Below are 70,891 nucleotides of genomic sequence, written 5' to 3' on the forward strand. Positions count from 1 at the left end.
ATCTCATCTTTAATTATCATTGAATTAAAAAATAAAAGGCTGATATTAAATATCTTACAAAATTATGATCAAAATATTATATAACAAAGAATAAATTAAAATTATTAAAAGCTGAAGACTACCTAACAACAGAGAAAAAATAATAATTTTGTAAAATATTGAATTCCAATAACTTACTTTTTTATTTAATAGTAAGAACAGGATGAGGATAAGAGGATAAAATGGATGAGGAGAGGATTCAAATCCATCCTTAGAGGCAAGAAAGACTAGTTAAGTTAAACCATAACCAACGTTTATAAGAAATGAGATCTCTACTACTCACGTATGCTTAAATTGGCGATATATAGTTTAATCTAAATATTTTTTTATAGATAAAATATAACACTATTATTGGCGGGAAAAAATGCACACTATTTAAAAATGCGACTTGCCTTAAATTTCATGTATAGATCCCTGTTTTAATTGATTTGTTTACGAAAAGGAGAAATTAATGGGCCACGTTGAGAATGTTTTTACAGCCATTGATATGGGCTTCGTGGTGGAGATTCTAGGCAATCCATCTCAACTGGGGCAAAAATGTGAATTTTTTCACCTTAAACATAATAAACTACCATAATCGTACTTAAAAAAAAATATATTACCCTTCCTAAATATAAAAACTAGTTAACTAATTTAAGTAGATTAAAAATAAATTAAGTTAATTATTTGTCATAAATAGGTGTTGTCTTTATTAAAATATTCTTGCTAATTAAATTTATTAACTAGAACTACGATTATCAGAAAAAAACTATTTTAGAAAAAATAGATAAATATAAGAAACAAAATGAATCGAGATCTTATGTTTATGATCAAAATAAAATTCAAATGAGACATAATATTAAGAACAGGGGATAGTACTACTATAATGGAAATGTGGGACGAGATTCTCGATTAAATAGGTACCTGCCCTTGTCAAGATACTACTGAACAAATTAATTAATAACTGAATTACCTGTTCTACAAATTTAAGAAAATCAATACAAGACAAAACCTGTAGGTAAGATGAGTATCATCAATAATAACAGGACAAAACTATTTTTATTAATTTTTTTTAAAAAAATAACTCTCTCACATTTAATAACATCAGGTGATTGATTATTCACGTATTATTAGAAGGAAAAAAAAGAAAGAAGAGCTTTCCTGATATAAATAATATTTGTAGAGACGGTTGGTAGTATGCGTATTGTATCTTACCCAGATTCCCTTACCTGCAGTTTTGTACTGTTTATTTTGATTTTAACATAATCTAATATCGGCAGAAAAGAAAAACCTGTGTACATCACCAAAAATCTTGTTTCTTTGAAGTTTTAATACTTATTTTACATATTTAAAAGATAAAAAAATTATACAGTTAAAACTTCATGCTTATCGTACTTATTTCTAATCAAATCGACATAAAATAGACTCGTATATGAAACAACTCTAATTATAAAAAAGTCTACCCTTTAACTTTTGCAGCTGAGATAGATAAGTTAATTGTGTTAATAGAAAATGTTAGTAGCATGATAAGTAATAGATGCGAAATTTTGGGCCAGAAAAAAAAAGTAATAGATACAGAATTCAATTAATTTGATTTTTGGGATAATTATAATGAGGTCCCATACAAGAAAAAATTATAAAATAAGTCCCAAAAGTTGTTATTCTCCATTTTAGAATTTGTTATTACAAGCTGTTCATGCTGTTATTAGACTTTTTAGTAGTTATTTCTTTTATATACGATTTGATTGTAATTCTCCCTTGATTTTTTCCCCCAAAGTACATTAAGAGTATTAAGAAGCAAAGACCCTTAAAGAACGTGAATGCAGAAAGATTCATTCTATGAAGCTTGTTTACCAGAAGCCCATCAAGCACAGCCCAAAAGCCCATCAGAACAAATGGGCTGCAATCTGCATAGCCAACGGATCCAAAGTGATAATCGGCTCCCCACATTTTGGCTCACGTTCTTTTTTTTTTTTTAATATTTCTTTTTGGCATATTCGGCCATTCGCCTCGCGTTCTTCAATCAATCCCTTCGACGTCTTCAACGGCAATGAGGGCGATTCTGAAGGAAGCCAGGTTTCGTGATCGTTGCTTCTATGTTGACTACGAAAATTTTATCTTCTGTTTATCCTTTGGGGTTCTTGCGAGGGTGGGGATGGTTCTTGCTGCCTTGCTATGATACTCTGTCCTTCTTGAAATTTACCTTATATTTTTTTCACTTGATGCGCATGGGAGCCTTCACTCATCAGTTACATGGTTGAAAATGAGAATATGTACTTATAAATCTGGAAAAAAGGTTTTTTCATAAGCATGCATGTGTTGTCAAAATGTATTGAAGAAAAGACATTTCTCTAATCTTCATTGTGGTGTTGTTTGGCTGATCCTACATTCTTCAGCCAATCAACAACTTCTCTGATGTTTGGTCTCTTGAAAGGATTGTGGCTGACGCACATGCAAGCCACATGAAGTACCTGCAACATTTCATCTTCAAAGCCCTTTCCTGTAAGAAGTGGGTCAAAGACTTGATCTTCTTTTCCTTCACTCATCATTTGTTGCATCCAAAGAACCAGTTCCATTGACATATTTGTCTTGCACATGTCAAGAGGCCTCCTCCCACTGAGCAACTCAAGCAAGAGAACGCCAAAACTGTACACATCTCCGCGAAGCGTGGCCTCTGATGCTTGTCCATACTCAGGCGGAATATAACCTAATGTACCTACAACTTCAGTTGTAACATGGGTGCGAGAAGGAAGAATCAATCGGGATAACCCAAAATTAGCAACGAGTGCGTCAAAATTTTCGTCAAGGAGGATATTGCTTGGTTTTATATTGCGATGCACAATGTGTGGTACACATGTGTGATGCATGTAAGCCAACCCGCAACTCACACCCTGTGCTATCTTCAATCGAGTTGGCCAATCAAGTTGAGTTGCACCATCAGGCTTCTCATGCAACCAATAATCTAGGCTCCCATTTTCCATGAAACTATATATGAGAAGTCGAAAGCCATCATGCACACAATAACCTTGCACAGCTACCAGATTCTCGTGTTGGGCTATTGACAAAGCCTCTACCTCTGCTCTAAATTCCCTTTTCGTAAGCCGTGATTCTCCTGTAAGCTTCTTAATGGCTAGTTTATTTCCATCCGGTAAGGTCGCTCTATAAACTAAACCACAATCCTCAGATCCTATAATGTTTGCTAGACTGAAATTTTTAGTGGCTTTCAAGATCTCAGATATAGTAAGATCCTTGATTTCACTTGTTTTATTGGGGAACAATATCACTGGGCTAGCCTTCTTATCTACTTCAGGATGAAAACCATTGTTATAGGTTACAAAAGTTGATTCTTGTTCAGTCTCATCAGGATCTCCTCTTGGAGCGATTCTCCTCTTGAAAAGTATCCAGATTGCAAAAACAATGATGATACAAACGGCAGCAAAGCTAAGTGCAATGACAGTTCCAATTATTTTACTTTGGTTCCATTTTGTCTTTTGGTTCAAAGTTGTTCTATTACCTGATGGACTATAACAAGAGCGTTGTATAGCTGAACCACACAATTGTGGGTTTCCTGCAAAGCTGGAAGGAGGAAAAGTATGAAATTGGCCACCTGTTGGTATCTCTCCTTGAAGATCATTGTTTGCCACTGTAAAAAATGACAAGAAATGCAGGCTTTTGAGTGAAGCAGGAATTTCACCAGATAGTCGGTTTCCTGAGAGGTCTAACTTCTCTAAATTAGTCAAGTTAGAAATTTGAACTGGAATACTTCCAGAGAAGTTGTTATTACCCAGATCCAGCTGATGCAGGACTTTCAATAGGCCAATCTCCTGAGGAATATTGCCTAGGAGACTATTGTTTCTCATGTATATTGCTGGTGGTAGATTTGAAAGCTGATTATACTGCTGCTGAGAAGCATTGTTCGGCACAATGAAGACAGGTAACTCCAGGTAAGACCTTACTATTCTATCATTTGCCTGTTGTGATGTTAATGCTGGGAATCCTGTGAGTTCCGTGGGAAATACTCCTGTAAGTTGGTTATGAGACAAGTCGAGGTAGAATAGCTGTGGAAGTTTACCCAACCAAGGAGGAATTGAACCAGAGATGAGATTATAGGACATATCAATGACCTCGAGCGTCCTAAGCCTTGCAAGCCAGCCCGGTATTTGACCTGTGAAATTACAACCACCCAAGGCTAGCACTTGGAGTTTTTGATATCCATCTCGGCCAACCAAGTTCTCATCATACGGGATGGTTTCATTATAAAAATTCTTTGAGAGGACAAGGCTACTAAGGTCCTTGAGGCCTGCGAGTATTCTCATAGCTCCTGTGAAATTTCTTAGGGAGTTGGCAGATAATGCTAGGAAAGACAAAGACTTAAGTCCAAGTATATCTGGGGTGATCTGTCCCTCAAGCTGATTTGATGTGAGCCTTACTGCAGCCAGTGACTTGCATGCATAAAGGGTTTTTGGTAAATTGCCCGTAAAATTATTGTTGCCAAGATCAAGTTTAGTAAGCCGTTGGAATCCAGAGAAATTAAATTCTCCAAGATTCCCCGCCAAGAGGTTGACCCTTAAATTTAACACGACAAGATTGACACAGTTCACTAGAGATGGGGGTAAAGTACCTGTCAAATTATTTATATGAAGGAGTAGCTTTTCCAGCTTGGATAACTTACCAATACCTTGTGGTATGGATCCTCTGAAATCATTGGAGTAGAGCTCCAGGACTGTGAGGTTGGTAAGGGTAGAAATGCCATCATCAATATTTCCAGAGAGTTGATTTAGGGGTAAAGAGATCTCTCTAAGGGAAATAGCATCGAAAAGATCACCAGGAAGAGGCCCAGAAAGAGAATTGAAACCTGCTCGGAAAATCTCAAGCTTGGAACATGCACCCAATCCTGGTTGAATTGAGCCGTTAAAATGGTTTGAGGAAAGATCCAGGAATCTGATAGACGAATTGGTCTTATTAATGCAAAGTTGAGAAATGGGAATTGGACCTATGAAGCCGTTTTCACTAACATTGAAATATGCCAAAGTCCGTGCTGCTGCTGCAGCTTTGAGGAACTTAAGGAAAGAGGATGGGAGTGTTCCTTGAAATAGATTGCTAGACAAATCTAGCTCTTGGATAATAGTGCTACTGGTATTGGTATTATTAATATCAAAGGTCGGCAATTCATCTGAGAGATAATTGTGGCTTAAATCAAGAATCTGCAAATGATTAAGGAGTGAAAAAAATTGGGTTGGAAGATTACCAGAAAGTCGATTGTGGGATAGATTGAGCCTAGAGAGACAAGTGAGTTTCATGAGAGATGGGGATATAGAACCTGCGAGACCTCTGGATGGAAGTAACAGACCAATAACTCGCCGATGCCCATTATCTGTATTTCCCTCATCGCAGAGAATGCCTTCCCAGGAGCAGCAATCAACAGAAGTGGACCAATTAAGTGGAGGGTGAGAGGAAAGCGTGGATATGTTGCTAGAGAAGGCCAAGAGAGACTCTTTATCCAATTGGTTACAAGAGGAGGAGAATGCAGCAACTAGGCAAGACAGAACTAATAGTACCCTGAAAAATGCCATTAACCTCGTAACCATATTTATGGAAGATGGAGAGGCATAGGTTCTTGTTGATGATGATTTTGATGGGGTTGGCATTTGTCTGGAATATCTCTGTGTTATCAGGACAGATGATATCTTGGGAATCACTTTTTCTTGAAAATGTTGAAAGGGCAGATAAAAATGAAAAGAATGGGTATATATAGGGGCTGTCATTGGCCAATCTGGTAAGAGGAGTTTGGTGTGTTGGGGGCTATTCCATTCATTGACCCTGAAACAGCAAGCTAGGCGCGAGAGGGGTGGCGTCTCTTTACTTGACTCCATCAGAATTCACAGGAGCTCATCTTTTTGGCGCAACGGTCTCTATGCAAGTCTTTGTAATTCTTTGTTTTGTCTTCAAGTCACGTATTTGTGTAACTGTAATTCTGTTTTAACTTGCAATAGGATAGATATAGTATGTTGATGCTCAGAAGCAAGCCATTGAACCATAGATGAAATGACAATTTTGATCGTGTACGTGCGCGCGCGCGCGCGTTTACTCTGCCCCAGATATGATCAATGTATGATGTAAAATTAAAATCATTTATTACCATTTACTTATGATTTATCGATTATAGCAGTTAATCCTTACATTTGCTCTCATAAGTTGTTTTTTTTCCTTGATTATTGAATGGAGTAGCTGGTTCGTCGATTTTTCTCAATCCCATGGAATAGGGCCTTTTTTAAAGGAAAAAAAATTTGGTCTTTTTTTTAAATATTTTTAATATAAATACTTCCGGCTCAAATTCCTACTTGAAACTGCCCACGGGTCCATTGACTTGGTCATCCCACAAGTTTGCACGGCACTTCCAACGTATACTTGGATTGTCTCCATAGTCTTCTATTGACTTCAGTTATTAATGGACTTGGAATGAGAATATAAACATTTAATTCCATGAAAAGGAAGATCACCAGAAATTGTCTTGGCTGCTGATATATCAAAATAAACATTGGCTGACTTGGTAAAAGCGCCAGCTTTTAGGTTTGATTTGAGAATAAGGGGGGAAAATGAAAGAAGAATAAGGTTTTATTAACCATTGATTCCTCATCAATCGACAAATTCCTTGAACCCTATATAAAGTCAGCTATTTTTTGTATTATATACACATAATTACATAATCCGTTTTAACGTGTGCAGTGGCCGTTACTTGTTTTTATTTTGCAGCAGTTAGATCTTAATCGAAAATATATATATATATATTTGGTACAAGAATCGAATCGAATTTATATTTTAAAATGAGTAATACCAAGAAAGGAAATAAAAAGCTTCGGCTGCCAAAAATATAAGAAAAGGCTTTGGAAAATTAGATTAAGGATCCTGGGAAGGGAAGAAAAGGTGGAAGGCCCAAAACAATGATTAGGCCCAATTCTGTCTATACAAAGTGGGCTTAAAGCTTTAGGCCCAAAACAAGTGGGCTAAAAGCTATGGCCCATCAATTCCAAGATTGTGAAATTGGGCCTTTTGTGCCTTCCTGCGTGAGGCCACTTGCTCTGGGAACGACCAACGAAGCGACGATCGATCGTCAGAGGGGGTTAAGCTGAGCTGCAGGAAAACGCCTGCGAGGGGTTGCCTGTGATTGTTCCTTCGATTGAGAAAAGCACTGTTTTTCCCCCGCCTATATCTGATAGCTAGATTCACTTGGGAGACAAGGAAACGATGTCCGCTAGGTTGATTAAAAGAGTTCTAAATGAACAACACCGTCCCCTGGAAGTGAAGCTGGAGGAGGACGAAGAAGAAAATCAGCTTCAAGGAGAAGAATCGGCGTCCCCAGAATCCGTATCTCGTTCTTCAATCAATCCCTTCGACCTCCTTAATGACGACGATTCTGAACCGGACCAGGTTTAATTATGGATCCCTAGCTAGCTTTATATCAATGACAAAGCTATTTTGTTTATCTTTTCGGGTTTTTGTCTGGGGGTAATGCTGAGTTTGATTCAAATTTTTGGATGCTTGTGACATTAGTTTTTGTCATATAATTTCTGAATTGGATACTCTTTGATATTTTTACTGAGAAGAAAGTGCTTGGATTAGTAAGTTTCAATTCCAGTGTTTATAGTCTATTTTTCTTTATTTTCATCTCGAATATGTTATGCAGTCTATCAAACCATATAATCTCACTTCTTGTCCAGAGAAAAATAAGAAAAATTCTAACTTGGCTTTGGTATTCGGGAATATATCTGGAATGACCCATTGAGGTGATGATTGTTCTCTAATTTATATTCATATTTGACATAAAGTTTGTATGACTGTTGCTCTTTGTTGAAGGTCGGGATTCTTCTCATTAGACATTTGAATTTTTGTTCTTTCAGTAGTTAAATGGTGTTTTTGTATGCAGGAAAGTGAACTGACATCCACCAATGAAAGATTGAGGCGATTTGATGATAAAGAGGAGTCGCCTTCATCGAAATATACTGCTGTAGCGTCGACATCTAATCTAAAATCAAAGAAGAAGAAAAAGAAGAAAAACAAGGACAATTCTTTATTAAGTAAAGAAAGAGGTGAAAAAGATTTGGACCAAATTATAGAGAATTTATCACTAGATGACAATTCTTCTGCTGAACAACATGTCTCTACAGAGGACAGAGTAGCAAACGCCAAAGGCCAGTATAACACTGTCAAGCAGCAGTCATTCTCGATATTACAAGTGGATCCTAAACATTTGAATGCTGAAAATGAGCTCAAACGAATATTTGGTTCCAAGGTAGTGAAATCATTCGAGAGTAGTAATCAAGCTAGCAGTTCTAGGCCAATTCGAGGGGTGAGGCGTGGGCACTATAATCTCAGAAAGACTGTTCTAGTCCATCCAGCTGATCATTGGCCCCGCTGGGATGGTTCTTTGTCCATGGAATTTTTGGAAACAAAGGATGGATATAACTACTTTAGGTAAGGATAATTCTTATTGAGTCGATTGATCATATTGACCTGCCCTTTTTTTCTGCCCTGTCTGCCCCGTCCCATATGGTTATATGCCCGTATACATTTTGACTTAATAGCAGCATCCTATAAAATTAACCAATCAGAAATATTGGCTGAACAACTCTAAATTGCTAGTTATTCTTTATTTTATTTTATTTTTGGCTCCCTTTTGTGGGGACTTTCCCCCCTCAGCAATCCCCTCTTGGAAACAGAAGTGGAGAGTGGGATATAGGTCTGGTTTGTGATTGTGTTCTTTATACATGCCAGAGCCCTTTTAATTTTTGTAGTTTGATTTCTTGTTCAATACTTTATGATTAAATTTATGTGCTCGTAATAGACAACAAAAACAACAATGAGAGTTGTGTATTTCTATAGCCCTCTTAACTTCTATTTAATTTTCATGATTTTGATTTGGTCCGTTATGTAGATATGAACACGCATCATCATATTCTCAAGCTCAGAAGGCATTTGAAGCTGCCAAAGCAATTAACGACTTAAATGGTCTAGCTAGCATATTATTGTACCATCCTTACCATCTAGATTCACTTTTAACAATGGCAGAGTATTTCAAGGTTGTGGGTGAGCAGCAGACTTCTGCAGATGCTATAGCCAAATGTCTATATGCACTTGAGTGCGCATGGCATCCCATGTTCACTCCGCTGCAGGGCAATTGTCAATTGAAATTCAGCCATGAAACTAACAAACCAATGTTCACAGCTCTTTTCACTCACATGAAGAACTTGGACAGGCGGGGCTGTCATCGATCTGCTTTAGAGGTCTGTAAATTGCTGCTTTCACTGGATTCTGATGATCCCATGGGGGCAATTTTCTGCATTGACTACTTTGCTTTAAGGGCTGAGGAGTATGCATGGCTGGCAAAGTTTTCTGAAGATTATAAAAGTGATAATTCCATCTGGTTATATCCAAATTTCTCGTATTCCCTTGCTGTTTGCCGGTTTTACCTTGAAAACCTTGAAAAAGAGGTGTCAGAAGATGCTTGTAGGGATGCTAAAAAGGCCTCTTCAACTGATCTTATGAAACAAGCATTGATGCTTCATCCCTCTGTTATAAAGAAGCTAGTGGCGAAAGTACCTTTGAAAGATCGCGTGTGGACAAATATTCTCAAGCATGCCTTTTTCCGATCAGATCAAATAGGAATTCCATCTCAAGATCACTTGATAAATATATATGTAGAAAGAAATTATCTTATATGGAGGCTTCCAAATCTGCAGAAATTGCTCAGCGATGCTGCCCAACTAGTCCTGGAAACTATAGAAAATGATAGAAGTGAAGTAAAGGATTGGGCTTGTGTCAGAAAAGAAGCATTCTCAGCTGAGAAAAATGAGTAAGTGAATTTCGTTTGCTTTGGCTAAATTTATTCATGTTATCTCAATTTAAAGAAACATCAGGTTTACAATAATGTTTACAACCATCTGAACTTAATTTTAGGCCAGTTTTGAATTTCTTATGTTCTGAGGTTGGCTTGTTTGGAATAACATTTTGATGGTTGATTAATTGTAACCTATGAACTAGAACTTGCAGCACTTCAAAATCATATCTAAGTCTAGATACTGCTTGTCTGAAGTGCGTCTATTCTTTTCTACCAATAGGATTATCCTGAATGATGCATATGCTTCAGAGTGAATCTAGTTTACATGAGGTGTTGCCCTTGCAAACACGGGATCATAACAGCTAGCTATTGTGCTAATGATTGAGAATGCAAAAGTGATGAGCAGATAAATGATTAGTAATAATGTGATATGACTGTAGTTAATAAGTTTGAAACCTGGGCTTTTGATTCATCGGTGGTAAAAGAAATGATGGGATCATGTTTTCCCCTTAAAAGAACTTCAATCAACTTATGTGTGATGTGCGAGCAGCTGTTTTTCCATCACTTGGTTTTTTACTTATTAAATTGAAACCTGCTATTTTGTTAGGTATGGACATTTGTTGGTTTCTGATTTTTCTGACTCGGTGGCCTCAATTCCACAAGAGAATCTGCAAAATTTTATGGGCGCTCCAAGGATGCGAGAGGTTGAGCAGAATGAGAATGAGATTGTTAATTTGCACGGGAATGGCCATGTTCATCGCGATGTTAGTGACAGGAGTGCATTGGCTGTCCTGTTTGAGTCAATGCTACCGTGGGTTACTTATGGGGATGGGGAGGACGGTGGACCTGATGAGCATCAACGAGACAATCAATGATTCTGGATACAACCCGGTCATCCAGGTTCTGCATGGTGCTTTAAAGAAAATAATGACTCAACATATACTCTTTTTTTTCGTGGTGGGTTTGTGGGGTGGGAGCAGGAATAGTTAAACTCTCCGTAAAGGATACCCCTCTGTATAGAGCCATGCGGTCGATGCCTTGTGCTTTTGCGTCGATATTCTTAAATTAATCTCTATCTGGGATCTCAAGATGCCTATTGATGCCATGGTCCTCGGAAAGTTTTGTGGTGTCTAATTTTGGAAATATTGAGGCATATATTATTGTTATTAACGATGTCTGATCCTGGTGTTGCTATCAGAGTAGGGATACTAATAATTAGGTGCGTTCTACTATTGGTACCCTGTATTTGTACTGCTCTAAATTTTTTACGGATATATAGCATCTTTCTGAGATTTTTGCGTGTTACAAGGTATTTTCTCAATCCGTGCCATGCACCTATACTTACAAGTGACGCATCCTTACATTATCAGAAACAATTGATTCATCATATGTTTAAACTGAATTAAGATCAAGAAATACGACAGCTAATATAAAAGATTCTTGTGTGTATCAATCTATGTAATTTGTCAATCGTTAATCGTTAAAATATAAAAGATTCCTGTATGTGTAGATTTTGAGGGGTGGTAACCACCCCCCCTACACGCACGCACACTGGCGGCAATCTGATAGAGGTTTACACGAAGATAAAAACAAGAAGCCACAGTTGAAACAATTTTACTTTCAGAAGATCTGTACTGTTACCATGGCGTTTCCATTATGCATAGTTGTGGGGTTCTTGTGTCAGGTTTCGCGAGATGCATAACAGATGGCACATATGTAGATGATATTGCGGATGTCTGGCCCCCGAAAAGAAGGGTGTTACAGGAGACGAATCGAATCTGGATATGACGAGGATGGCATTTATACATCCTCTGCTTGTCTCAGTCCCAATTAGCATATACTCCTGAACTTTGAGTTAGCCCCTACAGAGAGGGTGGTGATGTTGGTTCAGGCAAACACTTGAGATGAGGTTTCTCGCATCTGTTCCACATTAAGATTCGTTAATATCGACATTGGATATTTACTGTAAACTTAGATTGATGTCCCAACTTTAAAAAATTTTTGTAATCGGAAATTGAGGTCATATTTCAACTCACAAAAATTTAGTGGAGGTCATACATATATTCGTCGATATTTTATGAGCCGTGAGCCAGTCCCAGTGGTCCAAACCAGTGGGAATTTCTTGTACCGCAAACACCCCTTGGTACATTGTTGATGTGTATGTAAATGAAATATTTGCATTTGGTGTTTTTCTTTCAGCAATATCTTCTCGTCCTCTTACGTACAATTTGTTGTTGAAAACACATTTTCTCAAAAAGACAGTTACGAACTTTCAATGACAAGCAAACTCAGAAACTCCAGAAAATCAATCGTTGGAACATTCTACGTATACAGTGAACAATAGTGTTTTGAAATGTATAGTGCTAATAACAGATTGTGCAAGTTAAATGCTGAAAAAGCCATTTCAGCCTGTCTACAATTGGAAGTAGAGGAATAAGAAAATACAGTGGCTAGTGCTCTCTGTTATTGAAGGAGCATGCATAATAGTTTAATGCCGCTGAGAGCAGAAAGCAGAGTGGAGCAGCCATTGATGACAATTATGGTCCCTCCTCCAACCCAATCCTACGTGGGAGTTACCATCTCCCTTGCTTTCTTTTCTGTCTTCGGATATTGCGGGGATTTCGACGCTTAAGCTTCATGGATGATATGGGGGACCAAAGCTATGCATAATTGAGTTGTCATGTGAGCTGATTTCAATTGGTATGTTATTAGCCACATGCTCACTCCATTATAGGTTGCAAACATCATTACAATACTCCTCCGGTCAGCTTTATCAACCCGATACTGGTATCTTTTAATTTGAAGTGGGAACCACAAGCAGAAAGTGAGAGTCCTATGAATTTCCCTCCATTGACACCTATCATTCGAGGGGTTTCAGGTTTTCTCCTTTTGCTTTTCAAGACGCTATAAAAAGGGAAAGAACATAACAACCTTGAGTACACCAAACCATAGGAATCGAAAATCAAGCATCAATAATATGGATAGGAATCTGAAGAACGCTGCAATAGCATTCCTCGTTCCTCTCCCCTCCATACTCTTCTATCTCTCCTTCCTCAACCACTACTATGACTCTGCAATACTTGACACTGACTCTAACCTCTGGACATGGTGCCATCACCACCCTCTCTTGCTTCCCAATGCACTCTTGTTCCTCAACGTCACTCTTCTCTTCTGGGTCATCGGCCTGATTCAGTGCAGCCACTGGGTACGTTTTCATTCAAACATATGAATATATAACTTAGATTGAGTAGATAGTTTCTGGGTTTTGTTTTGAAGGTGAGTGTTTTGTTTGGTGCAGATGATTGACCTGTATTGGACGGTAATTCCTGTGATGCTGGTTCATTACTATGCAAGTCACCCTTGGGGAGAGTGTAATTGGTGGAGATCAAGGATTGTGATATTGTTGAGTTGGGTTTGGAGTGTTAGGCTGAGCCATAACTATTTGAGGCGAGAAAACTGGCAATGGGGTGCCAGACAGGATTGGAGGTTCACCAATATGAGTCTTTGTTATGGCAAGCATTGGTGGTGGATTTCATTCTTCACTGTCTACTTCTCTCAGCAGGTTTTTACCTTTTTTTTTTTTAATATTGAGTGCTTCCTTCAATTTTTGCTTCAATGCTATAACTCATCTGCCTAAACTAATTAAGATTACCAAAAATCTTTTAATACTCATGTTTTTCATACATAAAATTTATTATTTCAACTTTGACACTATATATCACTCCTATAAGCTTTGTTTAAAATAAATATTAGAAGCTAATTATGATAAAAAAAAAATGTATTCGAAAACACGTCTAAAACATGGTAAATCTACGTTTCAACAAAAAGTAGTTGTTTTTACACAAATATGATTTTGATCATAATGGATGTGTTTCAAAACATGCCATAAATGATTTGTTCTCAGTCCTCCAAACTCTAAACGGATTTTTTTCCGTAATATTTCCTATAGACAAAATGTTCTTCGTCCCTAATCTCAAACGGATCAATTCCTATGAAAGTTTTTACAAACATGAAAAAAAATTGCAATCTAAACTCAATATTTTCTATTACCCAAATGGTCATGAGCTTAATCTTCTCATTTTCTCAACCTTAAGTAAGAAAAAGGTAATAACAAGATCCTATTAAGGTACTTATTTTCTCCCTTACCAATGTCTCACTTTTGCAGGTGCTTCTTGTTGCACTGTCTCTTCCATTCTATGCTATCCACTCAGTGAATCAGCCTCTGAGCATCATGGACTTGGTGGCCACTGTGTTGTGTTCATCTGGCATTCTCATAGCATACCTTGCTGATACACAACTTCATAATTTTGTAACAAGAAACAACAACCTTAAACATATTGGAAAACCCATAGTTCCTGTTCTGGACAAGGGCTTGTGGTATTACTCAAGGCATCCAAACTACTTTGGAGAACAACTGTGGTGGTGGGGCCTAGCTTTATATGCTTGGAACATAGGTCATGGATGGACCTTCATGGGAACAATAGGTAATACCTTGTGTTTGGCTTATGTGACTAAGCTTGTGGAAGATAGAATGTTGAGACAAAAGTACAGAGCAGAGGCTTATAGGAGGTACCAGAAGACAACCTCAATATGGGTTCCTTGGTTTAAGGCTTCTGATCCTTTGGGCGGCAAAAATAAGAATGCTTGATGCTTTTTCTTGTCCCTTCTTGGTGGTGCTGTGTGGTTTGTTCATTGTTTGTACAAGAAGGATATTGTTGGTATCTTTGAACTCTTTGCAAATATAGTTCTGTTATGTTAATTTGGTGGGATTATTGGTCTGCGCAAATCCATGTATAAATTAGTGTGATATGAATCAAATCTTCATGCTTATGTGGTGGGAAGGTTAATTTTTGTGTTGATTTTGAGGAAGACGTTTCAACTTTCAAATCAAATCGACCCCCCTAAATAGAACTTGGCGAATGACACTTTGCACCAGATAAAGGAGTAAATTAATGTGAATAAATGACTTAAACCTTCCAAAATACTACTCCCTCCGTTCCTTATTATAAGAGACGAATAACCGAATTACGTTGATCAAAAAAACAGTTAAAATTAGTTAAGAACAATTAATATGTAAAAAGTATAATTTTTTTTCCAAAAATGCCCTCATTAATAAGGAGAGAGAGCATGAAAGAGAACAATAGTAAATTCTTAAAAGAAAGAGAAGTGGAAAGGAGAGAGAGTGTGAGTTGGAGACAATAAATATGGGTAAAATAGGAAATCAACACAAAAAAGTAGAGACAACTTTTAAGTGTCTCTTATATTTAGGAACATGCTATAAACATCAAATGTCTCTTATAATAAGGAACGGAGGGAGTAGATTAAAGGTTCATAGTTTAAAAAGTAAATAACTTCAATAATATTAATTTTTATGGTTAATGTTAAATTATAGAATATCAGTTGAATATATTTTATTGTCCTTGTAAATTTAGGGATATGAATCAGACCAATAACCTTATTAATTTTATTCTGTGATAAATTTAAAGATCATTTCTTGTAAAAAAGAATGAGGATTAATATCAAGAATATCAAGTTGGGAAGTGAAGCCGGGGAAAAGGTAAAAAGAACAAGGGCCGCTAGGGAAGCCGCAAAAGAAAAGAACACGAGTGAAGGTCCATCTGCAGCAGCGCAAATTCCTTTTCTTCTTCAGTTCTTCTCAGTTCAGCAGCTATATCCCCTCTTCTCTCCTGTTTGGTGACGCATTCCTCTCCTTTGCAGCCATGGAATTCCAATTTCTCTTGTGATTAGTTATTAGTTTAAATCCTATGTATATAATGAAAGTCCAATTCTTCTAATGAATACTTTGAGTTGAGATTCCCATGTATAAGTATGATTTTGAAATTTCAAATTTCATAATTCATCTATTCCTCTCTTTACCAGGCATGTGTAAAATTCTATCTTTTTATATTTAGAGTAAATATATTTTACTGTTTTTCTTGAAATATTAAAACACCACAAACCAAGTGATTAGAGCTTAGAATTTGAGGGGGGAATTAGAATGCTGTCAAGAATTTTCATTTAACATTTTTTAAGGAATTTCAATCAAAAGAATTGAATTTTAATTTGGACCAAGTTGATTATATTTTAGGAGAGAAACTTATAGTTGATTACATTTTCATTATACTACCTTCGGTTCTTAATATAAGACCTCGTTTGACTTTTATTTTGATCCTATATATAATACCCTAATTTATTTTGTCTCTAATATTTATGCATTTTTTCCAAGATAGTTATTCTAATAATGATAGTTCTAGCCAACACTTGATTAGTAAAGATATTTTAAAAAAGGTAACATCTATTTATTACAAATAACTAACTTAATTTATTTCTTTAATCTTCTCAAATAGGTCAACTAGTTTTTATAATTAGGACCGAAGGTAGTATATTCTGATTAATTTATTCTTTTGTTTAATTCTTTTTCTTTTTTAATTAAACTTTCAACTACTAGTTCAAAAAATCCTTTTTTTTAAAATTTATTTAAGAGGTGTTTGAATTGTTCAATAATCACTTTTAAAAAGCTTTTTTTTTATATATATGGTAAAAGCACGGTGCTGATTCTCGTTGGTGTTCTTGAACCCCAATTAGGGTGTGTTTGGATTAATAATGGCAAAACTGACTTTTATTTCATCTGACTTTTTGCAAAAGTCAATTAAGATAAAAGTTAGTTAGTGTAATATAATTTATGTTTGGATTAACATTTCTAAAAAGTTAGTTTGAAAAGTTAAAACTTATTTGGATAGATAATAAAAAAGTAAGTTTAGATATAAAATAACCGAAAAGGACATAAATTTTTATATAAGACTCAGTTAACTAATTTAAAAAGATTAAGAATATACATAAGTATTTTAGAGAGATCATAAATCTTATATTAAGGAGCTAAGGTAATATATCATAGGAAAAATTGCCAAAAGAGACCTCCTAATATATGAAATTGTGATTTGGGACCCTTAATTTGACAAATAAAAAATAAAGACCCGGTCTCACATTGTACCTATGGAATCTTTATGCAATGTCTGAAATGCCCCTCAGCCAAATGACAAGTTGACTGTGAGAAATAACAAGTTTACTTCAGTAGACTAAATCACTATTTGGCTGAGAGTCTGTCAAATAACAAGTTGATTATAAAAAATGACAAGTTTATTTTAGCTAATGACAACTTCAGTAGACCAAATCACAATTTGGTTGAGGAGCATTTAAGACATTTCACTAAGATTTTATATTTGTAATATGAAACGGATTTTTGTTTTATTTTTTTCAAATTAAAGGTTTTAAATCATAATTTATATATTAGGAGTCTTTTATTTGCAATTTTTCCCATATCATACACGTAAAATTTGATAAATTTTTTAAAAAGTAATAAATTAAATTAATTAAATTATTGGGGTTTTTTCAGAGAAATTCTATCTTTTTATTTTTTATAGTACAAAGATAGATCCCAAATTAAGGGTTTTTTTTGTCTTTTTCTCTCCTGTACATCTTCTCCCTCTGCAGCGGCGGGAAGGAGCTTTTTCTCTGAAAGTAACATAAAAATAGTTTCACTAGGACCCCTCGTTAGGACCAAAAAGTTCATTTCCACAGAAGTTATACCAAACACGTTTTCCAAGCGCGTTTCTGACTCTGGACGGAGACCCAAACACGCTCTTGTTTTCTCGCTCTCTCACATAGCTTGTTATGGCTCTATTTTGACTCCAGTCGGAGAAATCAACTATTAGACTGAGTTGCTATTTATAGTTGATTAGATTCCCTACACAGATTCAACTCCCAGCGGGATTAGCCAAATTTTTGGTTGATGCTCCCAAATTTTCAGAAATAGCTATGATGTGTGATAATCGAAATAGCAATTCCTATGGTGGCAAGAGGGTGAGGAAGGGAACGGGTTTCAACTGCATGATCGCGATGATACTCTGCGCCGTCTGTTTACTTCCGATTTGCGTTTCCGCAGTGAATTTGCGGTTCGGAAATAATGGCGAATTCAAGATATTGCAGGTGGCGGACATGCACTACGCAAACGGAAAAAGTACGCATTGCTTGGATGTCCTTCATTCTCAGTATGCTTCTTGTTCTGACCTGAACACCACCGCTTTCATTCGAAGGATGATCCTTGCTGAGAAACCCGATTTAATTGTTTTTACAGGTATTTATTCGTTATCCTGTTTCTAATTTGAGTTATTTTTTACTTTTGTTTTTTGTCTGTATTCTGATATTCACTTCTTACTTTAAATCACTCTATAAACTGCGCCCAAGTTTTTAATTTGGTCCATCCCACTACGACGTGTTAAACAGGCGATTACTTGTATTTGGGATAATATATAAAAGGGGAGAGGATGGCGATAAAACGATTTTTAGACTTCTATTGCACCTCTGAGCAAGGGGCTTAGTTTGTTTGGTCAAGCTAACTAATTATGCATGAATTCTGGTCCACAGGGGATAATATCTTTGGAAAAGATGCCGACGATCCTGCGAAATCAATGGATGCGGCATTTGCTCCTGCAATTGAATCTAAAATACCTTGGGTTGCTGTTTTGGGAAACCATGACCAGGAAGGATCGCTCTCTAGAGAAGGGGTGATGAAGCATATTGTTGGGTTGAAAAACACACTGTCTAAAGTCAACCCCCCAGAAGTAAACTTCATTGATGGTTTTGGAAACTATAACTTGGAGGTCCTTGGGGTTGAGAACTCTGAACTTGGCAACAAGTCAGTTCTTAATCTTTACTTTCTTGACAGTGGAGATTACTCCACCGTCCCATCTTTAATCTCTGGCTATGGTTGGATCAAACCCTCACAGCAACTTTGGTACCAAAGAACGTCTGCAAGGCTTCAGGTGCTGTTCGATCTGGTCCATATATTTTAAGATATTATTCTATCCATCTTGTTTCTCTTTTTATTTAATAGCTGCTTAGATATGTTAATTTGTGTGGATTTTCAGTTTTCTACTGAAGATACAACTGATTTCAGTTCTTTTGCTTGATGAAAATCTCTGATAGATTATTATCTTAATTTTTCAGAGAGCATACAAGGATGGACCTGTGCCTCAGAAAACAGCTGCTCCCGGTCTTGCATACTTTCACATTCCTTTACCAGAATATGCTAGTTTCCACCCATCAGACATCACAGGTGTGAAACAGGAGAGCATTGGTTCGGCTTCTGTGAATTCTGGCTTCTTCACAACCTTGGTTGAAACAGGAGATGTCAAGGCAGTTTTCACTGGCCATGATCATGTCAATGACTTCTGTGGTAAGCTACGAGGTATAAAGCTCTGCTATGGTGGGGGATTTGGATATCATGCTTATGGAAAGGCTGGATGGTCAAGGAGAGCAAGAGTGGTGGTTGTTAGTTTGGATAGAAGAGTGAAGGGCAGTTGGGGAGATGTCAAGTCCATCAAAACATGGAAGCGCCTTGATGATCAATCTCTAACTACCATTGATTCTCAGCTCTTATGGAGCAAGAGCTTTGGTCACAGGTAAGACAACCCAGTGATACCCGTAACTTCTTTGCTTGTTCTTTCTTTATGATAAAAACTTAATAGGTTCTTGATCTCTCGAGTTAAAGATAGATCTGCTGAACATGACTGTAATGCTCTTCCGTGTATACTTCATTCTTTGCATACGAGTAAATGATAGCAGAAGAACTGGTAATTTGTATTCCTTAGGATAAGCCAGGTTGTGTAACAAACTAGATAGAATAGATGAGGAAAGACCTTAATTACAAAAATAAAAGAATTTTAGGGACATCATCAAATATGAAAATTATGATGATTTAGTTCAAGACAAGGGGATAAGGGGATGAATACAGCATCAATTTGACAACCACTACTTTCATTTTGCTTTCACACCTGGAAATGCTAAACTGTTGTAAAAATGATGTTGGATTCACCTTTCTAACCAAATGTTAAGGACCGATATGATGCTAAATATGAAATAGAAGTCATTCATGTATTAAAATAGTAAAGGGTATCGAATGCTATACCAACAGAGAGCAACTGCTGCAGAGTTGGTGTCAGTAACTGAGTATCCTAGTGATCTGCTATGAGTATATTTCTTCTGTTTCCCTTCTGCTTCGCATTAAAATTTTAGGGTAAGAAGTGAATACTTGGATTCTGATTCTAACTCTGCTGCGTAATCAACTTAGGAACCAATGTCTATAAACAAGGATCCGAAATTCTAACTCTGCATTGGCGACTTTATAACTTCAATGCTTCTTTTCATTCTCGACCCCAGGAATTGACAAAGTCTGCTTTCCATTCTTGACTCCTAGAGTGTCCATGTTACGTCATATATTGTTTTTCATGCTATGTACTGTAACTCTGTTTATCTTGGTTTTTCTTGTAACAGGTAGACGTAGGAGAAAACATCATGTCGGTTCACGGTTCTTGAAAATCTATAACATTATCTTGGAAGTCGGATAGAAAATATGGCACGAGTCCTTGTCTGATTAAATTTTACACCTAGAAGTTTTCTGTATGTCACACCTCTCCAACAGACAGAAGCAATTGCAGAAGTTCAAGAATACATGAAAGGAACAGAAGTTGGTGGGGAATTTTTCTTTTTTCTTTTTTTTTTTTGATACACAGGTGGGGAATGACTGTATTGCATGCTATGTGATTAACTTCCCGTATACACCTCAATATAGAAATAATTTATTTTTTTTGGTGAGAAAAATAATGTATTTAATAACACTGCCTTTGGAATTTTGTGTGTCGATGCTTTGAGCAGTGGGCCTTGGGTGTAATACATACTACAGCAGATCATTGTTTTTTGGTGCATGCCTGTGTACTTAACGGAGGAAAATTAGGTAACTTAAAATAGACTCAATACTTTTTTTTCCTATTAAATTGATGCATGTATTCGATTTTAACATTTTTAGTCCTAAAATTTATAATCCGCAAGTTCTTATTTAATTGTAGGGCCAAAAAATATTCTAATTTAATTAGAAAACGAAGCATATTAAGCACTATGTAAGTAGAAGTAATTAAGTTTTATTTAAAAGATATCTCCATTCATCTTCAATCAAGTAATTCCTTAAATGAAAGAAATTTAAATTTTGACTTTTAATAGTGATTGGAATTTCTTTTCTAATCACATAAAGAGAAGTGATTAGAGCATGGCTATGCTGTCACTGGTTTATTTGTAATGTGACAAGTTTTTTTTTTTTAAAAAAAAAAACACTTCAAAAGACTTTACTAGTTCAATATCTTAACTAGTTGTTTCTGTGAGTGATACCGAGATAGTGTAATTTTTTTTAATGATATTTGTTACTCCTCCGGTCCTTATTATAAGACTCAATTTGACTTTTTATTTGGTCCTAATTATAAGACCCAATCCATTTTGTCTCTTATATTTATGCTTTTTTTTCCAAGATAATCCTTTTAATAATGATAGTTTTAGCCAATATACTTAATTAGCAAGGATATTTTAGGAATGACAATACTTATTTATTATAAATAACCAACTTAACTTACTTCCTTAATCTCCTCAAATAAGTCAATTGGGTCTTATAATTAGGACCGGAGGAGTATAATTTTTTAAAGAGAAACTTATATGACCCTTTAATTAATTAAATCTGTCTTCGTTCTGATTTTTTTTAAAAAAAAGGTTAAACTAATTCCCCCAAAAAAAAGAGAAAATTGCAATTAGGTCCCATCTAAATAAATTAAATGCACAAAGGTCCATTGAAATCATAAAATTATTTTAAAGTCTCAAGAAACTTTTTTGCAATAAATTTTATTTGTTTAATTACCAAATTATCCTTCTTCTTTTTTTAAGTTTGCATTAACAATTGAAAGAGCGGTAGTTGACAATTTCGGGTGCAATGATTGACAACTATCACGGCTGGTTTGACAACTTATAATGTGATATGCTGAAAAAATGTGTTGTCAAACCAGCCGCGATAGTTGTTAATCCTTGCATCCTAAGTTGTCAATCACTGCTCTTTCAGTTGTCAATGCAAACTTAAAAAAAAACAAGAAGGGTAATTTGGTAATTAAACAAATAAAATTTATTACAAAAAGGTCCCTTGAGACTTTAGAATAATTTCATAATTTCAAGAGACATTTTTGTATTTAATTTCTTTAAATGGACCTAATTGTAATTCTCCAAAAAAAAAAAACCTGTCTTCGTCCTCAAACCCTAACTATCAAACGGCCACTGCCTTTCCTCCTCCCCCTTCGTCAAGCCCAGCGAATCTACTTTGAAAGAAAAGGAAACCCATTGCTCGTCGTTTTCCATTTATCTGCTTATTAAGATTTCTTTCGCTTTATTCGCTCTAATCCCTTGCTTTAGCCGCTTGGGCCGTAAGGTTCGGGTCCTTTAGTTAGCGTTTTTAGAGTTTTTGCCTCTTCCCCAATTGTCAGCAATTTCCGCATCCCAGTGACCGATGGGTGGTAAGAGGAAAAAGAGCAACGGGGAGGGCGGTGAATCATCTTTGCCTGACGATGGTGAAGGGGCTAAGAGCAACGAGAAAACAAAGATGGAAGTGCTTCCGTCGATGATCAAGAACAAGGAGAAGAGGTCGGAGGTGCACGCGAAGCTCAAACACCAAAAGAAACTTGAGAAGCGGAAGAAGGCTAAGGCTCGAGAGGCTGCGGAGAAAAGAGCTCTCGAGCTAGGAGAGGAGGTTCTTTATTCTCTCGAAGTTTTTATTTTGGCCCCATTTTGAGGGTGGGCATTGTAGTATGTATAGTGTGAATTCGTTGTGTGTAATAAGTTATGATCGTTTTGCTTTATTTGGATTCCTGCAGCCGCCGGAGAAGAAGGTGCCTCGTACAATTGAGAACACTCGGGAAGCCGATGAGACTGTTTGTAAGCCTGATGATGAAGAGGTCTTCTTTCTACTTTCTAACTTTGCTTGTTACTATTCCCTTCTTCTCGCTGTTAACTAATTTCTGTATACTTTTCTAAATGCCTTTACCTAACTAAAACTAGTTGGTTTTATTTTAAGCGGATTATATGATACTATAATCTACATCTAGGTTTTGATGTCCATGTACTTGGGATTATCTTCAAATTTCGTGTATTTATACTTGTACACCGAGAAGTGGTGAATAATGCCATCTCCAACTATAGCGGTATTCCTTGGTCACCTTGGGGACAATGGCAGGAAAAATGGTATTTACTAGAAAATGGCATAATAATTTAAGAAACTTGGGCTATTTTGTTGTTTTCCCCCTAAAGGATGATGGGTTAAGTTCGGTGACTCATTGATTTGGCTGGTTATATGAATCAGACACTGGATGAGAGATAAGGAAAATAAAATTTGGCTGCTAACGGCAAATTTTGGCTTTGCAAGGAAAAGAGCTGGACGTCTTTTGGAATTTTTTTATTTAATTTCCATGTTCATATTGTCCATTTCTAGTAGGAAAGCTATTTAATTGACTCATTTGTTAAAATTGTTCATTTGCTTGCAGCTATTTGCTGGAAATGATTGTGATGAATTCAGTGCAATTTTAAAACGAGAACATACTTCGAAGATATTAATCACCACTTGTCGTTTCAATTCTACGGTATGTTTTGATTAGTGCCTTTGTTTATTATATTAAGCGCAAGCTTAGGGTTTACACCCCTTAGATATTTGTATGTTTTCCTGCCTTCTCGGAGCAGCGTTGAAGTAAGGAAATTCTGTATCTTATATTTTTTGCTATCATGTTCTTACTTTTAATTGGAATATGGTGATCTGCAGAGGGGCCCTGCTTTTATATCGGATTTACTTTCGGTGATACCTAATGCACATTACTACAAGAGAGGGACCTATGATTTAAAGAAGGTTCTTGTCTCAGTTTTCCTTGTTAATGAGAAACATAGAGCTTTATCTGTTTGAATGTTAATTTCAATTTCAATTGCAGATTGTAGAATATGCAAATAAGAAGGACTTCACCTCTATTATAGTTGTTCACACGAATCGCAGGGAACCAGGTATTTGATGTCTTTTGCCGGAGTTCCTGTGCGCGCACGCACATAATAAAGTGCATTGGGAACAATTTATCATCATTTGCACATTTGTGCCTTTTGTCTTAGTTTTAGGGATTCAATGTCATTACTTGCAGTGATTTTTCATTTCTCTGAATTGTAGATGCTCTGTTAATCATTGGCTTACCTGACGGGCCTACTGCTCATTTCAAGCTTTCAAGGCTTATTTTGCGCAAGGATATTAAGGTTTGTTATTTGCTGTTTGATTAATAACCTGTGCTGCATTGTGTCTTTGAATTCCAAATGATGTTGTTATATATTTTACTTTTGTAAGTTATGATGATAGATAGTAATAATAATAGGGGGTGAAGGAAAATACCGTGACTGATTTGATCAAAGGATGCTCATAATGAACTTGGTTATTTATATCATTTATTCTGTGACTTGTGTTGCCATTCTGGGGTGAACTTGGCACTATTTGGGTAAGAGCCTAAGATCTGTTTTCTTCAGCTTACAGTTATTTCGTTGCAGTTGTTACAGGAATTCACATCATCTTAACATATAAGCTTGGTAGATGAAGTTGTTTCTCTTTTTGGATTAATTTGGCTTCTTATGTTGGTCAAGTGAAAATTTTTATCTACATTTGTTGTTATATTTTCTTAACACGTATAAATTCTTTTGCATCTGAAAGAAGAAAAATTAAATTATTTATCTTTTGTACGAAGTGAAATTTTCCTGCCCATTTTTTTTAACTTGCAGGGTCATGGAAATCCAACCAGTCACAAGCCTGAGCTAGTTTTAAATAACTTCACAACACGCCTAGGGCATCGAATTGGAAGGTTGCTGTTTTCTCTGATTCAGTGCTCCATATGTTGGACATAGTGCTTAACTGACTCTGTTTCCTTCAAACTTCTTACACTGCCTGATTTAAATTAAAATTAAATGCTAGCTTAGCTTTTTGTAAGTCTCATTGTAAAGGAGGGAAGAATAACCAGTAGGCTAACTTTCCTGTTTTACTAATAATTACTTTTATACTTGGCTTTTGCTTTTTATTTATTTTTTTTTTATACGTTTATAATTCAAGTAACGAAGAGTATGGAGTATGGACTGGGACCTTTCCTTCAACTCTCAATTCGTCGATTATTTTCTTTGGTAGGTTAATACAGTCACTTTTTCCCCAAGATCCAGAATTTAAAGGCAGACGAGTAGTCACTTTCCACAACCAGAGAGACTTCATATTCTTCCGGCATCATCGGTATGTATCCACAAGACTTGTATACCTGATCTACAATTTTATGGCCTGCCATTATTAGTGAACTGTAATGGGAGGGATAAGAAAGGGAGAAAGGGGTGTGCCTGATCCAATCAGAGGAAATGAGATACTAGTAGAGGGCAGACTGAGGAGAGGGAAAAGGAACTACATGTGAGAATACTGTGAACCATGATGATTGTGCTGTGGTATGCTGCTAGAGAGAGAAGGTTGGGTGGATAGACCTTGGAGGCTAGCGGAAGGTTGCATTCATTCTGTGATGAATTTGTGAGAGAGAGCCTCTCAAAAGCTAGAGCTATATATATGTTTCTGCATTTTCTTTATTTCAATATTGCTGTGCTGAGTTATGTTTTACTGATGTTCTATTGGTTTCTGATTTGTACTTGCAACTTCTATTTTTACCTATTTCCTCATATTGGTAGGGTTGTTTCTATGTTATTTTGATTAGCATAATGCCAGAAGAGCATAGTTCTATCAATTTCAGCTCTTTATTGTGTTAATTATTTACTGTAGTTACTCACCCCAAAAACGTGTATTGTAGGTACATTTTTGAAACAAAAGAAGTAAAAAAGACTGACTCAAAAGGCAACAGGACCAATGATTCCAAGGGGGAGAATGTTCCTCAAACGAAGACAATTGCCCGCCTTCAGGTTGGTTCCAGCTCTATTCTGTGGCCGGTTTTATACCTCAAACTAATTCATGGAAGTTATTATACGAAGACCTTATATGTTTTCATGCTGTGCTGTTAAATACTTCTCATTGTTTTCTTGCCTCAATGTGAGGATAAAACACTAGTTATCGTAGCCATTGTGGTTGGGTATTGTGTCTTGAGGTAGTTTTTGGGACTGGAGTGGTGTGATCATTGATGGGGTGGGTTGGGATGGATTCAGTGAAAAATGGAAATGTTAGGAAGTCTAAATATTTTAACGATGATGGGTAAACCACTAATAATAAAATAAAATAAAACAACCCCTTTGTCATGTTCATCTAACTCATGCATTAATTGCACATCGTTAGGTCTCTAAACTTCGCAATAACTTGAATTTAAAACTGCAGGAATGTGGCCCCCGTTTCACATTGAAGTTAATCAGCCTGCAGCATGGAACTTTTGACAGCAAGGGTGGAGAATATGAGTGGGTTCACAAGGTAATTTGCTTATTAGCCGAACTTACAGTGTAAATTGTGTGCCATTATCTTCTTCCTAACTTTGTTTTCTTTCTCTTTAGCCGGAAATGGACACAAGCCGAAGGAGGTTTTTCTTGTAACTGGATTGGAGCATTGCAATTCAGGCGTGATTTTTCAAGGAAGTGGTGTCTTTCTGTTCAGAGTTGGTTACCGTGCACAAGGTGTTGCAATCTTTAGGAACAAAGGGCTAATGCTGATCTCATTTGTTTTTTGCGTCAGTTTTGACCGCTGAAACTGCCATGGAGGAAGAGAAAATCTGAATTAGCTGAGAAAAATTCATATTAATTGTAATTGATAACCTAATTATGCTTTAAATCCCACCCCATCTGTCAGGCGTTCTGTTCACCTACTTCCTATTAATACATATGGCCTGAAAAACAAATAATAATAATACTATAATAATCACCATCTTGAATGTTTCTGAAATTCCAAGTTAACAAGTAGGTCTATCGTTCAAGTGTTGATGGTGAGAAGTTAAATTGTGAAAGATAAAAATAAAATTCTCCTCCGATCCTAATTATAAGACCCAATTGACTTATTTGAGGAGATTAAGGAAGTAAGTTAAGTTGGTTATTTATAATAAATAAGTGTTGTCATTCCTAAAATATCCTTGCTAATTAAGTATATTGGTTAAAACTATCATTATTAGAAGGATTATCTTGGAAAAAAATGCATAAATATAAGAGACAAAATGGATTGGGTCTTATAATTAGGACCAAATAAAAAGTCAAATTGGGTCTTATAATAAGGACCGGAGGAGTATTAAAATATCGTTGTCACATGAATTCCGAAAATGTTTTGGAAGGAACTATCTATCCTTAATGAGATTCTTTGTTTTCGCCAACGAAGATTCTGATTTGGAACTGGATCAATCTTAGATATATTGATATATTTTGTGATGTAAATTGGGTTACAAATTAGATTTTATATTTAAGATTAGAAGTAGTATACGTGTGTATTCATGGTTCAATTGTAGAAGAAATCTTTAGAAGAAGTCATGCTAAACCTTATCTTACATAATTAAGTAGCACCCCCTTCTGTAATCCGTCTTCATCACTACCACGGACACAGGATTGTCCTCTAGAATGGAAGCTTTGAGTTATAAACCAGAAGGGTTCAATATTATATATATATATATATATATATATTTACCCCTTTTCAAATAGAAAACGGAAGGAATAGTTTGGAGGTATTCTTGGAGTAACGGCTAAGAAATGGGGTGCCTTTTTTTTCTTTGGTGGACATCCCAGAAAGCTTGCTTGAAAGCTATATAATGATATGGATATGGACGAGTCCATGCAACTTGCTCAAAAATCTTTGTTTTTTCGGGACATGGTTCCCTCCATTATCCTTTTTGTTTTCTTTTGCATTTCCTCACCTCTTTAATATCCCTTTCGCGAAGTTGCCATTTTGGATGATTGGACAGGGATAGCTTGAGTTGAGTGGAGATGCATTGTGGTTTCACACACCTTTACTTTAGAAAAGATATGCAGCTCTATAATTTGAGGATTTTTGTCCAGTATGACTTGTAAAATTTTAAAGTTTGTGGTTTTTTTCCAATTGAAAAAGAAAAAAAAAGGGAGAGTGATAAAAAGAAAAGAAAGGGATCGGTGGAAAAGGCCAACGTGATGTTTGCCCATTGTTATGATGATTCATGACAGACAAAAGGAAGAAAGGCTGATTTTTTTCCTTTATCTATCAGTATTTTCAACATCTTTCATAATATAATACTCGTGTAGTTTTATTTATAAAAAACTTTCATTACTTTTACATAAACCAATAAAAATCTTAAATTTTATTAACTCTTATTTAAAATTTAATAATTTTTTAACTTTATCTCTATTTAATATACATTATATCTCATGTAAACAAAGTTAATACCATAATAAATGAGGGGGCAAAAGTGTACATCTATAAAAAAAATTTCTTTTAGTACTCTATAAATAGGACCAAAAAACATATTCTCTCTCTGTCTTATAAATAGGACCAGAGGAATATATGTTTTGTTTAAGGTATTAATTTTCTAGCTTAGTATTTCTAAATAATAATAAAAATTTTAACAAATTAAAAAAACTGTTCTAATTAATTATTTTTATCGATTGTAGTTTTGATCTTTTAAAATACATAAATAATTTTAGATGATGGTATTGACTTATATAAAACTATTGTTAGATCCTAAGTATTTATTGAGTTAGAAGGAGATGGAGAGAATGAAACATTGAAAATATTAAGATTAAAGGCCTTTCAATAAATATGTTTGAAATACTTTTTTAGTTTAATATTAAAAAAAATTTGCACTCCATTTTTTTGCTTGCATTTTTATAATTATATTTGTCGGTGATTTTTTCTTTATTGTCTTTTCCCCACTCATTTATTAAGTAAGAAGTCGGCAGGCAGTAGGGATTGCGTGTGTCATGATATCTGTATTAAGATACAATGAATGAGGACGACACGCACACATGACACGTAAGACGTACATCACTCTGTCATGTTTATAGACTTTTCTTTATATGAAAAAGAAATTGGTGATCTGAGATTACCTCATAAGAAAAAAAATTAGTTTTTTTTACTTATTTGATTTAATTTTAGTCTTAATCCTTATAGTTTTAAATTATTGACTTTGGTCCATATGGTTTTGCAAGGAATTAGTGTGACTTTAAATATAATTACTAAAATTAAAATTTAATTTTGGTCAAAAAAATAAAATTTACTAAAAATATATGGACCATTATTTAAACTCAGATTAAAAGGACATTAAATTATAGAAATTAAAACCAACGAGATCAAAATCCAAAAGTACTACCTTCGGTCTTAATTATAAAAGTTAGTTAACTAATTTGAGAAAATTAAAGAAATAAATTTAGTTATTTGTAATAAATATGTATTGTCTTTTCTAAAATATATTTATTAATCAAGTGCATTAGCTGTAACTACCAATATTAAAAGAACTACCTTGAAAAATATGAGAGATAAAATAGATTAAAATCTTATATTTAAAATTAAATTAAAAATCAAATAAGATTTTATATTAAGGATCGAAAGTAGTATTAAAAAAAAAAATCTCAACTCATAAAACAGGTTCAACTAGCTGAACCAACTGTTGACAAGCGATTTTGGCCAAGTACAAATGATTTGCTGGCTGCCGCGTTCCACCAGTTTGCCGGTTATGGCCTCCAACACATTTGAACAACTCCCATAATCAACCGACACGTGTTTAGGAATGTAAACCCTTTTTTTTTTTTTGCAAAAACTAATTTTTATCTATGCTTATTTGAAATTGATTTTTTGTTTTTTGTAAAATAGAACACTCCTTGCAACCCTTTTTATAAGGTGTTATCAATTATTTTCCTAATAATAAAAAAATTAATTAAAGTTTGTCAGATATCAAAAAGTTTTGTAACTTCCCGAAATGACCTTTTTGATTGGCACAATTCACTGGGGAGGAAGGATTATAAGGAGGCAAAGGCATTTTCTTGAAAACTGATTATAAATATTTCACAAATTTTTATAAAGGATATTGTATTAAGATATTGAGTTTGGCAAGCCGAAAGTGAATTTGAGCATTTGGTCCCAAATTTGACCACATGAGGTGAGTATAACTAACTAAACCAACTTTTAACGGGCTTGCATGTGATTCAATATTGCCTCCTCATTGGTTTTGGACCCCCAGTCTCTCCCTTGACTTTAGAACCAATTCATTTTGTCCACGCCTCACTTGCCAATATCAGACTATTTATTTAAAAGGTGAAGAAAATTTTGTTCCTTATATTTATAAATCATTTCATCAAATCTTTTAAGATAGAATTAAAGAGGTTTAAGATTTTTCTTAATATTAATGAAATATGTTAAAAGTTACTCATAAATAATATTAGAGAGTCACTTTTGGCTAATTGCTTTCTCATACATTCATGTTTTTTAGGTGAAAAAAATAAGTACTAACCGTTTAAAATTACAAGTAGGATCAAATTTTTTATTTGTAGGAGAGTTCTTGTACCATTAGGTTACAAAACTCACTATTTTTTCATGCATTTTGTTTTCTAATTCATGTACTAAAACTATCATATTTCAGTTTTTTTTTAAAAAAAAATATTAGTTCAATAACTAACTTATTATCGGCTTTCTTTCATCGGACGGAAGGTATTTGTCATGTCATGTCATGTCTTCTTTCAACGCACTATTAGATGAGCTTCCTCCCTTGTACGTGAAGTTTGAGGTACAAGTAACATCAGAATATAGAAATATTGATATTATACCAATAGATAATAATTAAATAATAAGACATAAATATTTTAAACACTTAAAAAAATATTTTCTTTAATTTTTCTGTATCATATATGAAAAAAGTTGTTTGACCTTCAAGATAAATACAGTAGGTTTTCACCAAAAAAAAAAAATACAGTAGGTTCGAAAAAGATGAAGAAACTGTTAATTATTAAAACGCCAATTATGAGTGGTACGCTCGTCATCACTCCCTTGTCCATTTTGTTTGTTCAATATATATGTTTTAACATATTTATGACAAATTAAATACCTTTTTTTATAATTTAAAACGAATTGAACTTTGTATTAGTTATAAATAATGCATTTTGCTGTGTCTTTGATACTTTATGTTGAACCATTTTAGACTCACTTGATATGTTAAATAAACTAAAGATATCTTTGTAATGACAAAAAATAAAAATAAAAATCATCTTTGTAAAAATAATGAATAGTAATATTTATAAAATGATAAGAAATATTAAAATCTAAATATTGGAAATGATCAACTCAAAGAATTGTTGGGTATTTTTCATTTTCGAAAGATTTCGAATGGAGTAAAATCATGATATATAAATATAAACATGAATATATCCAACATTTAAAAACGTACATATACTTTGAAACTTAAAGCATAGATTAGTGTAAAATGAAGCACAAAGATAATGATTAAAGTTTAATCTTTTCAATAAAATAAAGAACTTATAATGATCACCAATATTGAATCTAATAAATAGGAAAGGGGTGGCCACCAACCACTTCTTTGTGTCCTGAATAAGTTTTGTGTGTGATTATTATAAAGAATTATATTTTAGAGAATATAATAGTAAAATTCAACTAATACATCATTCCTATTCATATTTTATTCTGGATAATATAAGTTTTTTTGCCGGGATTCTGGATAATATAATTTGCCGTATTTACCATTTAAGCTTATATTAATCAGGTAAAGAGTAAAGCAGCATCCGTAACTTTGGTGTTATTTTCCAATGGCATCTAATACATTAATTCTATTTAATGTGTATTCAGCAACCTGATATTATTTTTCAGTTATATCTCACATCTCAATTTTATTTATAATCTAAAGTGTTGAATATAATATAAATAAGATTATGGTATTGAAAGCATCAAGAAATAATATCAAAAATGTTAAATGTATTATAAATAAAATTAAGATACTTAATGCTACTTAGAAATAAATAGCACCAAAATGTTAAATATTATTTTACCCCATATTAGTTCTTACAATCTTTGAAGTTATAGTTTTGTAACATTTTTCTCATCCTATTCATAAGTCATTTTTAATATGTTTTACACAAATTATAAAAAAAATATATTAAATTTTATTAACTCTCATTTAAAATTCAATAGTTTTTAAATTTTATTCCTATTTAACACATACTACCTCTAGTCCTTAATATAAGATCTTGTTTGACTTTTATTTTGATCCTAAATATAAGACCCCAATCCACTTTCTCTATCATATTTATATATTTTTTTCAAGACTGTCCTTTTAATAATGGTAGTTCTAGCTAATATACTTGATTAACAAAGATATTTTAGGAAAGATAACACATATTTATTATAAATAACTAACTTAACTTTTTTTCTTAATATTCTTAAATTAGTCAACTAGGTCTTATAATTAAAACCGGAAGTAGTATTATATTTTATGAGAATAAAGTCAACACAAAAGTAAATGAAGACTAAAATTATATATTTATATAAAACAAATTTTTTCTCAATTTTATAAACAGGATAAAAAAAGTTGCTTCTTACTCTACACTCTAAATGGGATAAGAGTAGAATGTTCATGCTTCTTCTCGTCGAAAATGGAAACCCACGGCTTGGACAAAAAAGAACGTGGTATTTGAGATTGACTTTTGCTAAAGACTCATCAGTTCAAATTTACCATCGTTAATTGTAATCTTTAATGATTACATTGTGACGTTAATTTTATATATTAAAATAAGTCAGCGTTAACAACACCATCCTGGTAAAATTAGCGTCATTTTTTTCGATTCTCGTTCTCCCTAAATTCATGGGAAAATAAAATTTCTTAAAATCATGAAAATACAATGATTAGATTCCATTCACACATCACAGCCTATGCTTCAGCGTGCCGCTGGAAAACCAGTGGCAGAGGGTCCCTCCTTCTCACATTGTTTTATTTTAATTCACGCGACACCGCAAAAACCAGAACCCTTCGCTCTCACTCTATTTGTACCACACGAACGCCTCGCGACGAATCTCACAAGCTAAAGAGAAAATAGAAAAAGAGAGGATTTTTAGTCCATTTATTCCCTTAAAGCTGAAAACCTGTGACCCCTTTCAGATCCCGTTAGCAATCCGCAAATATACGCTCCCAGGACATTCTTTATTATCGACCAGTCCGTCATCGTTTATTGACAGTGGCGAGATTTATAAGAATGGTAGGTGATTCTCTCTCTTTCTCTCTTCTTTTTTCTGGGCTGGATTCGTTTAAATTTCTTAGATTTGTTTTGAAACAAAAAGGAATTTTTCAAATAGAAGAGTTGATATGAGTGGGATTGGAGTTCAGGTTGTAGCAGCAGGTTCCAAAGCTAAGTTCAATTGGAGAAGAGCGAAGGACCCTTCTCATCTTGTGATTACTGATGACAGTAATGGAGATCTTACGAGAACTAGTAGTAGCCATTTCTCATCAATGGCGGATGCGTCGGAAAGAGACCCTTCGTGCGTGTCATGTACCACTTTCAATATTTTGGCTCCTATTTACAAACGACTTGATCCTCAGGTTTAGCGCTCTCTCCCTCTCCCTCTCCCTCTCCCTCTCAAATAGATGTGATTCACTCATTCAAAAGGAATTGCATACTGTTCCAGGATACAGTTCTCTTTTCAAGGAGTCATATTGTTCTTGTCGTTCTTAAACGGTGGTGTATGTTTGGGATTATTTATTCTGGAGGATTTTACTGATTCTATTTCGTTTGATTCTCGTGGTTTTAAACAGAATCAATGCCTTAGAGAAAGTGACTTTAGATCATTATGGTTGGCCAGGAACCAAAGGATTCTGGACTGGTTGCTTTATGAATCATCTTCCATTATGTGCCTCCAGGTAACGGTTTTTCTCCCCTTTTTTAGTTACTAGGAGAGGGTTATTTCATTCTCAATACATTTTTAAATGATCTCTACTTTTCCTATCAGCTCTTACTTCACCATATACTGACTTATATACCAAAATTTATAGGAATTCTGGGTTGAAAATGAAGAGCTTGTTAAGATGTATGAGGAGAGACTCGGGAATGCAGGGTACGTTCTTTTAAAGCTTGCTCGGACCAACAATCGTGGCGATGGTAAGTGGATTTTCCTCTCTCAACGTGAATTCACAACCATTGGATTTGTGTGGAGCACCGCGTGCCAATTCTAATTCGGTTTGATTTGACTCATGAATGATCTTACACTAATTTCTGGTTAGTTGTTGGTCAACTTAAACTCAAAGCTGGGCGGTCTACTGCTCAAGCAATCATCTGAGTTGTATGTTGAGTATTCTAGGCTGTCCGCTTATTATGATCTGGTAAATTTCTGGTTAATTCAATTTGCTTGATGCCAAAAATTAGCCCTCCCTCCCTCCACTTCTTGGTGTTGGAACATTGTTGCTTTGTGATCACTTTGAAAACTCATTTCCTTTCCTTTTCTGTTCTATTCTTGAAATTTTTAGGTTATACATTACATGCTAACACACTAATGAATATTCAAATATCTTTTAAACTAATTCTTTTAAACTTTCCTGAGCCTCGTTTTTTATATGAAAAAGTTAACTTTGGTTCCAAGGAATTCATGTGATTTTATCAATAATCATTAGTTGTGCAAACTGAAAAATAGCAGTTATCCTTAGGTGGGCTATCTTAAAATTAATGACTGAAGACCTAGTTTCCCGTTAGTGGCCGGCAGTATTCATTTGCTCCATGTGTTTCTTGGGAATTTTTTTTTTCATAATTTAAAAATCTTTTCCAAGTAAATTTGTTGTTCTGATGCTTCTATCTCAAAATCCATATTTCTCTGATGCAGGTCTTCTGACTGCCATATGCAAGGAATATCTTAGAGTTGTGAATTATCGAGAGCTGCTTTTCAATGACTTCGGTGATCGTGTTGCTCAGTTAATACATGTTGAGTCAGTTGCCCCCTTTTCACAGAGCCAAAAGGGTAACTTTCACCAGGAGTTTCTGATTGTTAATACACATTTGTTATTTCCTCATGATTCAAGTTTGTCCGTTGTGAGACTGCGTCAGGTATAAACATGCTCTGCAATTATAAACTTACATTTTATTCATAAATTGGTTTCACAGCTACATTGTTTTTATTCTTAAATCTCACTTTTTTTTTCTTTTTTTTTTTTGGTTTTAGGTTTACCAAATATTGCAACATGTTGAGCTGTATCAGAGAGAAAACAAGCTTAAACCCATGCCTATTATACTCTGTGGGTGAGTTAATGATTTGATTTTTCTTTCATGTTGCAAGATGAATCTCTATATCAAGTATTGAATTAAATGTCCGATCTTCATTGTTTGCAGTGACTGGAATGGAAGCAAGCGCGGGCATGTTTACAAGTTCCTTAGGTCACAGGGATTTATATCTTCCTATGACATTGCTCATCAATATACTGACAGTGATGCAGATGCCCACAAGGTTGATAACCTGCAATTACTGTTCTAATCATGTGCTTTTATAGCAAAGAATGCATAATATTGACAGATTTTTCTTTTCCCCCTCAATGCATTGATCTTGCAGTGGGTTAGCCACCGAAATCATAGGGGAAATATCTGCGGTGTTGACTTCATTTGGCTTTGCAATCCTAACAAAGCACGAAAACCCTTGAAGACAAGTTGGGCCGAAGCTTTATTTAGTATAATAAAGGTGATTACAGGCCATTGTTATGTCTTCTAGTTGTATTTTAATATCCAATTAATTTGTTCAACTTGAAGACTAGATATGCAACTGAAACTATATATAGGAAGAATGTGTGGCAAGTGTTAAATAAGCTTCTTGTTAATAAATTTTAGTCAATTACATTCGCCTTGAAAATCGGATATCTGTGAAATAAAGGATGGTTTAAGGCTTTACATGTTCTGTTAGAGGAAATTTAGTAGAATTTGCTTTCTGGTTTAGAGCCCTACAAATACCTGAAGCGTCAAACAAGGGCATTGATATTCCTTTTCCTTTTTCATTGTTGTTAATCCTGTTGATACTATGTCAGCTTTATATCTAATACTTGGTGTTTTTTTCCCCTTTTTAGTACCAATTAAGAAAGGCTTCATTGTCAGAAGATGATGCATTTGCCTTTCTGAAAGGTGACAACCGTGATGATTTTGTGACATTCTGCAGTTTCTCTGATGCACTTCGTCAGGTACTTTATAATCTTTTGATAAATGAACATGTAATATTCTTCAGGCCAAAAAGAACAGAAATATAACATACTAATATTCCAATGCGATATTGCAGGTGAAGTTGATTGGTGTGCCTCATGGGTTATGCTTCCAAGAGTTAAAGGATCTGTGGGCTGAAGCAGATGTGGATGGAAGCGGTATCCTTGACTTTGAAAAATTCAAGGTATACTGAAATCTTATCTTCATAGTATTGAAATTTGTCTGATCAAAATATGAGTTGTCCAACCCTCTTGCTTTATTTGCTATACAGAGGATTTGGAATCGTACGTGGTCTGATAGCATGTTGGAACATCTGGAGGATGACGATAGAGAGTCCAATGAGGAAGCCGTTGGTTTCAAGGTGAAGAATGCAGTGCTCTTCCCCCACGAAGTAGAGAAAGGACTGTGGCCAGATGACTATTCTCTTTCTGATCATGCTTGTCTTACAGTTGATTTTTCACCCACAAGAATGCGCTGTTCTGGTTTGCAGAGCCGTACCTAGCTTCTTGCGGGTGCGATTAGGCCTTTTAATAAATGTTTGTATAGCCTCCAAGAAAACGCTCTCCATGCCGCCCCTGCCTGCATATTTTGTGTGGAGTAGGGTTTGTGCAGAAGATATATATGTAGCCAATTTTGTCTTAGTTCTTGCCACCTTTTTCAGGCGATGGGAGAACTGTGTATAGAACTTTCATCTCTAATAGAAAATGCATTAACCAACAGGAATTCTGTAGTTCCTTTGAACTAATATCTTATTCACTGTATACTTCAGTGCTGTGTCTTAGTCGTTGGTTTTTGTAACATGGCTTGGCTCAAAAACTAGTCTACGGCTGGAACTAGGAGGCCCTGGTTCACACTCCACATATTTTTTCTTTGATATGGAACACGTATCAGGCCAATGTATAATGTCGAAGAATAAATTCTAACATTGTTGCAATTGGGAGTTGGCATATAGCTCCAGCTGTTGACTTGTATAATAAAATATTAGCTTTAGCTTTGGAGAGTTTTCAATATTTCCAATGTTAGACTCAGGTTTCATAAATCAAGAGGCAATAGTACTGAGTGGGTAAAAGGAAGAATTCAGTTTTTATTCTTATTTTTTGGTATCGCACTGTAATGTATTATTTTGAATGATATGACCTGGCAATTGATTACATGGAAGTAGACTATTATAATACCATTATATATTACCTTACCTTCTGAACACATTGCTAAGATTGAAGCCATTATGACATATAAAACCATATTATATGATCTGATAATATATATATATGAAATATAAATATAATGTAAATAAAATTATATAAATATAGGGGAAAGGGCAAGGTTGGAATATACAAAATATTATGAGGACATTTTTGTCATCGTGCAACCCTTCCAAGGAGACTTCCCTCCAATTCATTGAAACGTGAGAGGAAAGGGGTCTCCCTAAAACATTCCCAAGGAGCTCTCCCAAAAGATTTTCCATTGGCTTGGCTCTACTAACTACTAAGCAAGAAAGTGCTTAAAACTCTCCCAACCCTTCTCCCCCTCCATGCCCCGCCTTTCCATCAAACAAAACGTAGCCCAAAAGTGTAATGCAAAAAGAGGAAGAGATAATCCCACAAAAAAAAAAAATTGCTATAAGAAATTTTTACAAAAATGTAATGTTATTTGCAAGTCTAATGTTATCAAAACCTATTAAGTATTGTTATAAAACCTGCAATTTCAAGCTTCTTTTTGTGATATTTTTCAAAAGAAAGAGGAATAATCCAAGAGAAGTCCACATGATAAAATATTGAATCAATGCCAGTATAAGACAAAAAATGTAATAATCTATATTATGATTTATTTATTAGTTTTCAGGCTAGACGCACGAACAGAAAGAAAAAGGCTAATATAGTTCACATAAGAAAATCCTCCCGCTTATATGGTGGGGTTAGGCTTAATAGGTGAAACCTAACTCATAATGAAATTCATTAATGAGTTCTCATTAATCATTTTTACGACTACGACCTCTGTGCATTTTAATTTTTACACAATTTTTTTTTAATAATTCTTGCACAAATACATTTTCTCTTACCGAAGATAATTGAAAAAAACTAGGAAAAATAACTAGTGGGGTGAGAGAGGCTCGAACTCTCGACCTCAGGATAACTCAACAAAGCTATGAGACCTACGCGCTAGCCAACTGCGCCACCACCCCAGTTGGTCTCAAGCTGCCAAAGAAATTATTTTATTTATGCGATATCTTAATTCTCAATGCCTAACAATACATCGAATCTCTTTTCTTTTTTTTTGGGACCTAAAAATGATACCTAAATTTACATATTGAGAGAATATAATTAAAAATTAAAATAAAATACTTGATGAAAAATAAAGAGTACCTTGTATTACATTATAATGTAATCTATTTTTGTCAATATCATAATTTTATGCTTGAATTAGTCTAAAATTACATGATAATAATTGAATCACACGCGCATTCGCATGCGACTTTCTTGGGGCATTCTTCTAACCTTGTGCCTCCATCATTACACACAAATGGAACTAGGAAGTAGGAACAAGATGTGCCCTCGAATTTCTGGATTTTGGGTGGCTCTAGAATTTCGTGATCTTTCTTTTTTTAGAATCAGTCCCAGGATTAAAAGACAAGGGAAAAAGCATTAATATATATACTCCTCCGGTCCTAATTATAAGACCCAATTGACTTATTTGAGGAGATTAAAGAAGTAAGTTAAGTTGGTTATTTATAATAAATAAGTGTTGTTATTCCTAAAATCCTTGCTAATTAAGTATATTGGCTAAAACTATCATTATTAGAAGGATTATCTTGGAAAAAATGCATAAATAAAAAGAAAAATGGATTATAAGGACTATAAAAGTCAATTGGGTCTTATAATAAGGACATATATATATAACTCGAAATCAATCGAATATTATATATAACGATGTATTGATTTTATATAGTCATGCATCCACCATTATACTCTTGTCCATCTTTTATATTTTTCTCACCCTGCTTTCGTTTAAATAAGATTGACATCCATATCCATATCCAACTGGCGAAAGAGAGAGAGAATAAAATATAATAAAATATTGTCCCTGTAAATATACTCATAATAATCTGCTTTTGTTCTTCTCTTCTGACTTACAGGAGAATCATTAACGGTTAGCACGGCTAACAATAATATATATATATATATATATATATATATTCACTGAAACAGCAGAATCGAGAACCCAAATAACAACGAAGTGAAATAAAGACGAGCCATAATAGAAGGGTTCTGGTTCTGCTAAAAAAGAAGCTTCGTGCAGACTACATAACATTCTCTAGTTCCTTTCGTATTTAGTGCTGATGTACGTAATAACAAAACAAGGGAAAAAACAGACAAAAAGTATCATTAATATTATTAAACACCAACGCATGCAATATCGTGATACCTACTAGATGCCTATATATATGTAGCTGCCTAGCTATCCCTAGCTGTTATATATAGTACTTTTGATGCCTTCATGTTGGAATCCAGAGTTCCCTGCTAACTAGGTTCTTTGACCTTCCACATGCCAAGGATGTAACCCTAGTTTTCAGATACCCTCTTCACTGAAGCAGACATAATAATGTCGAGTATTGAGATCACAACAAAATACACACATTCTATAAGTAAGCGTGCGTGCGTGTGTGTGTGTTGTGTATATGTGTGCGAGGCTTAGTGGATCAATACGAGAGGTTTAGGTCTCTGGCATAAGCACATGTGGAGAAGAGTTGGAATCATGTGATGAGTTAGGTTAGGGTTTTTCTTGGCGACGAAGGAGAGACATATATATATCTATAGAGAGAGAGACAGAGAGAGGTGGGGTTTGTTTTTTGTGTTTGGGAGAGTCGTGAAGGGGATAGATAATGGTCCTTGTGTGGGTGCATGCAGCAACAATGGTCCCTGAGGAAGGGGTATAGTAATAAATGAGTGTGTTGTGGATTCAATTACGTATGTGGCTGCATCTGACCATCCCCTCAACCGAAATTGGCAGAGTTTCAGTCACTTTTGGGGATCGCTTCCCTTCTTTAGGACACCCTCCTTCCTTCCCTCTCTCTCTGGTCCCGCATTTGCCCCCTTTTAATTAGTTTTCATTCCTACCATGTGTGGCCCAATTATTATAAATATATAAAGACACACACTGGTCTTTTTAATACATATATATTACTCCCTCTGGGATAAGTGAAAAAAAATTAATGCTTTAAGCCAAAACATGTCATATTATGAGATTCTTATGATTAAAACCGATCGAATAAGGGAGTAGCATCTAGAGAAGGAAAGCGGAGGAGGGGAGGGTTCAATCTTAATATAACCTGTAAATACCCTAAAAGTTGAATCCCAAAAGATCTGGTTAGAATGCCTAAACTTAAATATCAAATTTTAATAGTTAGTGGTGATGGATGAAGATGATGCTGTTAAAAGAAGCTTCTTGCAGACTACAACATTCTCTAGTTCCTTTCGTATTTAGCACTGCTGAAGTAACAAGACAGCAGAAAAACAGACAACAAGGGATCATTAAATACTATAGTAAATATCAAGATATGCGAGATGCCTAGCTACCCACCTACCGACCTATGTTGTGTACACACACACACACTCTAGATGTCTTCACGCCAGAATTCTTTTGTTTTCTTTTTTCTGGTAATAAGAATTCAAAGTTACCTAACCAGGTTTTGGCCTTACCTTACCCTTGGCAAGGTTGAGATGGATGGATTTGTTGAGTAGTGGAGAAGATATTTTTGAGCAAAGTGGACAGTGTGTAAGGATATAGGTGTGAAGGGGGTGGGAATGGACCATTATAGAAGAGGTAAAAAGCACATGTGAGAAGAGTTGGAATTATGCAGATTAGGCATCGGTTTTTCTCGGGGGACGAAGGAGACGTGAGCTTTGTATTTCTCTTTCTGGAGGGATGGTCCTTGTTTTGGCTCCATCCTGTGATGGTCCTGCGCAGAGATGCCATCATAAATGAGCCTCTCTCTCTCTCTCTGAATGCAAATAGATGTGTGTGTGAATGGATCTGATCTGAGATGATCCCTTAACCATACTCGATCCACAGGGTTTCGTCAGTCACTTTTGGGGCTGCCTTCCTTTCTCTAGGGCACCCCCCTCTCTCTCTGCATATACGGGGCTGAGAATAGAACTTTCAACAAACAGATTGCGAGGGAGGTATTAAAATGAAATGAGTAAATTGAAAAAAGCGGGTGAGGAAAAAGAAAGGGTTATTATGAGAAGGTGCATGGATTGTCAGCAGAAGTAGAAAGTGAAGGAGCAGAATTACATGATCGGGGATATATAGGAGATATGCATGGGGGACCAATATGGATACAATGAAAATAGACGAACGAACAATAAAGAGAATGAACTTTAAGGTGGTAAAAGAAAAAGATCATAAAGATGTGAGGAGGCGTACGTGGTGGTCCATGGATAAGGTTACAGAGAAAAGGGTTTTAATGATATACATTGAGAGGAAATGAGAGTGATTTGGATGTATCACTGATGCGCCATAAGGCATGCGCCCAATGTTAAATCAATGGGAAACACAAATAAAAAGTTGAACCCAAATATTGTTGCGTGCTCACTTTTGTGTGCCAATTTGTATTGAAAATTGGACCCATTATTATTACATCCATTGAATTAACAGTAAATCACAAAATACTTGAAAATATCTAGAAAGATATTTCAAAACACGGGTTGAATTTGAAATTTGAAATAGGTTTAGTAACAAATACTGAACTTATAAATAACAACACATTGTTAGAGAAACTTTGTATTTGAAATTTAGTAATTTCAAACTTCTTTTATAGAATTATCCCGCCTTAAAAAGAATAATATTTGAATAATAAGATATTAATTTACAAGTAAATGAAACATTTATGGATAAATTATGCATATTCCATCAAAATGGAGTTACGAAGCACACATAATTAATTTATCGATGAGAAGATCATAATTAATTTAACCGATCGAATCGAATTAGGTTTTATAAATTCAATTCAAACATATGTGCGGTGGTCATCATCTCCAGAGTCCATCACTATCACCACTTAATTAGCCCTAACCTGATCTCTACTTCGTAGGGTGGGGACTCCACCACCTTTCATCATTATCCTTTTCTTTAATTCTCACGCACATTTAATTTATATATTTCTTGCCCTAACTACGTACTCATAAGTCGCCTCTACTTACATGGCATTTTAGATTTTTTTTCCATAAAGAAATAGTTCAGATTTTAGAAAAATAAATTCGTACCCCACCTTCAAAATAGGGGGAAGTAGAACGAAGAAAACAAAAGGGTAATTTTTCAAGATCAATAGGAAATGCAAAATAAGTTATATTCATACTTCATATATATATAATTCCCAAAAATATTTTTATCAAATTAGAAATAAATACGATTAAGCTGAGACACATTATTTATAAGTAATAATACGCAACTTCCTGCAGCTTTCATATTAAACATACACATAAGAGTATATATAATACAGTTAATTAATCTCACTAAATAATTCATTTTAATTAATTGGAGGTTAATCGTATAAGCTATAAAGAACAAGAAGAAAAAGTAATTTAATTAATTAGAATAGTACATCAGAAAGAAACATATAATTAACTCCAGCTTAAGAAATAAATAGATGAGGAAAAGCATCGGATTAAAATAAATTTAGAATTCTAAATAGGAATTTTAATTAGATTAGATGTGGATAAAGATTGAATAAGGTCAAAATTTGAAGTCAAATGTCAAAATAATAACAGTACGTAACTATATATATATATGTATGTATGTATGAAGTAGAGAACAATGATTTAAAAATAATAATTAAAGAATCTCGAGGATAAATATTACCAAAGAATTCCATACTGTTAAAAACATATAGTATATTATTGTAAGAGGCTCCTGGCATTTGCAAGAGGGCAACACACACACACACACACACACACACACACACACACACACACACACACACACATCTCAGCATCGTACGTCTCTTTTTGTGGCTATCTATTTGTTGTGCACCTAAATTTGCCTCTGTGCGTTGGTGACTTTTATGTGTGCATCGAGCAATAAAAATCTCATGCGTTATCAATAATAGTACCGTACAATTATATACAGAATAATTGAATTGAAAAACACTAGCTTTTCAGAATATGTACTTGTCTTAAACGTATATTTTTCAATCCATTATTTGCCCTCTACTTAACTTTTGTTATTAATACTTTTATATTTTATACAAATTTAAATATACACTCACACTATTTTGGGTGAGAGCAATATATAAGGTTAAGTATATCTTAAACCCGACTGTTTTGGAGGGAAAATATTTGAGTCAAAATAAGAATTTAATCTTGAAACAAAATCACACATAAGTGGACTCATTATTAAAACTTTAAAAGCAGATAGTGGTATTAATTTCTGTTAGCTCCTTCGGAAGCAGAGAATGGTTAACAAAATGCCATAATTAAATTAAGGCGCGATAACGATATAAACAAAGTGCAAATACTAGTACACTATCCATTTGGGAGAAATATTTAGTTTATTTTTGCTAGACACTGAAGATTAAGCTAGTTAAGAAGCAAACGATAAATTATTAATATGTGTAGCTGACAACACCCAAATGCAAGCCAAAAAGAAGAAGAAGAAGAAGAACACCCATTAAGGAGGTAATATTTTTGTTATTTTAAAGCTCGTTCTTATCTAAGTTTTTAAAATTTGTTTGCATGAAAGATATTTCTATTAAAGAATTTAGTCTAATTACAAAGATATAATAAAAATTTCAATAATACAACGTACGCCACAATAATAAGCTTATATTTTAAAATTAACTAGAGATTAGTGCTGCTGCATACGTTTGTATAACGTCAGAGTATTATGAACACGAGCTCTCGATTACCCTAATCCTGATATTTTTACTATATGTATATGATTTATAATTCTGCATGCGTATTGAAACTGGACATGCATGCATTATATCATTGAACAAAATATTTCACAGACTATATATGTTTAGATTCTCCTACCATGAGAGCCAATCTTATTCACTTTTTTAATCATCATGGACATTAATCTCAGAATACACTGCTTATTCTGACATGATCAGTGACAGAGATTCGAATTAAGCTAAAACCCTATATATATATATATATATATCTATAAAATCACAATACTACTCAAACTCCTTCCACCGAAAATGTTTATTCTACCCCTAAATGGTCAGAGTTGAGTGTTACTACCTCCGATATTTAATAAATAACTAATTTGAAGATATTAAGAAAATTAATTAAGTTAGTTATTTGTTACAAATTAAATATACGTTATTCTCCCTAATTATTCTCTTCAGTCATGTTCATAGAATGCATTGGAATTATCTCTTGGTGGAAATCCCTTATAATCAATTAGAATATTTTGAAAAAAGATGGGAGATAAAATGAATTGAGATCTTATATTTAAAACCAAATTCAACTCCCAACTAGCTTTTATATTAATGACCTGAGATAGTATAATATATTTTGACAAATATATGGACAAATTCTTAGTTGCCCATAATTTAGGATCCATGCAGGTCAACCTTGATTAAAACTAAACAACGTAATCTTAATACAAAAAAGAAACATTACAATATATTAACAGATGCAGTTCGATGCCGCATGCATTATTGCAGGAGTATCGAAAATGAACTCTCGTCCCTAGACGACGCATTCCTTAGGTTCAGTACGCCATAACTGATTAATGCAAACACATTTAATGTAATATCTGTTATATACGATACCTCGATATATATATATATATATATAATTTAATCACAACATTAGCCTATTTCGTAGCTCTGATTGGTTAATTAATGAATCAAAACAACAATAAATCATGGTTAATCAGCCAGTAATATATAGCAGCCTACACAGATAGACACACAACCAGCAATATGCATGTAAGAAAGCAGGGATTGAGTGCGCGCGCACACGCGCGCGCGCGCACACACACACACACACACACACACACACATATATATATATTTAGATGAACTATCTAGTTCCAATAACCTATACGGTTTCTACTTGGATCATTAAATTAAATTTGAGTCTGTCTTTGACATTCTTCTAATTAATTTCTTTCTGCAAGTATTATGATCAGCTGGTATATATGAACAATGTAATCATGTAAAGTTAATGCATGAGAATAGATAAATCAAAAAAAGGTCATAATAAAGGATAGCATTAATCCCCCCCCCCATGCTTTATTTTCGAGCAGTACTAGTAGTATGAACTGATATTCATCCAAAGGTGTGGCAGTATATATATAGTTTAACAGAAAGAGCATCAATATGCAGGAAAAGTGATGAAGATCACAATATATATATATATATATATCTCGATTTGTTTACTGTAGATAGTAGAACCTACAGTCTTCCGCATTGCTTTCGCTTTCCATCATCACTAGGTAAAACATAAATTTCTGTTTAATCTCTCCTTTTTAGGCTATGAATAGTCCGTTTGTTAGTATTTCATGTGATTTTAATATTTTAATATTCAAACGTGAGAGGGACTTTGTTTTTGTTTCCAACCATATCTTACACCAAATAACATTGAGTGAATAAATGAAATGATGGTGCTAATGAAAAAAGGGAATCACACACACACACACACACACATTTATATATATATATATATATATATTGAAGCAAATGCATTAAGGTACTGTTATAGGTAGAGAACTAGAGACAACCCCTCTTTAGTTTTTACCAATCTCTATAATAAAATCACGCTATTTCAAAGTACTCAATGGTTTGCTTTAATTTTTTTTTCTTAACCTAAACGAGTACCTCAGTCCAACAAATATATGGTCTACGCATTGGATATCAGGTGATCCAACATAAAAAATTTCCACAAGAATATGTTATATGCTCTTACTTAAGATATCTTTAGAGACGTACGTACGTAGGAGAAGAGAACAAATGGAAATTTCAATCTAGATATCAAAAGAAAAAGAAAAAGAATATTTAAAGACTAAGAAATATATGGATGAAAAGAGAGACGGATTTATGGTTATTTACATCGATCTAAATCAGAAAACTGAAAATCTACACTTTCTCTCTACTTGTTTTCATGAATGCCAATAACTTCAGATGATTTCTTAAGTGAAAATTTAATTTTTTTTAAATAAAATAATACAATAATGTTTTTACATATTTAAAAGAAAATTTTACTATTAATAATCCCCCTGGCGCACATTTTGTGTCCACTCGTTTTGAAATCGACATCAAGTCACGAGATGCAAAAGATAATACTATCAATGACCAAAATACACAGATTAATCAACGGGTCAATTTATATCTCTTCAATTATGTCAGAGCCAACAGATTTAGCTATATATGATTATTGCAATTATCCTGTGTCAAATCATAAAAGCACAAAGCTAATCAATTACTTCCAACTTTAAACTGTAAAAAATAACAGTGATGCAGACTATAGTATTGACCGGCCATGGCATGCAAAATAGAAATGCTAAAATCAAAGGGTGATTTTAAGCTTGGAGCATAGATAGATCACTTATGATCGATGATCAGAGAGACAAAGCATTAAATCTACTGCAATGGAATCACAATAGTAAAGAGTACTTACCAGTGGGAAAAGGTGACTTTTATTCCACCTAAAACACGTTCTTGAGCAGTAATAATCCAGACATGAAGGCGGCTGCAATAGGAGAAGAGGGGAAAGTAATGTCAATGTTGAGGGGTAGAAACTATACTCATCAATAAATGAAGCATAGGATAGCAGTAACTACCAAGTTACAGCAGAAATTACTTAACTGAAAAGTAAAAATCAAGTTGGTCGGACTAGTTTTGGAATGAGAGAAGCCAAAGAAGAGAAAAAAAATTTCACCTTTTTTACAGCTGTACAACTTTCTGCGCTTTATTTTCCTGCAAAGCTAAAAATGCCTTACCGATCAGCAGCAGAAGAAGCAGGGATCATCAGAAGCAGAAGCAGCAGAAACAACACATCAACCCAACAAGCTTAACAGAAACATTAGAGGAAAGAAGAAAAGTAACGAGCTTTTCTGCTCATCATTTAATGCTCGAAACGGAAAAAGAGATCGAGCCGATCAGGAATGAAAAATTATCGATATAACCATCATATTAAAAACACCTACTACTATATATCGATCTATTTCAATATGAACTGTATTATACACAGTTGAAAGATTTAAACATATATAGTTCATATATATATCGATTTTCTGCTTGGAAGTTAAACAATCCAAAACTTCCAGCTAATAAATAAAGCACTAATATCCATGATACTCTAAGCACTAAAATATTAAACGACCGAGGGCAATAAAAAATTAGAATTTATAACAGAAAATGCTGCAAAAGAGTGTGGCCTCATCATCATTCTTTTATTGGTTGTCTGTTTGATTTGATTACCAATTCGATCACTGCCTATAATGCAAAGAGGGATCCAAATCAAAAAGCACCGAAGTTTCCCCTTTCTGATGACTCTGAAATCTTGCTGATGATAACGATGACGACGAAGAAATTGGATCCGCATGGGGTAACCTCAGATACTGATGAAGAGGTGGTGGTGGGATAATAGAAGACGAAGAGGAAATTGATGGATTAGCCATTACTGTCGCATTACAACATCTGGATTCTTCTACTGATGGTGATGAAGAAGACGACGAAGAAGAAGCACATTCCATGTTTACCCCAAATAGCCTAAGTCTTTTACCAGCAGTAGTATTAGTAGCACTACTATTTTTGCCATGGTAATAGTTTTGATGATGAGAATGATAATGATCAACTGGAACAGAATCTATAATCATCGGAACATTTCTTACTTCTTGTTGCCCTATCAAGTTCGAATACACCGAACCTGCAGATCTTGAATTCATCGCATCATGATGATGGCCTTGGTACTGCCGCGGATGATGATGTCGCTCTTGTTGCTGCTGGTGATGATATAAGGGAAACATATTACTATGGTTCAGTGGTCGCGGCGGCGCCGGAGAGGGAAGCGAGAACAGTCGGCCGCCCCATCTGATAGAGTACTGAGAAAATTGCGGCTGATGGGGATGATGAAGAAGAAAAGGTGTAATCAAGTTGGGATCAGGGCCGGCTGGGCCGTGATCAGGTCTACGCCTCCAATCTATGTACAACCGGTGCCGATACGACTCTCCGGCGCCTCGGTGAAACGAGACAATGTCTCCGGCGTCGAGCTTCTTCTCCTTGACGAAGCGGCTCCAACCTTTGGTCATCACATAGCTCTGGCTACTGTTCCAATAGGAGTACCGGAACCGCCATAGCTTGCCGTTCCGGTCCTCGAAATTCAAGAGCAGTCCTTTCTCGTTGGAGGAGGAATCCAGAGGGAAGTACTTCTCTGCGTGTTGCTTTGGTATTACGAGACGGTTGAGCTTGCCTACGTCACTGGGAGTGACGACTTTATCGAACATGTGCTCTTTCTCAATAGTAGCACCAACATCGTTACTGCTGCTTCCTCCTCCATGGAAATTAGCTCCTTCTTGTTCTTCATCGTCTTTGGCGGTTCCAATTCCTCCCAGTGACAACTCCATGTGGTCTAGCTTTCTGTGATTAGCGGCGAAATTGGTGGCCGGTCCTGATGCTAACCCTAATCCGGGCTGTGAATTGTGAGATTCGCTGGCTGTAGCAGCATCTGGAGAGTGATGATCATGAAGCCCCAGCCATGAATTTTGATGAGGATCATGATGATTATGATGAAGACGACGAGTACTAGTTTCGAAATTTGGTAAGAAATGAAGGTAATTCTTACTGTTGCTGCTTTCCTCTCTAGCTAACTCTGCTTCTTCCTCCTCCTCCTCCTCGTCTTCTTCTATATCATGGGAATGCATTTTGACATCTTGCATCAGCAATTCCATGAAGTATGAGAGTCGTCACACCCACCTGGAATTAAATTCCTAACTCTGGATCTCAGAAAAACCAACTGATGAAACAATAAATACAATTATTTAACAGAAAAAAGGATGCAAAGCAAAAAAGGGAAAACAAGAAAATGGAGAGGGAATTGACTGAAGGAGACGAAATTAAAGAGAGGTTACCAAGGAAGAGAGAATCTGCAGGGGAAGATATTGGAGAGTAAAGAATTCACGAGAGTCGGTGGATTCTCATTTGAGGTTCAAACCCTAGAGAATAATGAGGGGAAAAGCCATGGAGGATTCAAATTATTGTTGACCTGCACTGCCATAACAAGGGGGGATAGAAATGGAAGGGAGAAGAGAGAGAGAGGGAAGGATGGGAATAGGAATTAATGAAGAGGTCATGTGGGGGGAAGCTAGGGGCTAAGCTAATAACAAAAGAGTGAGCTTAATTACCCCCCCTCTCTCTCTCTCATACACAGGAAGCTTTCTTTACAACTTGGAAAACAAAAGGCAATACCAAAAAAAAAAAAAACAATGGAGGTAGCAAATTAAACCCGGTTTTATTCCCCTCAGAGGGAGAGGAGGTGGGGCCCATGCGATGAAATAATGTGGGCATTTGAGGGTCATGTGAGCATCTTGTCGTTTTCCTCGTGTGTGGGTGTGTATGCCTCCACTTTGACGCCAAAACGTCCATTTGTAACCCCTAAACGATTAATTTCTGCAATAGTAGTAGCATTTATTTTTTCACAGTTATACATTTACTAATCCACTTTGTAAAAAAAAAAAAAACATATATTTACTGCTCCCTCTTTCCCTGCCGTCTTTGGAGACAAGATTTTTGTTCATAAATATAAGATTTTAGTTTATCTGGTTTCTGTTATATATAAATATATATCACCATTCTTTCTGAAATTAATTACTGATGAATTGATACATAATTTAATGTTATACAAGGTTATTTTAGAAAGATTAAATCATATCTGTGGTAAGTATGTAATTTATTCAATTCATTCAAATTAATTAAATAATTCTTTTATTAAAAATCAAAGTTAATACTAATATATATTTAGTAATAAAATACATGCTACCTCTTCTTAACAAAGAAAAAATTATACAGTACTACTTTTGGTTTTTAATATAAGATCCTACATATAACATCTTAATCTACCATGTCTCTTATATTTATAATTTTTTAAAAATTATTAATTGTAAAAAGTTTTTTCAAAGGATAGTTTCAATACACATGCATACATGATTAAACAGTCTAGTTTAAAGAAGCCAACACGCATTTATTACAAAAAAATAGTGAAATTAATTATAGTCCTCCGGTCCTTAATATAAGACTCATTTAACTAATTTGATTATATTAAGAAAGTTAGGTAAGTTAGTTAATTATAAGAAATGTAACACATTTTTCCTAAAACACCATAATCATCTTTCTTAATATCTCTCTCCCTCTTCTACTTGATTATGATTGAGGGAATATCCGTAGGGGTGATTTAAAGAAAATTGATAAATATGAAAAATGGGTCTTATATTTAGGACAAAAACCAACTCAATAATTGGGTCCTATATTAAGGACCAGAGGAGTATATCGCTTATATTAAAGAAATGAGATAATCCTTTTGTGTGTATGTCTTCTCTTAATTTTGATGCAATGTAAATTTAGTGTTATGAGAGGCCATTGGCTTAGGAATGAAGGGGTTGATGCTAATTTAACAGCAATAATATTAACACAAGCTCTAAATATAAGATCTAATTTGTATATAAAATTAAAAATATATTTTATTCTTTTGGCATAAACATGTCCATATATATATATATATATATATATATATATATATATAGATATAGGAGTAGCTGCTAGGCGTGTGAGGGGTAGAGGGGTGCCCGGTACTGGCGGCATGAGAGAGCTGAAAAGAAATTAGATTGTTTGGTTATGGGGCTTATGGGGACATCCATGGGGTGGTCCCACCTCCAGTATGGAAATTAAGCAAAACAAAGGATGAGAGTGAAAACAGGACACGTCTCTGCTCTGCTCCACTTATACTATTCCCCATTTTCCTAATATACCCTCCCTTCTACCCTTGTTACCTCAAATCTAACTAAAAAGTTAATATTAATTAGTTTTATATTACCTCCTACTTTAATTATAAAATCTGGTTTGTAGATTTTAAATAAGTTATTATAATTAAGACCAGAGGTAATATATAAAACTCATTTTATAAATTTATCAATTTAATTTTTAACTTAGTCCTATTAATATTCTGTCTACCATAATTAAATAGGAGAGAAATAAAGATAATTAGGCTATTTTAAAAAAAACATGTCATATTAATTAATTTAAATATCATTAATTTACTCAAATTAATTAATTAGATCTTATATTAAGGACCAGAATAGGATTTCTTTTTCTTTTATTTTTTCTGTATTTGATACGGTCCTTGTTATGTTTTCACTCTCAAATACAGGTCTCAATATTAATTGTAAAAAACACACCAAAAGATACCTAAATCTAAATATTATATAAAAATTAATTTTTTGAAAAAAAATATTAATTGTACAGTCCTTATTTTGATAGGTAGTTTTTTTTGAAACAAATATTAATTATACCTAAAAGTTTGTACAAATTACTTGCCACTCTAGTCCTATATATAAATTACTTGTAGAGGAACAAATTCAGTCCTTACTACAAGTTATTGTATGGTAATTAATCATCTTTATCCAATTTTACTCCTATTGAATAAAATAAAAAATAGGTAGAAGTTTGCACTAACATATTTTTTTCAATACAGTTTCTTTAATTAAGATAACTATGAAAAAAAATTATCAATTTAACGCGCATTCCTCAGCGTGGTAGAATGGAGTATAAATGTCTTAATTACATATAGCGGTAGCAAATTGTGATAAGAGTAATATTTAGAAAAAAGTGTTTATTAATTTTCTATCAAGTGATTCATATATGAGACCATTAATTTCGTCCAAATATAAACGACTAGAAAGAGATCTATTAGCCTCTCCATATTGCATGCACTTTATCGGCATTTGAAACAAATACACACACACAAAAACACATGTAAAGTTTTTTTGACCAGCAAATATATAAAAAGTTGGATTATTATCGTTGTTGTTACGACATTTTAAAAATATATACAGAGAGAGGGAGATACCATATAAGTGAAAATATGTAAAATTAATTTATATGTTTGGAGAGATATAAGAAAACAAGAGAGAATGAAATGAAGCTTAACCCCTGGCTATATAGAACCAGTAGGGTTGAAGAACTAGATTCATCTCTGTGCCATCAATTCAGATCATCCTAATTAAGCTTAATATTGCATCTAAATGAGATACTCTTTCGGTAAATCCCATCCATTAGTTCACAAAAGGGTCATATATAGGCTACTACATGGATAGGGTCGCTATTACAACGTAAATGTGCCAAAACTTGATTCTGACTGAAAGTTTAATTATTAAATTAATCAAAATTTGAAATTAGATTAGATATTTAATAATTCTCTTTCTTTTTAACTAAATATAGTTAATAATCCAGTTGCAACGCATATGATGTTTTAATTTCGTGATGACACAAATCATTAATATTATGTAGTTGCTACGTACCTAGCCAAATGTATAACTTTTCTCCAAATTAAAACTACTCCATATCTTCAAAAGAATTAACTTTATTCTAAGTTAATCAAGTACTACCTCCGATTCTAATTATAAGGTTTTGTTTGTAAACTACAAACGAACTCTCATAATTGGGATATGAGGTACGTAATACTATCATCAAAATAATGATGGGTTCGAATTAGAATAACTTAATATGTTTGTTAAGTTAGTTACTGATTTAAGCCTTGAAACTAAAAATGTATTATTAATCAAGAAAATAAGATATCCAGCAAATAACCATTTTTCTTCATGATTTATAGCAGTTGAGAATAATTGAAATAAAGAGATCATTTGCAATCATTTTTCAATCGTAATCGATAATAATTTAAAGTGGAAAAATCTGCCCCAGAGAATTATCGGCGTATAATTTGTCACATTATTATTAAAAAACTCTGGACTCAAATCAAATATCTGAACGTCCATTTTTTTCCTCGTGTTAATTTAAAAGCAAACAAAAACCACTGGAAGACAAAAACAAAATTACGTATCAAAATTAGAATCGTCCTTTTTCTTGTCGTATTTGTACTACCAAAAATATTTATTACAACTATTTTTGTCTTCTATCAGCGTCCAGATATTATTTTTATTTGTACGTTATTAGTTATGTCTTTTCCTTTCCCCCTCTTATATTCAAAATTAAAAAAGAAACAGAGTAAAAATACGTATGCACTTATTTAATTACAGCCGGATTTAGATCATCCGTATTTGTGTGCGTGTGGTTATTTTGTTTAAGATAATCACCAATGATTTTTTAAAAAAAATTTTTCCTACATTTTTTAGGGAAAAAATTTTTAAAGTTAGATTTGGTTATATGCAAATTAGGTAGATCTTCAAATGGCTGCTTAATGACTTTTTCCCCCCAAATGTAAAGCAAGTTGAATAACTAATCAATCTAATAATTATTAAGCTGATTCCTGCATGTGCTTGACCTTTAGGTCTTCAATTTATATTGTTTTCTACATTTAAGTGATATTATATATATATATATATATATATTTATCCATGCATTGTGCCAGACAATGCCAACCTTTATGGTAGAACATGCTTATATACGTTTTTTTTTGTGATAATTATAAAATCCATTAAAAACATAAATAAAATCTCATTAATCAATCATATATACTTTTTTTTTGGTGATAATTTATACGCTTTTTTTTCCGCCAACGTAACAATCAATCATACACACGTAACTCGTGTGTGTGTAGCACTTATAAATTTTTGAATGAAAAAAATGAATATGAATTCGAGGCTGAATGGATATTAAATGAATAAACAAGGCATGCATATATGAGTAAATAAGAAAGTCATTAGTTGATTAATTAGGCTGATTATTTAATTGGATATATCAATTAATTATATTCTCTCACATGGCATGTTATATCTGAGTAGGTAAAGTTGCAATACTCTATAATTACTATAATATCGCTTAGCGAAATTTATTATTAGTCAAACACTTGAATACATGAAAGTCAGTGGCCGTCGTTCATTATTCTACGAACCACTTGAGGGGATGGAGTTTTAATATTAAAATATTTTCTGATAGAAAAGATTAAAAAAAGTTGATGGTATACTACCTCCGGTCCTCAATACCATAAGAATTAATTTAATATTTAATTTGGTCATAAATATAAGACTCTAATTTATTTTGTCTTCAATTTTTATCTATTTTGTCCTCAGGTCATCTTTATAATAATTATATATGTTAAGAAGTTACTAGTAATGGCTAATTCAAAGACACATGATTAATAAAAATATTTTAGAAAGACAACATTTATTTACTAAAAATAATTAACTTTTTTAATTTTTCTAAATTAGTCAATTAAGTCTTATACTACCTTCAATCCTTAATATAAGACATTGTTTGACTTTTATTTTGGTCCTAAATATAAGACCCCAATCCATTTTGTCTCTCATATCTGTGTATTTTTTTTAAGATAATCTTTCTAACAATAGTAGTTATATCTAATACACCTAATTAACAAGGATATTTTAGGAAAAATAATATATTTATTACAAATAACTAACTTAACTTTTTTTTTCAATCTTCTCAAATTAGTTAACTAGTTCTTATAATTAAGACCGGAGGTAGTATTAAGCATGTGAGGTAGCGTATTATTGGTGGTCGTATATATCATGCAAATGCATCTAGCTTTTTACCTAATCTGGTCCAGTATGTTCGTGCAGATCGACACACCCCAAGAAGATCGATCATGAAAGGGGAAAAATATTCATTTCTGAAAATTAAAATATTAATTTTGGTATCTTGTATATAAAACTTCTCAAGAGTATACAGATATTGTCCCAGTGGTAAGAAGATAAATTATTGTCCAATTTTAACTTTTTTAAAAGTGTTTATTGTATAACTTGTTGTTTTGCGTATTACATGAGGTCAATAATTAGGGGAAAACAAGATTCTTAAGCTTATACACTTAAGATACTTTGTTTCCAATCAATACGTCGAAATTTTTGTTGCTGAAAATAGTGATTAATTATGTCATTTTAATAGACCGTCCTACTAATAAGCTATTGCACCTTTTTTTACTCTTAAGCGTGATGTTTGCTAATTATAATCGTCAGCCTTAATTACCGGGGCAAGTGACAATAAAAAAAGGAAAGGAAAGGAAAATTGGGCATCAAATTGAACACTTTTATTGACCGAAGACGAGAAATTGAACTAGGGTTTTGCAAAATTAAGAAATAAATTTAATTTATATACAAATTTCTGATTATTATCAATCCGCAGTCTGTGTTCATTTTAATTTCTCTCCATTTTTTTTTCACACTATGGAAGTTTTAGGCCGCGATTAGACGAAATTTTAGCTGTTTAATGTTCTAATATCTTATAAAACTATTAATTAAACAAGAACATTCAAATAATTAAGATGCTGCAAAGCAAAGATCCTGCACTGTATAGGCAAGGGTATTGTTATTATATGTGGCAGTGATTAGGAAAAGGACCTGCTCTGGACAATGGTTTGGTTATGCTTGGAAATTAAAAAGAGAGAGAAAGGCAATAATAACAAGCTTGGAAAAAGCAAGACGAAAGCTCTCTGCTATGGGAGCCTTACTGTTTAATACAGTGAAAGCTTTTGTATTTATTACGCAGAAAATCATGAGCAGAGCTGGTTTGGTTAACAGTAATAAAACAAAAGAGTGCGTACAATATCATATAGTATGCCAAAAGAAACTAGCTAGCTAGGGCTTCTAGGTTCGCACAACAGTAATTAGAATTGTTAATCAAACCAAACATGTCTTTTGGCTGTTTTGGATCGAAGGGCTTAACCTAATTATATGGTATATTACAACAACTGTGCATTGAAGCTTGTAGGTAGCTATATTGATGATCTATAGGTGACTGTGATGTATGTATGAGAAGTAAGCATCAAGGTGGTCCATCCATGATAGACACACACACACACATATAAATGTGAATGTGCCCATTTCTTTGGGTTTGGACATGAGAGAGCCTGGACTGTTCCAATCAGCATATATGTGCATTATTGAATCTGTGATATAGACAGCCATCAAAAGATTAACATTGTCATACTCAGCTCCACTTGTAGAGAGAGAAAGGGGATTGTATATATCAATTGACAACAAGTTGAGTTTGCCTTGGCAAGAGGAATGTGTAGTGCATCTAGCAAGTCACATGCAAGTTTCAAATAACATATTTGTATGCACCTGGACAGCTATATATATATATATATATATATATATTTTGCATAATATGTACAAGTGTTTGATTCCCTTTATTGTTTCTTTTGCCACTTTCATTTCATATGGTTTATATATGCCACTGTTTTCTTGTTATGCTCCTTCACTTTCTATGCCATATTTTTCTGATCTTATTTACACGTCAGATAAAGATTTTTTTGTTATATTTATAAGTGATATCATTAAGAAATTTTACATGAATATACAGTTTTACCCGTTATTTGTTATTATACAAACTGCTATTTTATTTAAAAAAATGTATTATTGAATAAAAGTAAAATTAAAAAGTTGTTAACGATATTGAAAGTTTTTCTTTTTATTCTGTTGAAATATGATGGAAGTAACTTGTAAAGTAAAAACCCACCAATATAAAGCATATTAGGAAAGAAGGTCTAATGAATTATATAAATAAATTATATATCTGCTTTAATGATATTCAAGGATTCATAAATTTAAAAAAGATGACACAAGAGAAAGCAAATTGAAGGATCTACATCGAAGTATTTAATTAATTAGGAGCCCCTTATATTGACCGGAATGACAATGAAAGTTTGTCTTTTTTGTAAAATTGGAAGTAATCTGGTTTCATTCTACTTTCATATATTCTTTTTATTTCACCAATTAATGGATGCAAAAGACGAGAGGGAAAGAGCAAGAGACCTACTCCTCTTATCCTAAATATAAAACTCACTTTATAATCTACTATCTCTGATTCTAATTATAAGACATCATTTATAGTCGACAAATAAGATTTTATAAATAGGACTGGAAGTAATAATTTATGTTACAAAATGAATCTTATATTTAAGATTGAATGAGTATCTCATAACCATAAAAAAGATATAAAGAATTAACTAATTAATATATGACCTAATTATGCGATAATTTAAATGAACGTAGACCAATTATGAAATTATCAATCAGTCTCTATTCTATGCACTTGTTTTGTATATTAATCAATAATAGGAAGCTCCATAGAATTATCCTTCTTTTTTTTTAATAGCTGCTAGTTTCCTTTTTGTGAGCTATATATGTAGCATTAATCTGAACAATTGGTAAGCAACGCATATTCCGAGAATTTCCGAGGAAATGTCACAAACATGCCCACATGGCACAATGCCTATGGCTATGGCTATGGCCATTAGAATTTCGAAGCGAGAAAGCTAATCCCGCCGCCCTCTGCCTTCTCCTTTTGGGAGAATATTAATTATCCAGATTTCCCCCCAAGTTAATTATCCACAATTCGCAGTTTATTACGTGCGTGCAACGTGAAAACACATTAATTATCCAGATTTTCCTTGTATTTTTTCAGAAAAAAAGGCGGGGAGTCCCCATTAAAATTTTTATTAGTAAGAAGGACCTAAATCTGAATACACTGGTATTATGTACGTACAAAATTTATAGAATATCAGCAATTTCTAAATATAAGATTTTTATGAAGTTTTACTTACTAATAAATTTTTAATGGGGACTTGTTCTCCTTTTTTTTTTGTGATTAAGAGGGTATTTGGGCATCATAAAAAGTGCAAATCGAGATAAACTCCTCCACATATTTCTTTTTATACCGTAAAAATACTTTTAAAACCGTAGTTTTGATTCTATCCAAACACCCCCTAAATGTTTTTAAGTACTCCATCTAGTTATAAGGGAACAAAAGAGTAGGAGAATCCTCTATTAACGCGTTAAAAAAAAATTTAACGTGATTTTTTTATTTATTTGTATGCTTGAATACAATTAATAACATCCAAATTCAGCTTGTTACACTCACCCAACTACCAAATAGTAGTTCACTGATTTTAAGTACGGAATAAGAGAGATAATTATGAAGAGTAGAACAATAAATACTACTAACAAATTATATAAAAATTATATTCTCTGGATGAATGATCTTATTAACAATTAATGTATTGGGCGCCCGCGAAAGTGGCTGCACTCTATCAAACTCAAAAGGCTAATGCTATTGGAAATATATGTATGCTGGTATGTCTCCCATAAAGACTCAATAATTTCATGATATTATTGTAATTAATTACAACATTTTACATTAAATGCTAAAATTTTGTTAATCTTTTGGCTCTTCACCAAATTATAACTAACACCTTCCGCAACACTTAATTAGCATTTTCAGCTTTGATATTACTCATCTCTAATTAACAACTATATTTTCTTCCACATGGCCCTCACTTGAACTACAAATTAAATAAAAAGTATACTAATCCCTAACTAGCTAGTTAGCTCTCTTCTAGCTCAACCTATATATTAATTATAGTTACGCGAATTGTTCCTTAACAGCTAATTACTGAATAGTATATCACGTTCAATAATGTGCTTTGACAGATATATAATATAATACAGCTATTATCGTACGCAACTGATCAGTTTGTTAAATGCTACTACTTCCATTATTTAATTTCTGGCTCTCCTATGGTGGGGCCGCACCACATTAGCCAATATATATACTACCTCCGGTACTATTATAAGACCCTATTTATAAATTACAAAAGAAATCTTATAATTAGGATCGAAAGTAATATAATAAAAGAGGTATATTCAGAACTCTCATAAGATTCCTCCTTGTGTGTGTGCATATATATATATATATATACATAACTCCAAATTCCTAATTAATATGTTAATAATCTTCAATCCTAATCCACATTTGGAAAAGCAAAGGCCTAAAAAACTTAAAAGGATCTTCATCTTCTTTAGCCTGTTCTGAGTACTTTCACTCCCTAGTTCTCTCTCTTCTCTCGCTACACATACCCTAATTAATGATTAATCTTACGGCTATAGAGAGACAAATTAAAACACGTCTTTTCCTAAGATCCTTTCCTTATTACATAGAGCCATGTGTGGATCATTTCATGCCACAGACGTTGGACTTAACTAGCTGCATAAACCTAACCTGAAGTTACACTTGGCTTCTTGATATTATATACAAAAAATTTGGATTAAGGCTAATTTGTAGGTTTTCAGTTAATGTAAGATAACAAGGATATGTATGGGATATACTAAGTGAGACCTTTTAAGACTGGCAGCAGATGATGTGGCATGATAATAGCCATCAGATCAAATCAACATACAAATGAGGTTTCTTCAACTGAATTGAACGAGATACATAAAAACGCAGAAAATCCAAAGTTTTAGACTTACAGGAATGAGGAATTGGGCAAAAGAAGAAAAATTTAATTACAGAAAAAGGAAGATATTGGTTAGGATTTTGTTCTTTACAGCAAAAGGGCTCCTTTTGGGGCTTCAAATTGATGCAGCATTCACATGCCCTAAAGTAGTCTACTAATTAATAGGGCTCGTATAGCTTAACTTTGAACAAAGCATGCATGTATATATGTGTACATCTGTACTATATATGTGTCATACATATATATTTCTTCCTATGCACGCTTTAATATATAGCAGCTACTATAGCTAGAGTCTCTTTTCTATATTATCACCATCGTCAATATGCGTCATTAATAATGGCCATCTGTCAATATATATAATCTCTTTTCATTAATTGTGCAGTATATTATATATATATATATATATATAAATATAAAATGCAGCAGGCATGCAATTGGTAGCCACCCTGATTAATATTAATGTACTGCTTATGTAGGCTGTGATCGCTGTAACTTTTAAGAAGAATCTGCCTTCAAATTACTCCCTGAAAAGCTTTAATTATTATGCAGGAAAAATAATTCTAGTATATTAATATTCTCGATCCGTCGCATCTAGATTATACTACATGAAATAACACTAGCAAGTTAAAATATTAAACTGCTGTGGTTCTGATTCTTCTGAGTTCGTTTGTGTGTGAATTACTCTTCTGTGTATAGAGTCCATTTTGGGTGGGAGGCGATAGAGAGACGGAGATTCTTGAGCATAACAGAGATGTTTGAGAACTGAAGAGTAAGACTAATAAAGGACTTGAACAAGAACAAAGGATAAACATTTAAAAGTGATAGATAATCAGCTTAATCCAATTGTGTGTGTGTGTCACTTTGATCGATATTAAAGATTAGGGTTACGCTGGTTATTACAATCCTCGTGTATGCCATATTTAATACTACCTCCTGTCCTTAAGATAGTTTGACATTTAATTTAACCTTAAATATAAGACTTTAATATACTTTATCTTTTATATTTATTTATGTTTTTTCAATATAATTCTTGTAGTAACTGTACATGTTAAAATTTTATCAAATAGTAGTTCTAGCTAATGCGTATGACTAGCAAGGGCATTTTAGAAAAGATAACACATATTTATTACAAATAATTAACTTAACTAATTTTTTTAATCTACTTGAATTAGTCAACTAGTTCTTATATTAAAAATAAGAATTAGTATATATTATGATATAATTTAGAGTACTACTTCTTTTGATTAAAAATAGATACATTAAATATGCAGTCTTAAGAGAGATTATACATCTATCCGTTTCGTCTTTCGAAAATTAAAATTTGTTAAGTTAACTCTTGAAATAACTTTTCATTGTAGTCTCCAGCACTAACATTTTCTTTAAAATCATATACATTGGTCCTACCATCAGACAAAAGATGTCAAGTGCTTTCCCACAGATATATATATTGATGAACTCTTGCCCATATATTTTATATCGGTAAATTTCAGTGCATATTGAAGAGCCTACAAATACTTTGCGATGACTGTTTAATTGTGGTTTATGTATACAAAATAAGACACGCTTTTTCCATAAATTTGTAACATGGTTGAATTTTCAGATAAAGAAAATAAAATTTAAAATTTTTTATTTTGATAAAATATGTTAAAAATATCTTATAAATAGAATCAAATAATACATATGAATATATATATATAGAGAGAGAGAGAGAAGGTAGGGGGCACTAGGGAGGGGACAAATGAAGGTGATATTATGATGATATGAATCTAAAGGAGATAATGGGTGACCTATGAAATAAGGTATGCCACCCAACAGGAAGGAGGGGAGTTAGATAGGCCCACAGAGATAGAGTGTGGGACCATAATGTGTATCAGAATGGGGACACCTCCATCCTTTTCAACCTAACCAAATGCCTCTTTCCTGTTTAAAGCAACTTTATTCACTCTTTCCCTCTCTTTTAATTCCCATTATTTCTCATTCCTTCTCCTTAATTTCTACACATTTTGGCCGCGCCCTATACTTACTTCTTACTATTCCCACTTCACCTTCCACCTGCTTTCACTATACATATAGGTACCTGTTCATCCATATATATATATACATATGCTATTACAGCCCCAGTGATTGATTATTCAATTGGTGGCAAGATTCATTATATATAATCATTTTATTAAATGATGAATATGAACAAGAACAAGGTTGAAGATACATTAAAGGAAGAAAATTAAAGTAAAAGTGGGGAAGGCAGAGTGGGAATAGTGTGTTCGTATTTGCGGAGGTTAGGTCGCTTTCCAAGGCCTTAAATTATCATAGCCTCAGCCTCTTCTCTCTTCTCTCTCATTTGTAGCCCCTCCCTCCCTACATGGCTTAATTCCTCTCTCTCTCTCTCACATTCATTCATTCATTCATGTTTTTCCTTTCCCTTTTCTCGTTTGCTAAGCTGTATCTAACATTATGTTGCTTGCTTCTTTCCTTTGTTTATGTGTTATATGCCCTTTCCATTCGTTTCTTTCCTATACATTCTACTTTCCCTTTGCCCATTACTACTATTGCCCCAAAGCGCCTTCTATCGTTATGTATATACATGTGTGTTGCTTCAAATAATAAGAAAGTTAGATACATTTCGTTCTCACCCGGATTTGGTACTAAAACCATTCAATAATAATCCTCTTAGATTCATCTCAATTGACCTCAAACAATTTGACAACACAAGTAAAAGGTTAAGGGTCATTTTTTTCCTAGAAAGTATTTGTAAAGAAGCCGCAGGTATTTGAATTTTTTTTTGTTGCTTAATATCATCTCGATAATGTTAAAAAGAGACTAATATCGCCCTTGCTATTAAAAAAATATTTAATGTCAATTTTGGTTTTTTTACGATTGATGTTAGCTTTTTAATGGTTAGGATGTCATTTCTCTTCTTTTTTTTAAAATAGTTCTAGGACCACATTAAGCCAATCTTTTTTTTTTTTGGATCACAAGAACTTCCGGAGCAAAAAATTACCTTTAACCTTATCACTTAAATCATAAACCTGAAAAATAGTAAATTATTGGATCATTGTGTCAGTCTGCAAATAATTTTTGTCTTGAATATCGTAGCATAGTAATAAGGTGATTAACATGGCAAATGTTTTATGCTCAGATTTGTTGGATGTTTTTGGAATAATAAGTGCAGTTTGTGAGTGAAGATAAGGAAAACCTAGGCAAATAAAGATTAATTATGTTAGTTAAATTAATTAATATGATATTTTTTTAAATACCCTAAGTATCTTCTTTAATTCTCTCACTCCTCCTCCTACTTAATTATTGTTGTGAGAATATTAATAGGGTTAATTTGAAAAAAATAATAATAAATAAGCAAGATATGTCATACATATAGGACCAACATCTTTCTTAATTCCCTCTCTCCGTATATTGGAGGAGTTCTTTATCTGAATGTTGATGGTTCGATCAATCCTCAAAGCGAAGCAACTTGCAAAGGACTTAGATGAGCTGAAAAAGCAAGTTGGAACAGTGGGTTCATGAGAAAACTAGGCTATGTTCCTAGAACCATGTTGAGATGGTGAGTAATTAAAGATGACTCAAGTCTTTGCAGGGATCAACTTCTAATTCCATAGACACTATTCTGGATGTTAATTCTATTTGTGGCACTTTTAACAATAGAAACTACTATTAGTGGCATTAATTATTCTCTAAAAGAGTAGAAGTACCACCATATGAATCAGAAGCAGGGTTAATCTTTTGAAAACCAGATTTTGATATATATGAATTGTCAAAGTCATATGAACATGCCTTTGCCTGGGAAAAGGTCGGATTGTCCTGGTCTTATTAGGACCAGGTATGATTAGAGTTGATTTTGTTAAGAAAAGATTTAATGGTGACAGGCCATAAGTCTAAGATAGATAAGCGTTAGAAAGTACTATAAGTTATCAAGAAAAAAGATAGTTATGCATATATAGATAAGAATCCACTAGCCAGATCACTTGTTTGATTCTAAGGGTCCTATATTGATTATGCCAGATCATGCTGGTCCAACCATTCTTTTGTTGTAACATCTCACAAATTTCTGGGACTTGTGACTTCATGGATGGATTAGAGCCCCACACGTATAATTTTCTTTCTTTAATTTTCAGCCTCAAATTAAATGTGTCGATTATCCCAAACATTCATATATACTAATCCATATTCTTAATATAAGAGTTAGTTTGACATTTAATTTGATCTTAAATATAATATCCCAATTCACATTGTTTTTTTTATATTTATCCATTTTTTCAAGACAATCTTATAGTAATTGCACATGTTAAGATTTCATCAAATGGTAATTATGGCTAATGCACATTATTAGTAAGGATATATTAGGAAATAATATTTATTATAAATAACTAACTTAACTAATTTAATTAATCTACTTAAATTAGTCAACTACCTCTTATATTAAGGATCAGAGAAGTAGTATTATTTTTAGCAATTTGAAAGATGATTAAGTAACCCATAAATTTAATTAACATGAAAATTAGCTGTTCAGTCTCTATAATTTTACTTCAATTGTAACTTAATTCCTAAACCATAATTCGATACAGATTAGTTCTTATAATTGAGATTTAGTTGAAACTTGATTCTTAATTCTAGAACTCTGACTCAATCCAATTTTGTGCTTATGGCTTAGTCATTCAAAACATTAGTTTCTAAGTTTAAAAAAATAAATAAATTTAGTCCTTATATTTATAAAATACAGGGATTAACATTTTCAATAATTAAAACTAAAAAGAATTATCTGATATATCTACGAACATATACGCCTCAAATGAATTTAGTAATGTGCCCTTCACGGGAAACATAATTGTCAAAAACACGTGCACTCTTGGGGATTCAATGTCAATGCAGCTTCAACCTGGAGTGGTAATGTTAGTCCAGCGAGTAGTTGGGCCCATCCTTGCGGGAAAACATCATCTAGGCCCAAATTAATTGTGTACCATCAGGGCCATTTATTGGGCCGAGCCCAGTAAGCCATGAGTTTTGTATTCTCCAATAAGACGCCGTTATTGAGATTATTTGTCATTTTAAAATTATAATATACTTCCATTCAATTTATGGAAAGGGACACTATTTAATTTGCATCTAATGAATGATTATTCCATACGAAAAAAAAGTGTCAAAGTATGGCACATCCTAATTTATTAACTAAATAATGAACTAATTAATCATAAAAAATATTCACAGAAATTACGTAGTATTTCAGGAAAAAAAACTACTGTTATTTTTTAAAAATAAAAAATAAAATACATAAAACCTAAAGATTAAATGAGGCGCGTTCAGCTTAATAAAAAAATTATAAATCTTATTATGCATAAATAGAAATCTTTAATCCTCGAATAGTGTTAATAAATTATCATAAATAATATGAATATGAATTATTTATGCGCGTGGCGCGTGAAAAAGGCAGAGGAAGCAAGTTGGCTGGGGTGAAAACTACGTTGTGACGTTTTGTATTGCTATAAGTTGACCATAAATGAAAGGTTATTGTCATTTTGTCAACCAAGTCTTTACATCGTTGTCGTCCTTTGTTCTTTCGTTTTTTTCCTTCTAAATTCAAAGAAGGGGAAAAAAAGCAGCTTTATTTCCGATTCTTATGTCTCCATTCTTCAATTACATATTATTGCTATTTGATCACCATATTATAAGTTCTACATAATTATTTTTTTAATATGTTTTCTTTTTTATGTCAACAACCATGCGCTAAAAAAAAAAACTCAGGAACATTTTGACTGTGCCTTTTTTAAAAAATAAAAATAAAATGTTTTTATGAGAGAATCCCTAAAAAATACCTTTAAATTTTAAAATTCTAAATCAGTCTTATTTATTACATTTTAATAATAATTTATAGTATTTAAAAAGTTAGTCATTCTTCATTTTAGGATTTTAAAATTTTAGATATATTTTTTTGGGATTTTCTATATTTTTATTTTATTTTAATTAGCATAAAAAGTCTAAATAAAACATAAAAATCTCACCAAACGTACAAAATAGATTTTATGTCCCAACTCCCAAGTCCTTGTCTGTACATAAGTTTGAACTTCAATTGCCAAAATATTCTTACTTTACTTTTTTGAAGAAAAAAAATCAGTCTTAAATATTTTGTCACTCATTACTAAGGCCCCGGCCCCGTTTGGCTGACACCCCAAACCATGGTTTGGGGACCCAAATCATGGTTTGGGTGATAAGTCACCCAAACACTCATTGGTTTTGGACAAACCGTGGTTTTGGCTCCAAAACCATGGTTTTGGAAAAAGCAGAAATTTTTTGCTTTTGGAGAAAAAAGGGAGAGTGTGAGAACTTATAGGATATGTATCTTGTTATTTTTTTTATAAACATATTTTTTTATAAACATATTTAATCTTATATTTTAAAAATATATATACATATTAATTATTTATTAATTATATTATCCTATGTATTATTAATTATGTTAATAAAAAAATATATTATTAACAATTTTATTCCTTCAAATTAAAATATATCATAAAATCTATTTTTTCTGTAATTATCATATTAACTTATGTCTTTTTTTTAGTAATTTGTATATATAAAAAGTGCTTCTGATAACAACTATCCAAACACTCTCACTTCTCAAAATCACTTTTTTTCTTTCCAGAATCTATTCTTCCCAGAATCTATTCTTCAGAATCACTTTTCCAAACCACGATTTGGTTTCATCCAAACACACCCTAAAGCTTCGATCCTCTATAGCTCGTCACCAACAATTGATGGTTTAGTCTGTCAGTTTGAATTTCACTACCGTATAGAGATTTTCACTTATAGTACAAAGATTTTGTTAATAAATATTATTTCAGTTTTTAATATAAAAGCTAGATAACTAATTCACAGATATTAAAATCTGTTTGGAGTAGTTTATAAATAACTTTTCGATTGTGATTTACAGATCACGAAATAAATATATGAGAAGAGTTTTGTCTCTACTTATATAAAACGTACTTATAAGTGCTTTTGAACACTATCCCAAATAAGTCTTAAGTAAATTAGTTAAATTAATTATTTATAATGAATGTGTGTTGTCTTTCTTAATATATTCTTATTAATTATGCATATTAGAATAAAAATACTTTAACATGTGTAATTATTATGGGAATTATTTTTGGAAAAATGAACAAAATATAAGAGATAAAATGGATTAAAGTCTTATATTCAAGACAAAGTTAAATTTCTAACTAACTTTTATATTTAAGACTAAAAGTAATAACTTATAATTATTTTTGGGAGAATGGCAATTAGGTCCCACTCAAGGAAATTAAATACAAAAAGGTCCCTTGAAATCATGAAATTATTTTAAAGTCCCAAAAACTTTTTTGCGTTAAATTTTATTTATTTACTTACCAAATTACCCTTTTTTTTTTTAAGTTTGCATTGACAACTGAAAGAGTAGTGGTTGACAACTCAGGGTGCAAGGATTGACAATTATCGCGGCCGGTTTGACAACTTATGGTGTGATATGTTGAGAAAATGTGTTGTCAAACCAGCCGCGATAGTTATCAATCATTACACCATGAATTGTCAACCACTGCTCTTTCAGTTGTCAATACAAATATAAAAAAAAGAAGAAGGGTAATTTGGTAATTAAACAAATAAAATTTATTGCAAAAAGATTCCTTGGGACTTCAGAATAATTTCATCATTTCAAGGGACCTTTTTGTATTTAATTCCCTTAAGTGGGACCTAATTGTAATTCTCCCTTTTTTTTTTTATTGGGCACTGATATTTTTCTATTGAAGACAATGTGGCACTAAATGTAACTGGTAACTCTCCTAATATATATTAAAACTTTGGATCATCACCCTACAGGGGCCAGCATCTTAATTGCACTGTTCCATAATCTATGCTGGCCAACAGGGAATTATTCCTTTCCAATGTCGTTAAGTTGTTTTCTCTGTAGACCTTTTATACAATTTCGAATTTTAATATCAGATACCCAATCTAAATTAATGATTAGCAATGATTTTTAAATACAGGGGAAAAACAAAACGGAAAAAATAACATATATGAAATTTTCTATTTTTTAATCATATGGATTTCCGTTAAATTAGTAAAATTACTATTACTCTTGTACCAAGTAAAAAAAGTAAGCCATAAAGACTTGTAACAGTTTTTTTTTTTTTTTTAAAAAAACATGTGCTCCTAAACTTTAAAAACAGACAAAAAATTAGGAAAAATGACAAATAAAGAGATAGGAAAACATGATATTTCGAATCAAGCACCTAACACTTCAAAATCTAATAGGAAGATGGTACCTGATTTAGTATTTTATAAATATAGTTAAATGAATAAAATGTCGTTACCTCAAAAAGTTTATTAACAAATTTTAAATTAGCAATGGTGTTGAATAACAAATGACAAACATACTGATAATGACAAATTATTTTTTATTAACAAGTTGTGTGTTGACAATAACAAATATTAAATAGTCAATAACAAAAAATATATTTATAACTTCATTTTTTAAATATGTTACAAAATACGTTCGTAAAATATCAGATTAGATATTACTTATTTTTCTATCATTTTTAATTCATAGGTATCTCAAGTGGGAAATGATAATTTAAAAAAAAAATTCTAAAGTTTTTCTAAAAAAATAAGTATAATAATTAAAAAGGACATATTTGAATTCATCAATCGAATTCATGAAATTTGTCGGGCGGAGCAAATCTCATTGGGCTTTTTTCCCCTTATGATTCATGTAATTCAATGGATACGGATTTAATAATTCTCCATCAGAAGTGGGACCCACATATCTGAAAAAGAGTAAATATATATACCGCACGGCAAAGCTGCCAGGCAATTAAAAGGCCTTAAAGTTGTACTGTGATCTACAGAATGTAGTTGAAAAATGTGATCTGCAGAATAAAGTCAAGGATCAATCAAACAATAATTCCATTATCTCGAATATTAACCAATTATTATTCTCCAACTAATCAAATGCCCTACCTTGTCTAAATCCTAGGGTTCTCAATAATTCTCCCCTTTGACTTTCTCACCCCACAAGACCCAATCCCACCGAGATCTGTCCGTACCCTAACGCCGTTGGCTCACCGGCGCTTTTCAGACTTCTCCCTCCGTACTGTACTCATATCGTGCACTTGCCACGTGTCCAACACTGTCTGTTCACCTTGACTTCCCATTTGTTAAACGTTACCCAATAGCATGTTGACGAGTAGATCGATCGACACGTGGTGACATTTGATTGGATTTTCTGGGGCTCCAATTCGGGATGTCCCTTGCCTTTTTTGAGATATTTTCGAGTGTTTTGGATCGACCCGATCGAGGTCCGAGTCTGGAACCGTCACCGCATCAAGCTAATCTTCTGGCTGGGGCTGCAGTTCCCGAGTTTCGCAGCTCCCGGTTCCCAGTTCCAGGTTCCGATTTCCAAAACGTTCAATCCAACCCGTACTCCAAAAACGGAAAAACCTTATAAGTTCAATTGTTTTTTGGGTGCAAAAATTAATTATTTCCAAAACGGAGTAATTAGTTAATTCGCTGTATTATTGTTTTAAGAATTTAAGTAGACTTCGTTTTATGCTTTGTGCTGCCCTCTCCTTCTCCGGAGTCTTTCGTCTCTGTCGCTGCGGGTCTATATTCAACTGAGGGAAGTAACAGCGGCGAGAAGAAGAGGCAAAATTCAGAAACTGGTAATTGGAAGGTGAAATATACTGAAACAGGAAGAGAGATAGCGAGACGGAGTGAAGGAGATTCTGGAGCTGTATGGTGTTAGTGTGTGCACGCACGTGTAGTCCAGGAAAGGGAAAAGGGAAAGAGAGCAGAATAGGCGTTGATAGACCGTGGAATCTTATAGAATCGCACGCAGAATTTGTGATTTTAGGGTTAGGGGGGTTTTTTCTTTCAGTCTTTTCTCAAGAGACTAATTCCCCCTTTCTGCCCATCAATCATTTGCGTGCTTCGTACGGTCTATCTACCCTCCACTCTGCTTAGACTTTATACTCCTTGATCCCTGCTTAGCTCTCACCCCAAAAGCTTCGTCCTTTGTATTGGCAATCGCTTTGCTTTTCTCTGTCCTTTTTTCTTTTTCTGTTTTATTTACTTCTCTTGTTTGTTCTTAGTCAATTCAATCGACTAATTGAAAGAAATGGAGGATGGGAGTGTTAGGGTTTCAGGGGCAATTGAGGATGACTCAGTAGTAACCCGCTCCTCTCCCTCCTACTGGCTGGACGCTTGTGAGGACATTTCCTGCGATCTCATTCACTTCGATGATGGGTCCATAGTCTCAGAACAGGTCGATAACAATTTGATACAGGATGGACTGGTTAACGATTTCTTCGGCGGCATTGATAGCATTCTTGACAGTATTAAGAACGGTAGTGGCCTCCCTGTGGCCACTGAGACTGGAAATGGAAGCCAAGACTTTGCGTTGGCACTGCAAGCCGAAATCCCAGATCAGAAAGATAATATTGCGAAGAATGGGTTGGCTGGTGAAAAACATGGTCGTGCTGTTGAGGTATGTGAGCGTTCAGAAGCTGAAACTAATGGGTATAAAGTATCTAATGGCAACGAAGAAGGGAGAACTTTGGGTGATTCTAAGGAAAATGGAGTTTGTGATCTATCTAGGGAGCATCACGTGGATGTTGAGGAAAGATTTGGCAAGAGGGCTCGGCTTGGCAGTTATAAGAATGAGAGACTTTATCCTGGCAGAGGGAATTACCACCCCAAGGAGAGGGAGAGGTGTCCTAATAGAAAGAGGCCCCGGGAGTGGGATGAGGGTGATAGAAAGGAAAAAGATAGCGTGAGGAGAAGAGAAAATTTTAATGGTTGTGGTAGGAGAGATGTTAGGGATCGGGATTGGAGGGATAGAGAACGGGGTTACTGGGAGAGGGACAAGTCAGGTTCCAATGAATTGGTCTTTCGCATAGGCACTTGGGAAGCTGATCGATATCGAGAAGGTAAGGTTGCTAATGACACCAAACAAGAATGCAATGGAAAGATTGAGATTAAAACTGAGGAGCCAAAGGAGAGAGTTCCTGAGGAAAAAGCTAGAAAGTACCAGTTAGATGTTCTTGAGCAGGCAAAGCAGAGAAATACTATAGCTTTTCTTGAAACTGGGGCTGGGAAGACCCTCATTGCTGTTCTTCTCATTAAAAGTATTCATGAGAGTTTACAAAAGCAGAATAAAAAAATGCTTGCGGTATTTTTAGTTCCCAAAGTACCACTTGTTTATCAGGTAATATAAATTTTGAGACATTAAAATTAAAATTTTTAAATTTATTCTGTGAAGAGACAAATAGTGCTGTTGAAGTTGATTTAATTTTGGTACTTTGTCGAATTTCAGCAAGCAGAAGTAATTCGGGAACGAACTGGCTACCATGTGGGTCATTACTGTGGAGAAATGGGACAGGACTTCTGGGATGCTCGAAGGTGGCAACGTGAATTTGAAACAAAACAGGTATTCTTTGAAATTCTGTTGGAGATATGCTGGGCTATGCCTTGTGGTGCCTTGTATTTTCTTTTATTAATTTGGGTTTCAATCCATTCGTCAGGGTCTCTTTGTTTGTTCTGTGCAGTATAGCATTCCACTTAA

At 33.8% G+C, this 70,891-nt stretch overlaps 8 protein-coding genes and 1 non-coding gene across 15 annotated transcripts in view; 6 read left to right on the forward strand and 3 right to left on the reverse strand.

The window, feature by feature from the left end:
- Positions 1-1,989: 1,989 nt before the first annotated feature.
- On the reverse strand, positions 1,990-6,196 carry LOC114751293 (tyrosine-sulfated glycopeptide receptor 1-like). The gene has a single exon (XM_028939951.1). It carries the CDS (start codon positions 5,889-5,891, stop codon positions 2,370-2,372), a length of 3,522 nt encoding a protein of 1,173 aa, XP_028795784.1. The 5' UTR covers positions 5,892-6,196; the 3' UTR covers positions 1,990-2,369.
- A 948-nt stretch (positions 6,197-7,144) lies between these two features.
- Positions 7,145-11,158, forward strand: LOC114751294 (transcription factor 25). The gene is made up of 4 exons (XM_028939952.1): positions 7,145-7,446; positions 7,943-8,490; positions 8,951-9,868; positions 10,461-11,158. The coding sequence occupies exons 1-4, from the start codon at positions 7,264-7,266 to the stop codon at positions 10,726-10,728; spliced, it is 1,917 nt and encodes a 638-aa protein (XP_028795785.1). The 5' UTR covers positions 7,145-7,263; the 3' UTR covers positions 10,729-11,158.
- Positions 11,159-12,830: 1,672 nt separating this feature from the next.
- LOC114751297 (uncharacterized protein C594.04c) lies at positions 12,831-14,501 on the forward strand. The gene is made up of 3 exons (XM_028939955.1): positions 12,831-13,058; positions 13,152-13,415; positions 14,019-14,501. The coding sequence occupies exons 1-3, from the start codon at positions 12,831-12,833 to the stop codon at positions 14,499-14,501; spliced, it is 975 nt and encodes a 324-aa protein (XP_028795788.1).
- A 2,973-nt stretch (positions 14,502-17,474) lies between these two features.
- LOC114751295 (probable inactive purple acid phosphatase 29) lies at positions 17,475-20,562 on the forward strand. Its single transcript, XM_028939953.1, has 4 exons — positions 17,475-17,987; positions 18,278-18,675; positions 18,860-19,314; positions 20,186-20,562. The coding sequence occupies exons 1-4, from the start codon at positions 17,669-17,671 to the stop codon at positions 20,187-20,189; spliced, it is 1,176 nt and encodes a 391-aa protein (XP_028795786.1). The 5' UTR covers positions 17,475-17,668; the 3' UTR covers positions 20,190-20,562.
- A 1,459-nt stretch (positions 20,563-22,021) lies between these two features.
- LOC114751296 (ribosome production factor 1) lies at positions 22,022-26,636 on the forward strand. The gene is made up of 11 exons (XM_028939954.1): positions 22,022-22,466; positions 22,591-22,671; positions 23,257-23,352; positions 23,529-23,612; positions 23,692-23,761; positions 23,919-24,001; positions 24,515-24,594; positions 24,912-25,010; positions 25,567-25,675; positions 26,082-26,171; positions 26,252-26,636. The coding sequence occupies exons 1-11, from the start codon at positions 22,227-22,229 to the stop codon at positions 26,288-26,290; spliced, it is 1,071 nt and encodes a 356-aa protein (XP_028795787.1). The 5' UTR covers positions 22,022-22,226; the 3' UTR covers positions 26,291-26,636.
- Positions 26,637-32,718: 6,082 nt separating this feature from the next.
- On the forward strand, positions 32,719-36,627 carry LOC114751310 (uncharacterized calcium-binding protein At1g02270). Of its 2 annotated transcripts, XM_028939969.1 has the most exons (11): positions 32,719-32,899; positions 33,028-33,240; positions 33,454-33,558; positions 33,691-33,796; positions 34,512-34,732; positions 34,848-34,924; positions 35,015-35,129; positions 35,232-35,357; positions 35,737-35,847; positions 35,943-36,050; positions 36,138-36,627. In XM_028939969.1, the coding sequence occupies exons 1-11, from the start codon at positions 32,897-32,899 to the stop codon at positions 36,366-36,368; spliced, it is 1,416 nt and encodes a 471-aa protein (XP_028795802.1). In that variant the 5' UTR covers positions 32,719-32,896; the 3' UTR covers positions 36,369-36,627. The 2 variants fall into 2 exon arrangements, with proteins under 2 accessions (XP_028795802.1, XP_028795803.1); XM_028939970.1 differs by lacking the exon at positions 32,719-32,899 and having other exon boundaries at positions 33,154-33,240; positions 33,501-33,558.
- A 1,334-nt stretch (positions 36,628-37,961) lies between these two features.
- Positions 37,962-38,048, reverse strand: TRNAM-CAU (transfer RNA methionine (anticodon CAU)). Its single transcript is given in 2 exon segments — positions 37,962-37,997; positions 38,011-38,048. It is a non-coding gene; the product is annotated as a tRNA-Met (tRNA).
- Positions 38,049-46,051: 8,003 nt separating this feature from the next.
- On the reverse strand, positions 46,052-49,210 carry LOC114751311 (B3 domain-containing transcription factor NGA1). 6 transcript variants are annotated; one of them, XM_028939976.1, is made up of 4 exons: positions 48,947-49,210; positions 48,661-48,811; positions 46,756-48,498; positions 46,052-46,566 (listed from the first exon to the last, which is right to left on the reverse strand). In XM_028939976.1, the coding sequence occupies exons 2-3, from the start codon at positions 48,764-48,766 to the stop codon at positions 47,306-47,308; spliced, it is 1,299 nt and encodes a 432-aa protein (XP_028795809.1). In that variant the 5' UTR covers positions 48,767-48,811; positions 48,947-49,210; the 3' UTR covers positions 46,052-46,566; positions 46,756-47,305. The 6 variants fall into 6 exon arrangements, with proteins under 6 accessions (XP_028795809.1, XP_028795808.1, XP_028795807.1 ...); XM_028939975.1 differs by having other exon boundaries at positions 46,756-48,543; XM_028939974.1 differs by having other exon boundaries at positions 46,756-48,791.
- Positions 49,211-68,801: 19,591 nt separating this feature from the next.
- LOC114751305 (endoribonuclease Dicer homolog 1) overlaps positions 68,802-70,891 on the forward strand; it is an 11,203-nt gene continuing 9,113 nt past the window's right edge. Inside the window, exons 1-2 of the mRNA XM_028939963.1 lie at positions 68,802-70,534; positions 70,643-70,756. Coding sequence (XP_028795796.1) covers positions 69,446-70,534; positions 70,643-70,756 — 1,203 coding nt within the window. The 5' untranslated portion in view covers positions 68,802-69,445. The remainder of the gene's footprint in view (positions 70,535-70,642; positions 70,757-70,891) is intronic.

This window comes from Neltuma alba, unplaced genomic scaffold (genome assembly GCF_004799145.2).
Source record: "Neltuma alba isolate B1F8T4 unplaced genomic scaffold, ASM479914v2 tig00006862_pilon, whole genome shotgun sequence".
Lineage (NCBI taxonomy): Eukaryota > Viridiplantae > Streptophyta > Magnoliopsida > Fabales > Fabaceae > Neltuma > Neltuma alba.

Excerpts from the sequence above, each read along its gene's own strand:
- LOC114751294 (XM_028939952.1), top strand. The coding sequence starts at position 7,264 with ATGTCCGCTAGGTTGATTAAAAGAGTTCTAAATGAACAACACCGTCCC. Across the intron at positions 7,447-7,942 it reads ACGATTCTGAACCGGACCAG|GAAAGTGAACTGACATCCAC; the intron begins GTTTAATTATGG and ends TTTTGTATGCAG. Across the intron at positions 8,491-8,950 it reads GATGGATATAACTACTTTAG|ATATGAACACGCATCATCAT; the intron begins GTAAGGATAATT and ends TCCGTTATGTAG.
- LOC114751311 (XM_028939974.1), bottom strand. The coding sequence starts at position 48,766 with ATGGAATTGCTGATGCAAGATGTCAAAATGCATTCCCATGATATAGAA.
- LOC114751293 (XM_028939951.1), bottom strand. The coding sequence starts at position 5,891 with ATGGAGTCAAGTAAAGAGACGCCACCCCTCTCGCGCCTAGCTTGCTGT.
- LOC114751297 (XM_028939955.1), top strand. The coding sequence starts at position 12,831 with ATGGATAGGAATCTGAAGAACGCTGCAATAGCATTCCTCGTTCCTCTC. Across the intron at positions 13,059-13,151 it reads TGATTCAGTGCAGCCACTGG|ATGATTGACCTGTATTGGAC; the intron begins GTACGTTTTCAT and ends TGTTTGGTGCAG. Across the intron at positions 13,416-14,018 it reads CTGTCTACTTCTCTCAGCAG|GTGCTTCTTGTTGCACTGTC; the intron begins GTTTTTACCTTT and ends TCACTTTTGCAG.
- LOC114751296 (XM_028939954.1), top strand. The coding sequence starts at position 22,227 with ATGGGTGGTAAGAGGAAAAAGAGCAACGGGGAGGGCGGTGAATCATCT. Across the intron at positions 24,002-24,514 it reads TTTTGCGCAAGGATATTAAG|GGTCATGGAAATCCAACCAG; the intron begins GTTTGTTATTTG and ends TTTAACTTGCAG. Across the intron at positions 25,011-25,566 it reads ATATTCTTCCGGCATCATCG|GTACATTTTTGAAACAAAAG; the intron begins GTATGTATCCAC and ends CGTGTATTGTAG.
- LOC114751310 (XM_028939969.1), top strand. Across the intron at positions 33,559-33,690 it reads CTTCCATTATGTGCCTCCAG|GAATTCTGGGTTGAAAATGA; the intron begins GTAACGGTTTTT and ends CAAAATTTATAG. Across the intron at positions 35,130-35,231 it reads GTGATGCAGATGCCCACAAG|TGGGTTAGCCACCGAAATCA; the intron begins GTTGATAACCTG and ends TTGATCTTGCAG.
- LOC114751295 (XM_028939953.1), top strand. The coding sequence starts at position 17,669 with ATGATGTGTGATAATCGAAATAGCAATTCCTATGGTGGCAAGAGGGTG. Across the intron at positions 17,988-18,277 it reads CGATTTAATTGTTTTTACAG|GGGATAATATCTTTGGAAAA; the intron begins GTATTTATTCGT and ends TCTGGTCCACAG. Across the intron at positions 18,676-18,859 it reads GAACGTCTGCAAGGCTTCAG|AGAGCATACAAGGATGGACC; the intron begins GTGCTGTTCGAT and ends TTAATTTTTCAG.